Raw genomic sequence first — 72,089 nt, 5'->3', positions numbered from 1 at the left:
CCAACATCTGCTTGAGACTGTGTACATGACTGTACACTGCTTGCTTATTTGTGTGTGTGTGTGTGTGTGTGTGTATGTGTGTGTGTGTGTGTGTGTGGTGTGAGCCCATTTTTCCTGAGCCACTTCACTGAAGTAAACTTTATAATCACCCCACAACGAATGTCACTATTGACATGTCAAACAGGGAAGGGTCTCAACGATCGAGACATATGAATGTGGGAAGAGGGAATTCAGAGCTAAGCCTCAAAGCTGAAAAGTAAGAAAGTGAAAAAACAGAATCAGAGTGATGGACCTGAGGAAGAAAAGATGACAGACCCAAAAAACCGAATCCCTTCCCACCCCCACCCCCTACCCCAGGACAATCTTGCTGCCATGTTCTTCATTGGGGACACAGTGTGGGTTACATGCCATACAGAATGGTAACGTCCCAACTTCACCCAAACAGGCCCTGAAAAGTGAGTGGACTCACCATGCTATGGAATGCCTGTAGAAAGTTAACAACAGCGCTGTGTTAATTACGTGTGTGTGACTTGTAATGTCTGCATATCCCACACCTCCCCCATAAAATGAACAAAAATCCACCCACAATATAATCATTAAATATGAAGTTAAAAAATTACGTAATTCACATTGCTCAGAGGAAAAAACACTGCTTGACTTGATTTCCAGTCAGGTACTGTATAGTTTAAAGTTCTTTAGCATCTCTACATAGTAAAGTCCTTTTTCTTTTCCTGTAGTTGTCTCTACTACAAATGATGCTTTTGTGTAACTCCCTCAATCTGTAGAGTCCAACACACCTCGGGAAAAATTTACTGGTCTCTTTCTTAATATTTGGACTCACATGATGATCATCGGTTAACACTAGGTCTCCAGTATTAAACTGTGGTACTTGCGCTTGCTCGTTGTACTGCTGGGCTCATAAATCCACGCTGTCTGTTAGGTTTTTTTGCTACTTTCGTTGTATTTTTCTATAGACAAGGTTTCGGGGTTTTGGCCAATTAAAGAATTTTAACGGAAGATCTCCTATAAACAGTTTGCCCATTATTTCTATAAGTGTGGCAGTTCGTTAATAATCATTTGAAACTCGGGAATCAGATGTGACCAACCTGCTTGTTGCTCCAAACAATAAAGTTCAGTAATTTTCTTCATTATTCGTCACAAGGGTCACTTTGTGGGTGGTATTTTGAAAGAGCAATGTATTTACTGTTTTCCCATCCTAATAATTCTTTAAAAGCTAGACTTGACTGTTGTCCATTGTCTGTCAATATCCTAAGTGGTTTTTCTATACTACTGAAAATTTCCTTGAAACACCTAATTACTGTTTCAGTTAGTGTGTTTGATTGGATAGCACTTAACGTACTTTTACAAACATACAACTAGTACAAATATGTAAGTCACCAAAAAAAATCCGCTTTTGTGATGTCATGCAATCGCTTGCGTATTATCAGGTACAACTTATAAAACATTGCTTCATTATTGTCTTTTGTCCTTTGACATACTTCACAAGGTCTTATTATTGATAATACTTTCCGACCTATGTTTCTAAAAGAGTAAAACTTAATCACATGTTTTATACATTTGCATACTCCGAAATTTTCATGCCCACTGCAAATAAAATTGTTAGATCGAACTCCACTGTTTGTGGTATACACAATCTCCATTTTAATGTAACTTCCTTGACTCTCCAAAATAACGCATTCTTTTGGATAGTTCAGTCTGGAATGTTGTTGTCTATTGTTCTTCCCTGGCTCAATGTTGTCTGTTTACACCAAAATATGGATCGTTAATTATGTCTTGTTTCATACATGAAGCTAAGTTCTATATTTCATTATTCATATACCTTAATGCTAGAAATTTTATATTAAAGGTATCTCCAGGATCTTCTGTCCATACAATGTCATTCACTCCTAATGGCAAATGTGATAATGTATCAGGAAATATATTCTGCGAACCCTTTATGTATCTAATGCCAATCTAATATTCTGGTTAAAAGAAGTACCCATCATGTAAGTCTACTATGCAACAGGAGACTTTCCATATGGGATGCTATGGCTTTGTGGTTGGTATACACAATTATCTTTGATCCTCAAACTAAACTTAGAAATTTCTTAATGCTCCATGAAAAAGCTAATAACTCCTTTTCTATTGCTGTATAAGTTAACTCACACTTGCTTAAAGCTCAACTCGGAAATGCTAGCATATTGTGCTCTGCCGAGCTAGTACCCCTTCACCTGAAACAACTCACATGCTCACATGCTATCCCATATTTGGATGCATCACTACTTAAGTTAAAGGGTTGATCAATGTGTGGATGTTTTAAAATTGGTACTTCCACCAATGCTACTTTAGTTTTATTAAAAGCATCAGACCCTTTGCTTCCCCAAATCCATCTTGATCTTTGCTTCAACAAGTTTAACAATCTCGGATTATTCATTGGTTGACACCGAATACACTATAATAAAATCCTGTTCACCCTAGAAAAGCCTTTAACTGTTTGGTATTCTTTGGTTCTGAGTATTCTTTTGCAGCTATAATTCGTCCTGGATACGGTTTTATCCCATTTATTCCTACTAGCAATCTGATCTCCTCCCCACCAAAAAATGACTTAGAAAATTATTAGTAATGCCTTTAACATATATTTTTTCTAGTGTCCTTGACAATAAGTTACAATGTTCTTCCCAGTTCTTGGATAATAGGAGTATATCTTCCACATAGATTAAGAGTTCTCTTAACAAATCTGTACCTAGTACAGCATCTAGGCTTCCTACAAATACTGATAATGAGATTCTCAGACCAAATAGTTAATATTTTAAATCAGTATGACTTTCCTTCGACAAAGAAATGTTACTTATAATCCGTCTAGATTGCAAAAATGTTTATTCACGTGTGATGCAGCATGTGAAGGTTGCTGTGTGGGGACAGGTCACTCCTGTAACCAAAATTGCAGGTACATTCTGGTACATTTGATGTTTATTGGACAGGATGAAAAAGGTTTGCATTTGTGAAATAGTAAATTAGTATCATTGTCGTTTCAGATCTGAAGATGGTTCTAGAGGAACCGAAACCGGTCATGTGAATAAACATTTTTGCAATCTAGATGGAAGTAACATTGTATCACCAATGGTTGCAGTATCCATCAGACATTATGTCTGTCTTTGCAAACAATAAAGAAAAGCTGTTTTTTTTATTCTCATGCAATTTCACCTGCCAGTAACCATCAGTGACATACATCTAACTGAAATATCTAGGCTTTTCGAATTTTGTCAAACTTTCGTCTACACTGATCGGTCTATCTCTTTCAGTCCCTATATATTTGTTCAGACTAAATGTACTGCTACTGTGGCTTTATGCATGACCAATAATGGCTTGTTACACACATGTGATCTATGATTTATTATTCCTTCATCCAGCATTTTATTGATTTCTTCTTGTACTTCAGGGCATACAGTCATGGATATAGGACATGGTTTACAAAAGAAAGCAGTTTTACCCTTGATCTTAAAACTAAACCTATAATCACACTGTACTCCAGGCTTATATGAAAATACTGTAATGTACTTTAGTAATATTTTGTACAAGTCATATTTTGTAAATCTTTCAATAATTCAGCCGGCCGTGGTGACCGAGCGGTTCTAGGCGCTTCAGTTCGGAACCTGCCTCAGAATTGGATGTGTGTGATGTCCTTAGGTTGGTTAGGTTTAAGTAGATCTAAGTTCTAGGGGACTGATGACCTCAGACGTTAAGTCCCATAGTGCTCAGAGCCATTTGAACCATTTTCAATAATTCAGACGCAAAAGCTTTAGCTTCAGTTTGCTCTTGCAGTTCATTTGCATTCCAACTGTACTCTCTACATTTTTAACAGTATTAATGGTGCCATTAGTGTTTCTTGTAAGTGGTATTATGTGTACTGTGTACTGTGTACTGTGTACTGTCTCTATAATCACACATTAGAAGTTGTGTGGAGAAATCATGGATTACTTTATATGTCATCAGCTAGTTCATCCCAAATAGAGATTACAGATTCACCTTAGGTATTACTAAACAGGTCTGAATAAACATAACATTATTTAGTGTTATTGGTAATCGTACTTCTTGTTTAATCTGTCTAGCTTTAACTCCTGTAATGCCTATTACATATACACCAGTTACAGGAAGTATTAGATAAACTTTTTTCTGTCTTAAAAAATCAAATACTGATTCTGATATAATAGAAATTTCACTTCCTGAGTCTACACATACATTTATTTTAGAACTGTTTATTGTACCTACAACTATTGGATTTCTAATACATCTATGTTGCTCATCTTCCGCTAATCGCCAGTTTTTTAATGGTGTGATTTCGCTAAACGCTATAAACTTTTGTCCTGTATGGACCTATATTCAATTTGACACATCCTAGATTACAACCCTTTGACAAGGATATCAATCGTTTTCCATCCCTAAAATTGTGTGGGTTGACATAAACGGTTGTACAATCATAGCCCTTCTTGATGTTATTATTAAATGTTTGTATATTCACATTTCTTAAGTCACGTCATTGCCATTATGAGTTTCCTCACAGATATTCGGTCATTTCACAATAATTTACTTCTCTTTTCTTTTGAAACTTTTGGTTGACCTTACTATTTTTATGACCCTTATCTCCCTGATTGGACTATTCTTTTCATTGTTTATTATCTCTAGATTTTCCTCAAACACTAACAGCTCATTTATAGCAGCCCCAACCGGGTATAAAATTTCTTTAAATATGTAATAGGGTAGCCATCTCCTAATACTTTAGCTAAATGAATGTCGTCCAGTGGATTGTCTAAATTTTTATATCGTGTTAAATAACACTCAATATACTTTTTAAAACTTCCCCACAAATTATTGTCATTGTTTGGATCGAGAAATTCTAAAATTTATTTTTCTTCTATCATTTGTGGCCAGTATTTATACCTAAATTCCTCCAGAGTGAGTATTCCCCCACTCTGCAGCCTCCCCTACAAGATAACTTAATTCAAAATCTATTTTCCGAGTATCCTACCTTTAAATATCCTACTTTTGAGGTAAAGATCTCAATAAGTCATAAGAAGTACATATGAGGTTTAAACTTTGAGAAATGCTTGTATAGGTTCATGTTACTGCCTAACTGTAGTTCTTCTAATAAAACATTTGTTCTTAAAGATATCACTCTACACTAACTTTCTGTGATTTTTCTTTAGTAAATTCATCGAATTTTTACAGATTTACTTCTAAATTCTCCAGATGTAACTGTCAATCTTGTGATGACGGCGTAAACAAGTATTTTATTTCTCGTTTCAACACAGTTACCATCTATATCCATGCTTTTGATTTTAAAATTGATTGTATTCTAAATTTGCCTTATTGTATCACTCACAACACATACAACTTTTTAAGTTAGTTGCCAGCAAACCTCACCATTAACGTTACCCTGCATGATGCCTAGCGGGAGAATCAGTAAAAAGATTACAAATGGGTGTCCACAGGGCTCTGTCCTGGGGCCACTCTTTAGGAACATTAACATGGAACCTCTGTTGAGTAACTTGCAGAACAGCGATGGTGTGCTATAGGGCATAGCCTACACAGACGACCTCCTCCTGTTGGTTGGCGGTTGTAGCCACGAAGACGTGGAACAAAAAATTGCAAGAGCCATATCTATCCTGACTACATGGTGCCATACTACAAAAATGAAAATTTCGCCATGGTAGTCCACATACTTACTACTAAAGGGGCAACTTGTCAGGAACCTGGAAGTATGGATAGTTCTTCAGCACCATGAGGCCCAATACTTAGTGTCCTCTTGATATAAAGATTAGGGAACAGGCGGCGTGGTATTGGGTAAAAAAGGAGAAGAGGGACAAAATAATCGAACTAATGGGAATTCACTTGGGGAACAAATCGAACGTAGGGGGGAGGAGCTATGGCAGGAACAATGGGACAGAGATGAAACAGGTCATAGAACAAACGAATTGCTGCCTAACATTCAGGAGAGATTACAGCTACAGTACTTGAAGTCATCAAGAGGACTGCTGCACTTCCTTACTGGACATGGACCCTACCCGGCATACCTATGCCAGTTTGGGAAGTGGGCTACACCATTGTGTGACTGTGGGGCCACACCACGCACCCCAGACCATGTGGTGTGAGTGCCACCTCTTCGACGACGTAGCGGCACAGTTAAGACAACAGCAACCAAATTACGACATGTACCACCTGCTCAGGCAAGAGGACCATTTCCAAATCTTGAATAAACTAGCCGATGAAATAGCGAGCAAAGTTATAAAAGAATTCCTAAGAAACAACCGTTACTAGATCATACCTGATTTAGACTCCTTACACCTGTCCTGATCGGCCGAAGCGTGGATTTGGCCAGCCGCTTCATGGCTGGGATCCGCCAAGTTTAGGATTAGGGGTGGAGAGTGGACATTCTAACTGATTCAGACACTCACCAGACATGACTGTAGGATTTAGTATTAGGTTAAACGTAGGATAAGACAGGATAATTCCATTAGCATAGTACTGCAGCGATTCACTATCTTGGCCAGCCCGGTGCCAGGGGCACGCCCACTGGGATTAGCTCGGTGGGCACGGTCAACAATGCAGGTTTATAAACGCTGGCACACCTGCAATGCTGCAGGTAGAGTAGACCAGCAATAAGTAGATAAGTAAAACACCGATAACCCAAGACACAGCAAGTAATGCCCATAGTGGAAACAGGAACAACACTACATTCCTAGAACTTAGATAAGGTGCAGTAATTGTAATTGTAATAAATATAAATTAGGACCCACTAATCTATTAGGTGGTGGGTTATTATGTATCGTGTATTTGAAGAATAACGATTTAAAAAATGATATGATGCCTGTTAAAGTCTACCATCCGAATTTAAATTTCAAGAACGAAGCAAATCAATTATTTTCATAACCATGGACTCTGCCAAAGTGGGGTGGGGGTGGCTTGAATACCTCTGTAATACACATATTTGCACTGTGGGTCGAACCACACAAGGCGAAGGTGGGGTGGGGGGGGGGGGGGGGGTGAGGGTGACACGCCAGATAAACACGTGGTTCCTGAAAAGAGGCAGCAGTCTTTTCAGCAGTTGCAGGGGCACCAGTCTGAATGATTGACTGATCTGACCTTATTACATTAATCAAAATGGCCTTGCCATGTTGGTATCGCCAATATCTGAGGGAACTACAGCTGTTATACTTCCTGAGAGTATGTGGCTCTGTTTTATACCTTAATAATGCACAACTCACGACCAGTCCACATAGGTTTACCTTCGCCATTACCTCATCTCCTACCTTTCAAACTTCATTCTGGAATGGATAACGTCTTGTAGAGTAGTTACAAAATGAGCATCAACAAAAGTAAAACAATGGTAATCAATGTCATTAAATTAATTCAGGTGATGCGAAGGGGATTAGATTACAAAATGAGGTATTAAAAACAGTCGGTGAGTTTTGTCACTTGACAAGTTAACTGACGATGGCCTAAATAGAAAGGATATAAAATACCCACTGCCAATAGCAAGAAAAGCGTATCTGAAAAGGTGTTACGAGTCCTTTATTAAAATATTTGTATGGAATATAGCCTTGCACGGAAGTGAAACATGGAAAATAAGCAGTTCAGATAAGCAGAGGATGGAATCTTTTGAAATGTGGTGCCACAGAAGACTGTTGAAAAGTAGATGGATATATCGAATAACTAATGCAGAGGTATAGAATCGAACTCGGGGAAAACAGATAACGGCACAAATTGAGTAAAAGAATGGTTCAGTTGGCAGGACAAATCCAGAGGTACCTAGGAATCGTCGATTTGATAACGAAAGGATGTGTGTGTATGAGTGGGCGCGCGCGCGTGCGTGTGTGTGCGCATAGGGGGGGGGGGGGCACTAAAGATGTAAATGGAGACCAAGGCTTGAATTTAGGAAGCAGGTTGTAATGGATCCCAGTTTTAGTAATTATGAAGAGATAAAGAGGTTTCTTTCACAAGAGCGACTAGCGTAAAGAACTGCTTCAAAACAGTCTTCATATTGAAGACCACAACATAAACAATGTTTCTCATCGAGTGGTGAACTTAGTTTACGGTTGAACTGAAGAAGATAAAATTCTGTACAATGTGGACATATTGAAAAAAATTAATACCAGAAAAAGAAATGAAATTGATGTTTTTGACGGAAAGTTTTTATAAATGTGAAGTCAGTCTTCCTTGAAAATTAACTGATTGAATTTGTAATATGTTGTATATAGTGGTTACAAAATTTTGTTAAAAGGAAAAACGTGTGTCATATTGAAGGAAAAACACAGTTCTACGAATCCATTACATGTAAAATAAATATTTCAAGCGTTTTGAGAGGCATTAATCGAAGAAAGCCCTTAATTCACAGTGGTTAGCAACATGAAGATGATGGCGCTAATATTTGGGGCCTGTGAGGGGAAGCTGGCTGTGTCCTTTATGTGGGATTGACGAACCTCTCTATCCTGCAGCCCACCAGCAATGTCTGTGGTGGAGGGTGGTAAGGATTATTTTCTTCCATTCTTCTGTCTCAACACTGCTTATCTTCTCTGTCCTTTCTTACTTCGCACATGGGTACCGATCTATCCTCCATATTTCCGTATTCAAATTTCTCATCATGAGAAAACTTTTTTGAACAGTTCGACATTCAACCCTGCAGTCAGATTAATCAAGGTTCCGTCTTTACCGCATTTTGTACCTACTGAAAACGTCACAGCACATAAACAATTAAATTGAAAGAATTGTAACACTGCAATTTATCATTTTCTTTTATGTGCGCCAGTCATGGAAACGTCACGTAAATGGGGAGGAGAAACGAGCACTGGGGACCAGCACCACTAAAAGTGAGAGAGGTGCATCCTAATGCAGTTCTTACTGCCTTATGACGCTCGAGGCGGAAACAGAATAAATTTCTGAGATATTGGTGGCCTTTTTATTTTTATACCCTTTTGGTGGGACTTATTTGGGGGCTACACGCTCCTTCAGTACGGAACAGCGGTCGCGGTGATTTAAAAGGGAGCGCCTAGAAGAAATATCTGCTTGAGCGCAGCATGTCACTTTGGAGAGCGACGTGCCGGTCTGGAAGAACGCCAACACCAACAAAATGTATATCCCCTTTCAAGAGGATGGAGATGGAAAAAGGAGACCAATTTTGTCAGTTAGTCTGGAAGCCTTATTGCTGTAACCATATATGTGTTGTACTGTATTTGTACATTGAATGATTAGTATACGAATGATTAAACACAGTTCTGGTATCGGCTGCTAACTAGAAGAGAAGTACGTGAGAGCATAATAAAGGTGGTGTTTGTTACTCTGTACTATTGCTTTATACAAGAAGCAATCAAAATATCAGAGAAGAAGTTTTCGACATCGAAAGTCGTTTACACTAGTATGTTTAAAAAGTCTAGTTCTGAGGAAAATACATTGTCACTTACCCACATGGCCAAATAATACTACATTCTCTTAAAAAAATACCAAAAACTTGCTCTCCATACAAACGCTAAAAATTTTAAAAATAACAATTTCATTCACACGATTGTTGCATCAGAGTTGATGCTTTTACAGGTCATACCTACTGTTCCTCAAATATTTATAAAATGAGGAATACTCCACATACACCTGAGATCTTATTCAAAAGTTGCTAATATCACAGTCGGCACGATGGAAGATATAGAAAGAATTGTTCTTCAGTGTGTAATACTTAGTGTAATGTGAAGATAGTGTACTTCATCAAAACAGTAGTAAACAGCACAGCTAATCATTGAAAAATACGACTGTTTTGAGTGAATATTTAAAGGTTAATTCTAATTGATCACAAAGAAGTAAAAAATCCATGATGGTAAGTAAGCAACTTTTCATGGACCATCTGTTATACAAAATAAAAACAGAAAGTTAATAGTTCAGAACTTGGAAGAAATAAACTTTAAATCAAACAGTACAAAACATTCCATGAAGACAAAATACTTGCAGTGAAGCAAGATGGCTCCAGCGGAAAGAACGAGGGTAACTACTTTCCCCTTTTACCGCATTTCAAACTTCTGCTCCATCCGTACGGCCCTCGTCGTTCGCTTTGTAAGTAAAAAGAGAGTAAAGCATATGAATGGGGAGTAGTTTACCTTCACAATTTATTTACCATGTAATAATGCTACGTGATGTGATACTGGAAGGTTGCGTATCAAAATTGATACAATTTCGTTACTTTAGTTTAGTGTTTTCACTAGCCTCTCCCGCATGCCTATACTGTTTATGAGTCCCTATCTTTTAACCTTTACGTATAGTTTCCCACTCATGTTCATCATGATGTGTGGATCTGTACCTAAGCCTCCATTCTGTTTCAAAATGTAGCTGAGCGTGACTTTTTGTTCACTGTATATGATTTTACTTACAAAGTTTATTAGAAGCTGGCATACGAATATGAACTCTTTGACACATAGCCATTCACCATGGCATTTGCTTAATCAAGTGTTAATACATACGTCACAAAACTTAATTAATGACTTTTCAGTTAGTACAATTAGTGAAGTCATGCTTATATTTGTAAATGACCTAATTACTCCGAATTACTGACACCACATGCAGCATTGTAGCAGTTGTACTATGAAATAAAAACTTGAAGACTTGTTAAACATTTTTAGTGACACCAAACGAAGGTTTGACGACCATTGGTGGGCTTGTTACTGCTACGAAAATACTGAATCCAGTTGATAACGGCCATGCTGCAGCCGACTGCACATGCTGGCGTAACATGCTCAATAAGTTGTACACTTTCCATTTCAAGACTCCGTTGGTCTTTGCCAATCTAGTTCATACGTTGATGACCGATTATGCTTGGGGCCTGAAGGTGACGGTTTTTGGCGTCAGAACTGGTAGCATCTTTTGAACAAACAGCGCTGGATTACAACACATCTGTTGGTTTCAGTTATCATTATTCAAATACTTCATGTCCGCCTGCTGAATGAATCAGTGTCCTCGATGGATTACCAGAGAATTATGAATGTAGACAGTCAGTGGGTCTCATTTACATTTCGTTAACAGTCGTAGTAATAGGAAAATACTAATTTCAACATCAGTTTGATACAGAAGCAAAGCTTTGTCTGCAGAGTCACAGCAGCAGCAGTTGGTGTTAGCAAATATTTGTTACCGAGAAAAGATGCTATTCCTCCTGTTCATGACAAATCCGAATACTGTTCGCTGCTTTAGAGAAGAGCTATTATACAGCGGAGTATTTACTATAGAAGCAAAGTGGTCTCAGCTTCATTGATAAAGAAACCAAATAGTACAAACTGCAGCGTCCACTTTCGAGTTCTCACTACACCATATATGAAGTTAGTCATAACCCGTCAGTTATTCAACTGAGACCTCTGCTAGATACGTGAATGTGTATTTCGCAGTAATCAAATAGATAAAGATGCAGAAGTATCACCTCGAAAAAACAAACTTACATAATTAATTATTTGCTTCTTTACTGAAGTCCCACACCACGTCACAGTATCGTACCTTCCAGACAATCCAAACCAAAATAGTGCAGCCAATTCATAAAATGAAACCAAAAAAATGGCGCGTGCCATCTCTACTTTATCAGTTGGCAGCACCAGTTTGTTCTGCTTCTCTAGCAGTGTGCTATGCTGGTGTGCGCGGGAATTTGAAAGTGTACCTGAACTATGAACATGTGCTTGCCATATAACAAAAATTAATTGCTTGGCTTTATTTTATCGAGATGATAATTATAACTTTATCGCTACCTTTTGTATTACTGTCTTTTCTTTTACCATTCGTTGACAAAATGTTGATAGGATGTCTCTGTGCCAGCTGTTCGTAGTCCAAGTCCTTTATTGTGCTACCATGGTTTGAGCTGAAGAGTAGACGCTTCTGTCTTGAGCAGTCTTTCGTGAAATTTTCTAAATAATTTTCATACGAAATTGGAAGAGTCAAGTCTTTTCTAGAAGAAACGTTCCTGCACTTCAGCTACATTCTCCTGCGACTCAAAGAAACTTATGATAATACATGGTGCCCTTAGTATTCTACTACAAACCGTACTAGTAGTTCATAACCTACTGCTTTCAGAAAAAACTTCAGTGTTTAGGCCCGCCATTTCGTTCCATCTACAACTGTTCTGACAACATTGTTCTGCTTAATATCCTCATGCTTTATTACGCTCAGGTATGGGATGCGGACTCTCGCAGTTTTTATTAACCTTTATTTTAGCGGTTAAAGAAGTGCAGAAATTTACAGTAACAGCTAGTTACCATATAAAACACGTTTCTATACTGTCAAAAGCTTGTGGTTTGAGAAACGTCTGTTATTTCTCTATTATTGGATGACTCTCCAACCAAAATAGCACAAAGGTCGCTTTCTGTCAGTCTACAGATCTCGTTAGGTCTCCAGAGGTCTGTGTGTTGCTGAATAAAAATACTTGCGCCTTAAAATCAGCGAACTTAACTGAAACACATTGTACAGTAAAAAGAACACCTTTTGACGTGTCAGAAAAGAGCTGAAGATTTTGAAAGGAAAACATGTTTAAAAATTACCTTCACCAATTATGTTATTTCCAGCCAGAAGGCGAGAAAATCGCAGTATTGATTCCGTAGTTCGAAATCAGTTATTACGAAGCGGAGAATGAAAGTAAAACTATGTGCAGGATTGGGAATCGAACACAGCCACTGTCACCAGTCAAGATGACGCAGTGGTTGTCACATTACACTCACATGTGCCGGCCGCGGTGGCCGAGAGGTTCTAGGCGCTTCAGTTCAGAACCGCACTGCTGCTACGCTCGCTTGTTCGAATCCTAGATCTAAGTCTAGGAAATCTCCGATGTTAAGTCCCATAGTGCTTAGAGCCATTTGAACACTCACATGTGGAGGATTAGTGTTCAACTCCTGGCCCGAACATCCAGATTTAATTTTCCGTGGTTTCATTAAAATTACATAACACAAATTTCTTGATGGCTCCAGCGGAAAGAACGCATTTCAAACTTCTGCTCCATCTGTACGGCCCTCGTCGTTCGCTACTATATATTTTCTCTCTTCTGAACGTTTTACAGTTCACGGTGCTCTTTGTTCACATTCCGCCTCACGGCCTCAACCCTGGCAGCACCTCTCTCGTTCTCTCCTTGCTGAACTAGCACTCCAGCAAGAAAATATACTACGGAGAAGTAGCTTAGCCACAGTCTAGGAATGTTTCTGAGAATTATTTATTTTGAGTTGACCTGCCCTGCGCTATTAAGTCTGTAGAAGTGTTTCTACGAAGTTTGTGAGGTAAGTCTTAAGCGGAAGATACTGGCAGAATTAAAGTCGTGAAGAGCGGTCGTTAGTAGTTCAGTCGGAAAAAGAACTACGCATGGCAAACCTGTTATGTTGTTCTATGTGAAGCTCACACACAACAGGTCGAGGACGAGTATACCAAGTATCACGTGCAAGTTACGGAATATTTGAAGAGGCAGTGTAATATGAACTCTGCGGTAGTATCTACTAGGTTTCTAGTCTAGCAGTGTAAAGGGGCCATTCAGTGCTATGAACGATGCAGTTGTGTTTGCCCAATTCTAAGGAAAGATGATTCGCTACCTTAATCGTGCAGTTATTCAATGTGACCAACTTTCTTTTTATAAATCAGGAAAAAAGTCAGTAAATATAGGAAATCAAGGAAATTGATAGGTAACTTTATTATGTTGTTACCATCAAACCGTTGCGTAAGAACTGCTACAGAAAAATCAGTGCTGCTACATCCGTCACCATTTTTGGAAAGGGTTCCAAATTCTATTGCAATCTGCACATATTAGAGTGCTCACAGATACGTTCTCTGCACATAAAAATTGTATTTAAAGTTAAATATTTTATTCTTAAGTTTAGTTACTAATTAAATACATAAAACTTACTATCCTCTAACTGTTTCTGTTTCATTTCATTACAACCACTACTGTGGCACTGCTCACAAAGAACATGACAGAAGCGTGACTCCAGTGCCATCTAGTGTTGGACGGCAGAACTCTTTTGCAAGACAGATGTAACGTACAGCAATGGCTGTGCATTCCGAGCTACAGAAAAATCAAACTTTTGCTCCATCTGTACGGCCCTCGTCGTTCGCTACTATATATTTTCTCTCTTCTGAACGTTTTACAGTTCACGGTGCTCTTTGCTCACATTCCGCCTCACGGCCTCAACCCTGGCAGCACCTCTCTCGTTCTCTCCTTGCTTCTTTGTGAGCAGTGCCACAGTAGTGGTTGTAATGAAATGAAACAGAAACAGTTAGAGGATAGTAAGTTTTATGTATTTAATTCGTAATTAAACTTAAGAATAAAATATTTAACTTTAAATACAATTTTTATGTGCAGAGAACGTATCTGTGAGCACTCTAATATGTGCAGATTGCAATAGAATTTGGAACCCTTTCCAAAAATGGTGACGGATGTAGCAGCACTGATTTTTCTGTAGCAGTAGCGTGTAGTAAGACACATGATATTCATTTCATTTTGCTGGGTTTGCAATGAAGTAACGTGAATATTATTGATGTGCAGTTGAGTGTTAGGAGAAACAGACAGAAAGGTGATTTCGGCTTTGTGAGCGTGGAAGCCCGAAAGTGAACTGTTTAATTCAAGATGTGTAATTTCTGTCTTGTGACAAGTGGGACACGTAAGTGATGAAATCGTTGCTGTGCCAAGTTATCGCTATCCGAAAGGGAATAATTTGAATACGATCTATTCCATGAAATTTTGCAGCTTATTGTACGGGATTTCCCTTTTTCTGTCCTCCTGATTACTGACTGTCGCCATCTAATATTTCATTCACAATGTTTGTGGAGCAGTAGGGAGGTGTTGGGTAGTGTTAAGACAATGGTATTGAAACCACAGAATGAAGTATACTTGAGCATCAGTTTAGTATCAGAAACAATTAAACTCTTTACAAAGAGAGAATAGTGGGAGCGCTGGTGACTAGTGAATAAAGCAGTTAAATCCAAGGCTCATTATATCAATAAATACAATCCTTGAAATACATGGAGGATTACGATAATTTAAAAAAAATACAAACGCGCTTGGTGTGTGTTTTATCAAATTAAGTTAAATTCCTGAGCAGGTGTAGTAATATTACGAATGCCCACACAGTGTCACTTGTTAACAGACAACTACAGGTCAAGTACATCAATAGATCAAGCAAATAATTGCACTTAGCAACTGCACGAATAGTTCAAAGTCCAATGACAATTCCGTAAAACATCAAAATCAAAACAATTTAAAGTGCTTAAACTTTACATCTGTCATCCTTTTTGGAAACGGTTCCAAATTCTATTGCAATCTGTACATATTTTAGTGTTCACAGATATATTCTCTGCACATAAAAATTGTATTTAAAGTTAAATATTTTATTCTTAAGTTTAATTACGAATTAAATACATAAAACTTACTATCCTCTAACTGTTTCATTGAGAAACATGATGCTGCAGTCGAAAAGACTAGTGTATGCCAACATTGACCATTCTTAAATGAACAGAATTTCACCACAAGGAGCTTAAATAGCATTTAAGACAGTTATAGGATAGCTGAAATGATGCACAGTGCCCAAAAACAGACATTATAGCTCGTGCTTTCTGACTTGCATGAAATCTGGTTAAAATACAAGAAATCGATTAGTAATTAATTTGAGGGATCTTAAGCTTACAGCTGAAAATGCCTTCATGTACAGGCAAGTTGTCAGGCTTAAGCCTAGTTTACACAACGACATTGGGTTGCGCCACTCATTCCGTGGAATGAGTTGCACGCAAGTGGTTTCATATCTTACTGTAGAAACGGTGACACCAGTATACACTTAAGTTTCGTCGTTTTGTGGATCCCTGAGTAGTGTCTGAAATGAAAGTTTTGGCAGCTACACATCCCACGAGTTGTGACGGAGTTAAAGGTTGTTGGGTGGAATAGCTGCATAAGAAAAAAAAAAGACACTTATTTCTATTCGTGACCGGATGTAGAAAACACAACAGATCGGTTGCTCAGCATCCTTGGTGAAATAATTTACAACGGAAGATCAAAGAAGTTCTTTTAATTATCTTAAAATGTCACCAGAACTGTTCACGGCTCTTCTGAATAGAGTTAATTATGCTATAAGGAATAAAGGTATTGTAATGCATGGTGCACTGTCGCCAGGGCTGAAGTTACGTATCATATTGCGTGCATTACAATCAAGAACACTCGTCATGCTATAAGATGCGGTTTAAGTTGGTGATGGCACTTTTTCATTAACGCCAACAATTATTAACATTAACAGTAATAATTATTAACATTAACAGCAATAATTATTCGAAGCAGGCCGCATTAAGAAGAGAATCGTTTGCAAACTACTCAATTGAAGATAGATCTGAACACTGGCAATATTTCAAAATTCTAACATATGTGAATGGGGAGCACTGCAATGACGTTTTAAATAGATGAATATTGAATAAAGAATGCAGCTTCTTGAATTTGTATAGCCTTTCCTCCTTTCAAAATACTGAACCAAGAAAAATATTAGCAACTTAGGTATAAACTCAAACTGGCACCAACATAATACAAGGTCAAAGAACTCTCTATGAGTAATTCCCCATTCAACAAAAGTATACAGTAAAGGTGTCAAATATACGGGAATAAAACTCGACAATCATCTCCCAATAGAAGTGAAGAACATTACACAAGTGATGGATTTTAAAGTAAAACTACGGTCACTCCTAATTAAACTCTGCCTCTACAGCATACAGGAATTCTTCGAAAACAACCTATTTTAAAGAACTGCCATAAGGAAATGCTTAACAAAATCATCAAATAATGGTTCCCAAACTATTGACCTTATTCAGCATAACTGAATGTAAGTTTTATTGGTATAAATGCTAAATTCTGGTACAGAGTAAATATAAGACCTTAATACATTAGACTTGTGATATCAATATCTAATAATTTTATAGATTCATAGACATGTACCTCTTCTAATAAATGCCTAATACATATCAAATGACCTGTCCTATATCATGATGTGCATTTCTGAATAATGTATGATTCAGAAGATCAAAACAATAAATAAATAAATAAACAATATTGCTTAACAAAGAGTTGGGCAAATCGAACGATGGGATTTCAATCTTGAGACCATTGCCGCAGTTAGAATTACACTTGCTTGTATTTTTCATAATTCAGTTGTATGTGTGCTCCTAACTCAATAAATTTTGCCCTGCAGCTCAGATATTGTCAAACCATCTCTGTTATGATCACACATGACTGTCTCAGCGGTAGCAATATGTTGCTAATTTTTGTAATCACCATCACTGAAATCCCCCTATGCAAAGCATAGATATCCAAAACGCGAACATTATTCTCCGTTTCCCACTTCATATTTCGGTTTGTCTACACACTACAAACACACATAACCTGAAAAACTCATACAACTAGTGCCGTCAAAGTTGGAACATGCCGAAAGTGTTTAGTTTCACCAATGAGTTGTGCAAATGAGCGGCTCGCATGTGCAGTAGCCGGTAGCGCAGTTGCTTGCAACCTAGTGTCATTGTGTAAACTAGGCTTTATAAACACAGTGCGCTTCACGGTGGAATGGCCTACCAAAACTAGGTCGAACTATACTACAGACCACCTCTAGACGATGTTTCTTCAATTTACTTAAGCGAGATTTAGAAAAAATAGACTTCAATAAACCATAAGGGAAATTAATAGATAAAAAATGTGTCAATTTGTTCAAAATCATGAGATTAGATTAGATTAGATTTACTTTCATTCCAACTGATTCGTAGTGAGGAGGTCCTCCAGGATGTGGAACATGTCAGAAAAACAACAATACATGACAAATATTTACAATTAAAACAAATAAGCTAATGTACCATTCCACAGGTCCTAAGTGGAATGATCGTCATTTTTCAATGAACACTATATGAAAGTCATTTTACAAATACTAATGCACTGAATTTAAAATAAAAAAGTTTTTTATTTATTTATAAAGTAATAAACATGTAATACAACTACTATAATACTTATTTACAATGAACACATTACTGCACTGAAATGGTGCAGAAGTTAGATTGTACTTACTTACACACACACACACACACACACACACATTTACAATGAACACATTACTGCACTGAAATTGCGCAGAAGTTATATATATATATATATACACAAATCAGTTGGTTTTACTGAGAAATTCATCAGTGGAGTAGAAGGAGTTGGCCACCAATAAATCCTTTAGGCTTCTCTTAAACTGAATTTCATTGGTTGTTAAGCTTTTTATGGCTGCTGGCAAGTTATTGAAATTGTGTGTTCCTGAATAATGCACACCTTTTTCTACAAGACTAAGTGACTTTAAATCCTTGGGAAGATTATTCTTATTTCTAGTGCTGATTCCATGAATTGAGCTGTTGGTTTGAAAAAGTGATATATTTTTAATGACAAATTTCATTAATGAATAATACACTGAGAAGCAGTAGTTAGTATCCCTAGTTCCCTAAACAGGCTTCTGCAGGATGATCTTGAGTTCACACCACATATAACTCTTACTACACGTTTTTGTGCCCGGAAAACTTCAGCTTGGCTTGATCAATTACCCCAAAAAATAATCCCATATGACATTATGGAATGAAAGTAAGCATAGTATGCCAGCTTTTTCATTTTTATATCCCCTATGTCTGACAAAATTCGCTTTGCAAACAGAGATTTGTTAAGACACTTCAGCAGTTCTGTGGTGTGCTCCTCCCAGTTGAATTTCTTATCAAGCTGTAATCCCAAGAATTTAACACTGTCCACTTCTTCTATCTTCTTGTCATCGTATGGAAGACATATTTTCGTGGGACACCCCTTACAAGCTCTGAACTGCATGTAGTGTGTTTTTTCAAAGTTTAGTGTCAAAGAATAGGCTAGGAACCAGTGATTAATGTCCAGAAATATTTTATTAGCTGATCTTTCTAAGACTACACTTGATTGCTATTTATTGCAATGTTTGTATCATCGGCAAACAAAACGAACTTGGAATCCGGTAATGTTACTGATGAAAGGTCATTGACATACTCAAGAAAAAGTAAGGGCCCTAAAATGGAACCTTGTGGGACCCCACATGTAATTACTTCCCAGTTGGATGATGCCTGATAGCTTGATACATGTCTCTTCCTAATAACACCCTTTGTTTCCTGCCAGAGATATAAGATTTGAACCATTTTGCAGCATTTCCTGTTACACTATAATACTCTAATTTACTTAAAAGGATATGGTGATTTACACAGTCAAATGCCTTTGACAGATCACAAAACATACCAGTTGCCTGCAATTTTTTGTCTAATGAATTAAACACATTTTCGCTGTAAGTGTAGATAGTCTTCTCAATATCAGAACCATTTAGAAATCCTGACTGTGACTTTGACAGTATGTTATTTGAGATAAGATGGTTATAAAGCCGACTATACATTACTTTTTCGAAAATTTCTAAGAATGCTGGCAACAGTGAAATTGGATGGAAATTTGATGCTATTTCTCTATCTCCCTTCTTAAACAGTGGCTTAACTTCAGCATATTTCAGTCATTCAGGAAATATTCCACTGATAAATGACTGGTTACACAGATAGCTTAATATGTTACATAGCTCAGAGTCACATTCTTTAATTAACTTTGTTGATATTTCATCATACCCACTAGATGTTTTAGATTGTAAAGATTTTATGATAGACATTATTTCTGTTGGAGTAGTGAGGGTCAAATTCATATTATGGAAGTTGCTTGAAATTTCTGGTTTGAGGTATTCCATAGCAGCATCTACCAAACCTGGCAACCCCATCTTTTCGGTAACAGTTATAAAATGTTTATTAAAAAGTTATGCAACACTATACACATCTGTCACCAATGTTTCATTTACTCTTAATGCTATTTGTCCCTCTTCATGTCTGGTTCTACCGGTCTCCTCCTTCACTATATCCCATATTGTCTTTATTTTGTTATCTGATATAACTATCTTTTCCTTGTACTATATATTTGCTCTGACATCCGTATTACAGTCTTTAATATTTTGCAGTATTTCTTGTAATGTGCTATAGCATCAACATCAGAACTGTTTAGGATTTGCAGATACAGTTTTCTTTTTGTTTTACGAGATATACCTATTCCTCGAGTAATCCATGGCTTTTTTGTAGACTTTGCTCTAACCTTGGTAAGTTTTGGGGGAAAACAGTGTTCAAATAAGGTAAGCACTTTATTAGCAAATGTGTTATATTTTTCATTCATGCCATGAGCACTGTAAACATCAGTCCAGTGAATGTCTCTGACGAGTGTCCTAAAATAATCAATTTTTGGCTTATTGATTACCCTCTTGAGCTCAGATTTAACAGATTTTATATCCTGTTCAGTATTAACATTTAACAGAAGGAACTGCATGTCATGGTTTGAGAGCCCATTGACTACTGGTTTTGTAATATAATTTTGTTCATTGGACTTTTCTATAAAGATATTATCAATGGCTGTTTGTGAGCAACTTGCTACTCTAGTGGGGAACTTTACAGTGGGAATTAAGTTTAATGACAGTGTTACTAACTCAAATAAGTTCTTATTGGGAGAGTCTTTAAGGAATTCTACATTAAAATCGCCAGCAACCACTATTTCTTTGTTTTTGGTTGTTAAATGGTCCAGTACAGCTTCAAGGTGGTTTACAAACAGATTAAAGTTACCTGCAGGTGCTCGATACACACTTAATATTATGAAGGATTTTTCGTGAAATCCTAATTCTGTTGCACATGCTTCCATATGGATCTCTGAAAGTTCGTTATCAACTGCATTAAAATTTTGACACAACGTTGCATTCGAATAATAGCATGTTTTGATACACCTACTGGACTGCCATATGATATATAAATGTAAATATTATATATATAATAAATAAGAATGTAATGCATTATTGCCGTCCCATATGTGTGTGAAAACACGCACGTATTCGAGAGCATTGTTGTTTCAGAATTTCCACACTCCATCCCCCCCCCCCCCCCCCCATGAACCATGGACTTTGCCGTTGGTGGGGAGGCTTGCGTGCCTAAGTGATAGAGATAGGCGTACTGTAGGTGCAACCACAACGGAGGGGTGAGAGGCCAGACAAACGTGTGGCTCCTGAAGAGGGGAAGCGGCCTTTTCAGTAGTTGCAGGGGCAACAGTCTGACTGACTGACTGATCTGGCCTTGTAACGTTAACCAAAATGACATCGCTGTGCTGGTACTGCGAACGGCTGAAAGCAAGGGGAAACTGCAGCTGTAATTTTTCCGAGGTCTTATAGCTTTACTGTATGGTTAAAAGATGATGCCGTCCTCTTGGGTAAACTATTCCGGAGGTAAAACAGTCCCCCATTCAGATATCCAGGCGGGGACTACCCAGGAGGACGTCGTCATCAGGACAAACAAAACTGGCGTTCTACAGATCAGAGCGTAGAATGTCAGATCCCTTGATGGGGCAGGTAGGTTAGAAAATTTAAAAAAAGGAAATAGATAGGTTAAAATTAGATACAGTGGGAATTAGTGAAGTTCGGTGCCAGGAGGAACAAGACTTCTGGTCAGGTGAATACAGGCTTTTAAATATAAAATCAAACAGGGATAATGCAGGTGTAGGTTTAATAATGAAAAAAAAATAGGAGTACAGGTCAGCTACTATAAACAGCATAGTGAATGCATTATTATAGCCAACATAGACACGAAGCCCGCACCTACCACAGTAGTACAAGTTCATTTGCGAACTAGCTCTGCAGATGATGAAGAGATTGAAGAAATGTATGATGAGATAAAAGAAATGATTCAGATAGCGAAGGGAGACGAAAATTTAATAGTCATTAGGGACTGGAATTCGATAGCAGGATAAGGAAGAGAAGGAAAAGTAATAGGTGAATATGAAATGTGGGTAAGGAATAAAAGAGGATGCCGCCTGGTAGAATTTTGCACAGAGCATAACATAATCATAGCTAACACTTGGTTTAAGAATCATGAAAGAAGGTTGTATATGTGGAAGAGGGCTGGGGACACTGGAAGGTTTCAGATAGATTATATGATGGTAAGACAGAGATTTAGGAACCAGATTTTAAATTGTAAGACATTTCCAGGGGCAGATGTGGACTCTGACCATAATTTATTGGTTATGAACTGTACTTCCTGCCAGAGGTTCGAGTTCTCCCCTGGGCATGGGTGTGTGTGCTGTTCGTAGCATAAGTTAGTTTAAGTAGTGTGTAAGTCTAGTGACCGAAGACCTCGACAGTTAGGTCTCATAGAAATTCACACAAATTTGAACAGTTGAGCTGTACATTAAAACTGAAGAAACTGCAAAAATGTAGGATTTTAAGGAGATGGACCTGGATAAACAGAAAGAACCAGAGGGTGTAGAGAATTTCGGAGAGAGCATAAGGAAACGATTGACAAGAAAAGGGGGAAAGAAAAACAGTAGAAGGAGAGTGGGTACTTCTGAGAGATGAAATGGTGATGGCAGCAGAGGATTAAGCAGGTAGAAAGACGAGGGCTAGTAGAAATCCTTGGGTAACAAAAGAGATATTGAACTTAATTTGTGAAAGGTCTAAATATAAAAATGCAGTAAATGAAGTGAGCAAAAAGGAATACAAACATCTCAAACATGAGATCGATAGGAAGTGCAAAGTGGCTAAACAGGAATGGCTAGAGGAAAAATGTAACGATGTGGAGGCATATATCAGTTAGGGTAAGATAGACACTGCCCACAGCAAAATTAAGAAAAGAGAACCACCTGTATGAATATCAAGAGCTCAGATGGAGAACCAGTTCCAAGCAAAGAAGGGAAAGCAGAAAGATGGAAGAAGTATATAGAGAGTCTACACAATGGTAATGTATTTGAGGGTGATATTTTGGAAATGGAAGAGGATGTAGATGAAGATGAAATGGGAGGTATGATATTGCGTGAAGAATTTGACAGAGCACTGAAAGACCTAAGTCGAAACAAAGTCCCAGGAGAAGACAACATTCCATTAGAACTACTGATAGCCTTGGGAGAGCAAGCCCTGAATAAATTGTACCATCTGGTGAGCAAGATGTATGAGACAGGCGAAATACCCTCAGACTTTAAGAAGAATATATTAATTCCAAACGCCAAAGAAAGCAACTGTTGACAGATGTGAAAATTACCGAACTATCGGTTTAATAAGTCACAGCTGCAAAATACTAACACGAATTCTTTACAGACGAATGAAAAAACTGGTAGAAGCGAACCTTGGGGAGGATCAGTTTGGATTCTGTGGAAATGTTGGAACACTTGAGGCAATTTTGAATTTACGCCTTATCTTTGAAGATATATTAAGGAAAGGCAAACCTACGTTTCTAGCAGTTGTGGACTCAGAGAAGGCTTTTGACAATGTTGACTGGACTACTCTCTTTCAAATTCTGAAGGTTTCAGGGATCAAATACAAGGAGCAAAAGGCTACTTACAATTTGTACAAAGACCACATGGCAGTTATAAGAGCCGAGGGACATGAAAGGGAAGCAGTGGTTGGGAAGCGAGTGAGACAGGGTTGTAGCCTATCCCCGATGTTATTTAATCTGTATATTAAGCAAGCTGTAAAGGAAACAAAAGAAAAATTAGGATTAGGGATAAAAATTCGTGGAAAAGAATTAAAAGCTTTGTCGTTTGCCTATGACATTGTAATTCTGTCAGAGACAGCAAAGGATCTGGAAGAGTAACTGAATGTAATGGACAGTGTCTTGAAAGGAGGATGTAAGATGAACATCAACGAATGTAAAACTATGATAATGAAATGTAATCTAATTAAATCAGAGGATGCTGAGGGAATTAGATTAGGAAATGAGACAATTAAAGTAGTAGATGAGTTTTACTATTTGGGGAGCAAAATAACTGATGATTGCAGAAGTAGAGATGGTATAAAATGTAGACTAGCAATGGCAAGAAAACGTTTCTGAAGAAGAGAAATTTGTTAACATCGAGTATAGATTTAAGTGTCAGGAAGTCTTTTCTAAAAGTATTTGTATGGATGTGAAACATGTATGATAAATAGTTTAGACAAGAAGAGAATAGAAGCTTTCGAAATGTGATGCTACAAAAGAATGCTGAAGATTAGATGGGTGGATTACGTAACTAATGAGGAGGTACGGAATAGAATTGGGGGTTGTGGCACAACTTGATTAGGGGAAGGGATGCTGAAGATTAGATGGGTTGATCACATAACTAATGAGGAGGTATTGAAGAAATGGGGAGAAGAGGAGCTTGTGGCACAACTTGACTAGAAGAAGGGATCGGTTGGTAGGACATGTTCTGAGGCATCAAGTGATCACCAATTTAGTATTGGAGGCGAGCGTGGAGGGTAAAAATCGTAGAGGGAGACCAAGAGATGAATACACTAAGTAGATTCAGAAGGATGTAGGTTGCAGTAGTAACTGGGAGATGAAGAAGCTTGCACAGGATAGAGTAGCATGGAGAGCTGCATCAAACCAGTCTCAGGACTGAAGATCACGATAACATTGTCTGTACTTGCTTTGCAATTTCTGACAGTATGTAGGTTGCATCATTATAATTACAAGAAAGGCATGTTTTTATCACAAGACACATTTCCCTTTATTGAAGAAAAGCATCATCAGTGGTTTGTAATCAAAGTTATTTACAATCTGATTTGTTTTCCAGATCGAAACACAGTTCGTTTACAAATTATTGGTTTTAACAGACGGTAATTTCTATTTGGTTTCTCGCTTATATCTGGAAATGAAGTCTGCTAGTCTGTCTTTCGTACCTTTCTTCGTTAGATACTAATAACTGAGGTCTAACTATACACTGGTTTGCAAAAATATGCATTGAGGTCTAACAGAACACAGTTTCACACACCATTATTCATTGTTTATTTCCATGTCTCACATTTTGCAATGATTACCATTTGTTTTTATATGGTCTATATTCTCTCTCTCTCTCTGTAGTTCAACACATGTGAGTTATTATATTTAATTATGTTACTGTCTAAGAGAAATGAAGGAGTAGAGATGGAGTTTAAATTTAGTGTCATCATGAGTAGGTGGGAGGAGGGGGGCGGGCGAGAAGCACAGATGAGTGGACAGTAAGGGAAGGGCATAGTAGTGGGATGCAGAGTGAGTTGGAGGAAAAAGTGAGAGGCAAGAAGTGAAATGAAGCTAGGGGGGTGGGGGGGGGGGGAGGAGATGAGTAAGACAGGATTAAGGATGGAAGGGGCCCTTTTCTCATGACTTCATGCATTATTTTGTGCAGTTCATGGTTTCCAGTACTTATTTGGTAACTGAGCAACTGTTTATTTTGTATTACTGCTTCTTGTTTATGGAAATTATCTTGGAAGGGGGGAGTTATTTGCCTACACTTATCCTTATGACGTTCATATATAGTCTGTGGTATTCCGTTGAAGATGATCCACAAATACTGAAAGATCTGTACCATATTTGCATGCACTGGTGCGTTTTTGTATCTTATTTATTGAATTCAGGAGCAATACTTGAAAGGAGCCTCATTGAATACTTAGGATGATCTTGTGCTATTCACCAAATAATAAGAAAATACCTTACATATCTGTAGAAAGGTGTGTATTTTGATAAGATGGTTGACTCTCGTAACTCTGCATTACTTGTTAGTGGCAGTTTTCTGAACTAGCCACCTACACAGTAATTATCTTATGATTAATTTTTTAAACATTTTTGCCTGCTGGGCTTAGCTGATTCCTTCAGTATATTTGATTGGGTACTGCCACTGTTCATTTACCTGTATCCCCTGAGATTAAGCATTTGTCTTCCTTTTGTGTTCTACATACCAACAGCAAGGGAATGTTTACATTTACAAATAGCTGTTCCCAGTCATGCGTTGCTGTGACAGAGTTTGGTTAAATAAAAAAAAGAAAATGGGAAAGCACACATATGTAATATGAATCAGTATTGGATGCAGTTCTTGATCTCCTTCTCCTTCATGTCTCCATTCATCTCCTCCTCCCCTCCATTTGTACTCTCCCACTTTCCCTTTCTATGTCCATTTCCTCCTACCACTCTGTCCATTTTCCATCCCTCCCCTCCCCCCCCCCCCATCTCTGACCTTCATCTTTGTTTATTTTTATTGTGAATTCAGATTCTGTTGTGATTCTAATCACAAGCTGATAAACCAGAAATACAACCTTCCTGTTCGCTAAAACTTTTCAGTATTACACATGGTGTATCAAAAAGAACCACTTGAATTTAAAAAATCATATCTATTACGTTATTTGAGATATGTGCGACATGCTTGTGAACGTTTTTTTCCACAGTTGCAGACTGATTCGAACGACTTCATTTACCAACAGGATCGCATAACAGCAGCTGTGGAAGCCATACCTCAAGACATGCTCGCTGCAGTGTGGGAACAATATGAATACCGCATTGATGTATGCCTTGCATCTCAAGGGAGGCACATTGAACACATGAAAAGGTAGGAAAAAAACTTCTTGAATTTTCCATTCATGAAGAAACAAAATTCATTGTATATGTTTATTAGCTTCAGAAATACAGACATGCCATGCACATGATTCTTTTTGATACAACCTGTATACTTATATATTATAAGTATTAAAATATATAACTTCTGTGTTTATGTACCTTTATTACAGTATAATTAAAAATATAAGGGAAGCTGGTCTATTACTTTTTGAGATATTTGGTAACAATGTTTCCTGTTTATATGTTATATAATTTTGAATATACTAAAAGTAGGCAACATTGTTTCAAAATTCCGAAGCAATCAGTGGAGAACCTTCGGAGGCTTAAGATTTTGAACAAACAAACATTTAAATTTTCATTTCTATAGATGGAAATGTTTGTTTGTTCAGAATATTAATTCTTCAAAAGTTCCTCAGTGATTGCTTTAAAATGTTGACACAGCGTTGCATTCGAATACATGTGTGTGTGTTTTTTACCTAATGGAGTGACATGTTGTTGTAGTTGTGGTCTTCAGTACAGGAACTGGTTTGATGCAGCTCTCCACGCTACTCTATTCTGTGCAAGCTTCTTCATTTCCAAGTAACTACTGCAACCTATATCCTTCTGAATATGCTTAGTATATTAATGTCTTAGTCTCCCTCTACGATTTTTACCCTCCATGCTGCCCTCCAACACTAAATTGGTGATCCCTCGATGCCTCAGAACATGTCCTACCAAACGATCTCTTCTTCTAGTCAAGTTGTGCCACAAGTTCCTCTTCTCCCCAGTTCTCTTCAATACCTCCACATTAGTTACATGATCAACCCATCTAATCTTCAGCATTCTTCTGTAGCACCACATTTCAAAAGCTTCTATTCTGTTCTTGCCTAAGTTATTTATTGTCCACGTTTCACTTCCATACATGGCTACACTCCATACAAATACTTTCAGAAACGACTGCCTGACATTTAAATCTATACTCGATCTTAACAAATTTTTCTTCTTCAGACACGCTTTCCTTCCCTTGCTGGTCTACATTTTATACCCTGTCTACTTCGACCATCATCAGTTATTTTGCTCCCCAAATAGCAAATCTCCTTTACTACTTTAAGTGTCTCATTTCCTAATCTAATTCCCTCCGCACCACCCGACTTAATTCGACTACATTCCATTATCCTCGTTTTGCTTTTGTTAATGTTCCTCTTATACCCTCCTTTCAAGAAACTGTCCATTCCGTTCAACTGCTCTTCCAGGTCGTTTGCTGTCTCTGACAGAATTACAATGTCATCGGCGAACCTCAAAGTTTTTATTACTTCTCCATGGATTTTAATACCTACTCCGAACTTTTCTTTTGTTTCCTTTATTGCTTGCTCAATATACAGATTGAATAACATCGAGGAGAAGCTACAACCCTGTCTCACTCCCTTCCCAACCACTGCTTCCCTTTCATGCCCCTCGACTCTTATAAATGCCATCTGGTTTCTGTACAAATCGTAAATAGCCTTCCGCTCTCTGTATTTTACCCCTGCCACCTCCAGAATTTGAAAGAGAGTAGTCCAATACACATTGTCAAATGCTTTCTCTAAGTCTAGAAACGTAGGTTTGCCTTTCCTTAAACCTTCTTATAAGATAAGTCGTAAGGTCAGTATTGCCTCACGTGTTCCAATATTTCTACGGAATCCAAACTGATCTTCCCCGAGATCGGATTCTATCAGTTTTTCCATTTGTCTGTAAAGAATTCGCGTTAGTATTTTGCAGCTGTGACTTATAAAACTGATAGTTCGGTAATTTTCACATCTGTCAACACCTCCTTTATTTGGGATTGGGATTATTATATTCTTCTTGAAGTCTGAGGGTATTTCGCCTGTCTCATACATCTCGCTCACCAGATGGTAGAGTTTTGTCAGGTCTGGCTCTCCCAAGGTTGTCAGTAGTCCTAATGGAATGTTGTCTACTCTGGGGGCTTTGTTTCGACTCAGGTCTTTCAGTGCTCTGTCAAACTCTTCACGCAATATCATATCTCCCATTTCATCTTCATCTACATCCTCTTCCATTTCCATAATATTGTCCTCAAGTACATCGCCCTTGTATAGACCCTCTATATACTCCTTCCACCTTTCTGCTTTCCCTTCTTTGATTAGAACTGGGTTTCCATCTGAGCTCTTGATATTCATACAAGTGGTTCTCTTATCTCCAAAGGTCTCTTTAATTTTCCTGTAGGCGGTATCTATCTTACCCCCAGTGAGATAGGCCTCTACATCCTTACATTTGTCCTCTAGCCATCCCTGCTTAGCCATTTTGCACTTCCTGTCGATATCATTTTTGAGACGTTTGTATTCCTTTTTGCCTGCTTCATTTACTACATTTTTATGTTTTCTCCTTTCATCAGTTAAATTCAATATTTCTTCTGTTACCCAAGGGTTTCAACTAGCCCTCGTCTTTTTACCTATTTGATCCTCTGCTGCCTTCACTATTTCATACCTCAAAGCTACCCATTCTTCTTCTACTGTAATTCTTTCCCCCATTGCTGTCAATTGTTCCCTTATGCTCTCCCTGAAACTCTGTACAATCTCTGGTTCTTTCAGTTTATCCAGGTCCCATCTCCTTAAATTCCCACCTTTTTGCAGTTTTTTCAGTTTTAATCTACAGTTAATAACCAATAAATTGTGGTCAAAGCCCACATCTGCCCCTGGAAATGTCTTACAATTTAAAACCTGGTTCCTAAATCTCTGTCTTACCATTATATAATCTATGTGATATCTTTTAGTATCTCCAGGGTTCTTCCATGTATACAACCTTCTTTCTCGACTGTTAAACCTAGTGTTAGCTATGATTAAGTTATGCTCTGCACAAAATTCTACCAGGCGGCTTCCTCTTTTATTTCTTAGCCCCAATTCATATTCACCTACTACGTTTCCTTCTCTCCCATTTCCTACTGACGAATTCCAGTCACCCATGACTATTAAATTTTCGTCTCACTTCACTACCTGCATAATTTCTTTTATCTCATCACACATTTCATCAATTTCTTCGTCATCTGCAGAGCTAGTTGGCATATAAACTTCTACTACTGTAGTAGGTGTGGGCTTCGTGTCTATCTTGGCCACAATAATGCGTTCACTATGCTGTTTGTAGTAGCTTACCTGTACACCTATTTTGTTATTCATTATTAAACCTACTCCTGCATTACCCCTATTTAATTTTGTATTTATAACCCTGTATTCACCTGACCAGAAGTCTTGTTCCTCCTGCCACCGAACTTCACTAATTCTCACTATCCATTTCCCTTTTTAAATTTTCTAACCTAGCTGACCGATTAAGGGATCTGACATTCCACACTCAGATCTGTAGAACGCCAGTTTTCTTTCTCCTGATAACAACGTCCTCTTGAGTAGTCCCTGCCCGGAGATCCAAATGGGGGACTACTTTACCTCCGGAATATTTTACCCAAGAGGACGCCATCATCGTTAATCATACAGTAAAGCTGCATGCCCTAGGGAAAAATTACGGCTGTAGTTTCCCCTTGCTTTCAGCTGTTCACAGTACCAGAACAGCAAGGCCATTTTGGTTAGTGTTACAAGGCCAGATAAGTCAATCATCCAGACTGTTGCCCCTGCAACTACTGAAAAGGCTGCTGCCCCTCTTCAGGAACCACACGTTTGTCTGGCCTCTCAACAGATACCCCTCCGTTGTGGTTGCACCTACAGTACGGCTATCTGTATCGTTGAGGCTAGCAAGCCTCCCCACCAACGGCAAGGTCCATGGTTCATGAGGGTTACATAAATGAAAAATTTAATGACGCCTTGTCAAGTGTTTGCAGCTGGTCCCTATCCCATTTCAAGAACATTCATTTCTCAATAAAACTGATGAAACTATCCACTTTAATATCCAATGTAAACACAACGATCTTAGGCCATAACAAATAAGTGTGAAAATAGAAAACAGTTCGAAAGCAGCTAAGGTTGTCAGACAAGTTGCTTCAGATGTCTAGTGAAACACGAAATGAAATTACTATATATGAATAAAACTAATACTAAACCCAAAATTACACGAAATTCACCTTCAGATAGCACAAAAATTAAATATTCCTGCTGTTTTCGCTTCTATCATGGAAAAAGTCAGATGTTACACATGTAGAGCAATAGACAAAGTGCGACTAAAGCATAAGAAGAAAATGAAAATCTCAAATTGTATCATACAAAATGACATTAGAACAAACTTATCCACACACACCATTTCTATCCAAGAGTGGTCAATCTTACAGACAACAGTATAGCACTAAATAAAAATGAACAGCAGCTCTTAGAAAAGGATTTAAAACATAGTGTTGACTCAACAGCAACTGAAAAACAAATAGAATATCCCATTACTAAATCTGAATATATGTACTCCATACAGAAGAAAAAAAAATGGTAAGAGTAATGCAAATACAGGTGAGCTAGAAAATTAATAAAAGAATGAAGTAAAAACCTAGGAACATATGTTAAGAAAGAAAATAATAACCTCGAAAATAACTATGATGAAAAAACTTAAAAATCTAAAGAAAAATTTCTGATAAAGGCAATAGTGTTCTCATGAAAATAAAATACATAAAAAAGAACAGAAGAATTCATCACCAGAAACGCCATAAAATAGTTAAAATTAGACTCATTAAACAGATTTCAAATACATGTTAAGAATACACTCTAAAACAAAGAGTATACGTGTACTGAAAGAGAGAAACTGAGACTTGTACAAAAAAATTCTCAAACTCTCAACATGAGATGCCATAAAGAAAATATTCATGTTCCTATGACAGTTAATTTCAGAGCAGCTCCCACATACTTGCCAGTGAACAAATGCGGTCACAGCTCCCCCAGTACTACAAACTTGAAAATGATAGGACAATAACAAATACCTCGTAGCTAGTAGAACACATAAGAGATATTAATATCCCTTGCACAACAACACTGCTCTCTTTTGAGGTAGAATGTATGAACTGTTGCATCCTGTTAATTAAATCATTAGACGAAATAAATAAAACCAGAAAACACACAAGTAGGTATTTTATGAACACACAGATGAAACAATAAAATTGTTGTAGTTAATAACTCACGAAAATCATTTTGAATTCACTCAAGAATATTACATGCAATAAGAAGGTTTACCCATTGGTTCACCTACTTTAGGAATATTAGCTAGCATTTTCATGAATAATATAGAAAATTTAATATTTGATGACATAACAAAAAGATACATAGTCATTTGCTGGTAGAGGTACATGGATGACATAATACGTATGGTAGACAAACCTAAAAACAGAAAACAACAACACAGACATCAATATTATACATAAGAACATAAAGATAACAACATATGAAAAACAAGGAAACACACTCAACTTTCTAGACATCAGAAAATACAATCACAAACACATATTTGACATATACAGAAAATCCACAACAAGCCACACTATCTTAAACGCAATTTCAGGTCGCCCATAGAATCAGAAAAAGGCTGCAATGAGATACATCAACTGAACAGAATCCCCTTAAACACTTCTGATTATCAAAACGAGCTGGCCATTATAAAACAAAAAGCGTTATTAAATGGACACAAAGAAACAGTAGTAGACAAGCTAAACAGAAAAATAAAGATGCAAACAATAAAAAAGCTAACCTAACCACACAGACACATGCAACCTCCACAACCACAGAAAAATGGCATACAACGATCTACTATAACAGATTCACACATGAAGCATGTGTCATATTCAAAAACAAGGCATAAACATTGCTTACAAAATATATAGCTCAATACAAAAGCCCATCCCAAAACTGAAATCAAAACCAGACAGATAGCAACAATTTGGTATCCTTCAGGTCAATTGCAGAGACAGTGAAAACATATACTTTGGAATGACTGGCAGGACATTTGATACAAGATATAAAGAACACATCAGACTATGGAAATACAGCACAAAATATTCAACATCTGGATACCACCATGAACTGGAACACTATTGAAAAAGCACTATTGAAAAAGATGTGAACACAATAAGGATAGGCAAAGACAGAAACCTCCCCTCTTTCCAAGAAAACTTACACATGGAAAATGTATCAACACAAAATAAACAGTTGTTCGATGACCAAATAAATATTGGAAATCAGACACTACACTAAATTATTGAAGAAATCACATAATAAACAGAGAAGAAGTGCCCTTTCGATCCTTCTCACTCAATCCCCTGCCCCCCCCCCTTCCCACCCGAATTTCATTGCACTTCTTGCCTCCCATCTTTTTCTTCCAACTCACTATCCATCACACTACTATGCACTTACTGTCTACTCACCACTACTTCCCTCCCTCCTCGCCAACTGCTCACAACGCAAAATGTAATATATCGCTACTCAGTTATTTCTCATAGACAAGAGCATAATTAAATAGAATAACGCACATTTAATAAACTACAGAGAGAGAAAAATTATAGATCACGGAAAAACTAGTGGCAATGTTGGCTACTCTACAAAACTTGATACACCCTTAAAAGTATACGAGTAAACAATGAACAATGATGTACGAAACTGTGCTGTGTTAAACATAAAAAAGCATAGTTCTGCAAAGCAGCATAAAATTAGATCAAGTTATCTGTGTCTAACGAAGAAAGCAGACAGCATTTAAAGACGTAGGCGAAAACCAAACCACAAATTACTGTAAGTGAAAACCAGTAATATGCTAAGAAACTATTTTTCTATCTAGAAAACAAATAAGATTGTAAATATTTTTAATTGCAGATCCCTGATGATAGTTTACTTCAATAAAGCGAAACGCGCCTGGTGAGAAAAATACGCATTTCTTATAGTTGTAGCACCGGAACAAAAACATTTTCAGAAATTGTAAAGAAACTATCGACAATATGGTACGAATAAATTCAAGCCACGCTACTAGTAATATGGTGAGTAGACATAAAAATCAGATTATAATCCACATTCCAAAGAAATCGCGAACACACGTTCAGAAGATCATCTACACACAGCCTGGTAGAAAAGCACAACCGAGCACTACCACCCACAGTAGAAAATCGTAGCAACGACTGTAAGTACCAGCTAGTCCAGAGAGGAACCAGGGTGTAGTGGGTACATGTGTTAACCAAATTACTGTCCCTTAAAAAAGAAACTTCAACATGTAGTTCACAACCGGCCAAGTAATGGTTCCCCAAGCAGACCCCTTTTTCCAGGTATTGAATAGCTGACAGCCAAACTCCTACAGGCGTGATGGCACAAATAATATTGCACAGGCCAGGCCGCAATCTTTCAGGTACCATGGCGCTTCTTCCTCTCCTTTTAGTTGTTTTATTTCCAGTAACCGAGAATCAGCGTCCTGTCTTTCGGCTAATCCTCAAAACAGGCCTGAAATTTCTCGTAGTACTGTTCCCACTCAAGCTGCTTCTTCCTGACCTTTCAGGAGATCTGCTGTCTCACATTCGTGTTGAAACATTCAGCACCCCTTATACGACCAACGTTACAACAGAAGACAAATATCCACACAGCCCACTGGCCTATTCTCCCCATCTTCTGCAGCTAGCTAACACCCACATTAAGACCTGGTTGCTGGTCTCTGGGCGAAATGAATTATGACCAAGATAAAACTTGAATCCTTCCAGTCCAAAGAACACAGCTAGTGTTTCTACTTAATATACACAGTATTTGCACTTCACCACTGATAATGAGCTGGAGGCATAATAGATAGGCTTCTGCTTCCTCTCCTTGTGTTAGAGGAGGATGATTGCGACTCCTGAATTGGAGGATTCTGCCTTCAAGACAAACTCTCCATCGAAATCTGGTACAGCTAGGACCGGCGCACTTCCCGATGCCCCTTTATAATGCAATGCAGTATGCATGTCTAGTATCACTCCAGGGAAAGTGCTCACCCTTCCTCCACAGTTCGTTAAGGGGATAGCCAACTGCACAAAGTCGGAAATGAATATGGGGAAAAAATTCACCGACTCCACGAATCTATCTATGCCCCTTTTTAGACGCCTGAGAAACAGAAGAATAGATTTAATTCGATCATGATCCACCCTTACACCTTTACAGGATACAAGATGACCAAGGGGAAAGATCTTTTTTAATGCCAGGTTGACCTTAGCAGGTTTTACAGTCAGCCTGGCTTCCTGGCCATAGTGAAGGACTTACCCTATATGATCCAGTTGCTCAGAGCAGGTTTTGTTGTAAATAACCACGTCATTTAGGTAGCTGTAGACACACTTAAATTTTAAGTCATCCCAGCACGAAAACCAGCGAGCGCAATTATGTGGCTGCTCCAATAGCCAACCCCAACAGAAGTTCGTTATATTCAGAAAGGTTCCAATCTATGCAAAAAGCAGTAAGGGACCTGGACTCCTCTGCGAGAGGCTTGATTCAGGTCAACAATGGTAAAATACTGTGCCTATGAAAATAATTATGATATTCAGGCAATGGACGTATTCATGGACCACTTTTGATTCAGTGCCCTCCAATCCAGAACGACCAGTATCCTTCCCGACTAGGTCTGGGAACCAAAAAGATTAGTGATGTACTGAGTGATCCAGAGGTCTGATTTCACCATCAGCCAAAATCTGATCAACAGGTTTTCTTAATTCCCTCATTTTCAGTGTTGGTAATAGAGTGACTGCGAAATTGGCGCCTGATATGTCAGCGAGATCTTATACCTTACTTTGTCACTGACTCCTAGCCTATCAGTGAGTCTGAGTACTGTCCCAAGGCCTCCAACAAGGCACATCTCTGCTCTTTACTCAATAAGTGGCGACTGTTCTGCCTCCGAAGAACACACCACACTCTTGGCCGGCGTCTGCACAAAAAGCTTCTCCCCTGGCCTAAATTTGAACATAATGATCTTTTCCATGTAATGTAATATGCAACTGATGTGCCCAAGAAAGTCACACCCTAAGAGCACAGTAGTGTTCAGTCGTTCAATAATGGTAAATTCGGTAGCTCAATAGAGCCCCTGAATTCCAAGATGCAGTCGCACGTTACACGTCACTGGTAATGGCCTCCCAATCACAGTGCAGCACACCACACTTGAACTTACAAATTCGAGAAACTTTTCTATAGCTTTGCCATTTAGTCACCAGTGACATATTACTACCAGATTCTAACAATGCGCAAACTGGTTCATGATTCACGGTAGCACACACAAATGGTAAGTCAGCCTTTGCAAACACTGACTTTACCGCAATGCCTTATTAACCTACGCAAACTTAAGCAGTGGCCTTGGCCCGCATGGAGTCATATTTGCCTACTCTTTTCTCATGATACTGGGTAGTCTCGCTCCAAGTGCCCAACTTGATAGCACTGAAACGCGTTCTAGAAATAGATGATGTCACGCCACGCTTTTCATCACTGAAGCTGACATTTTCGGTGTTGGAAACTAATCCACCAGCTCAGAGAAGGTCTGGGGCTTACTTGAAAATAATAACCATTCCCTGTTCTCCAGGCGCACTCCTAAAATGTTATTAACATCTGCTGATTCAGAAACATCAAGGCACAAGGCTATAATCACAAAGCGGACATTTTCGATATACTGGAACAAAATTTTATCATGTTCTTGAAACTGATAAAAATATTGACTTGTTAAGTCATTACGAAACTGACTGGAAAGATTTTTCTCTAACAGCCTCCATTGGAATGCAGACAATCTTTCCCGACAACAAGAGCTTCCGAAACAGTTCTACTGATCTCCCGACAAGTCATAGTGTTGATAACCTGAAAAATTGCCGAATCGACAACGCACAAGATGGCCACTTGATCTTGCTACCACAAATAACATATCTACCTCCCCTGCACCGTAGACCAAGGGGGGTTGCATAATTTGTCAAATAATTTCTACCTTTCTAGCTGGTCTTGCCCAGTGGATTCAGACATTTGTTGTCGACTGGACTGCCCAGGAACAGAACCTTCTTCCTCACCCACGTTCTCCTGCCAATGGAACTAGCTACACTTGAGTTCCAAACGGATAAGCTTCGATTGGAGCCTTCTGCTTTGGATCAATATCACAGAAGGTGAGATCTTGCACACGCTTGGATAAATGACTGGTTTGAACCTGGATTCCGACCACCTGACTGCATGTGGGGACAGCACCCAGCAACCATTCAATCTTGACAAGCAGACCAGTAAGGAGGCTACTACAAAATGAACTGGTGTCACTTACCTCACCCATGGTGTTCGGTATTGTGATAAAACTGCAGCTCAGTGCTTCCTCCGAGTGTTGCCCCAGTTCTGCAGCGCTGCTTTCTGTCTTTTCGTCCCATATAGGCAGCTCATACTGAAATTGCGACTTGGCAAGATAGGATATCCCCAGAATCCCTACACGATCTATGACCCTTCACCTCTAGAGCGTATTATGAAACACCAAACTGAAAACACACAGTACAGAGCAAAATTATTCAACCCTACCACAAGATAAATTAAGAACATGGCTACTCAGGTGTAACCACACTCTGCTACCTTTGAAGAAGTGGGAGCTGGTTGGGGAGTGGTGACGTACTGAGATCACAAAATAAAGTATGCTTGAGGAGCCATTTATTGTCAGAAACAATTAAACACTTTACAATGAGAAAATAAACATTTTAATAGCGGGAGCATTGATGACTAGCTAATAAGGCAGTTAAATACAAAGCTCTTCACATCAATAAATACAGTCTTTCAAATACACAGGTGTAAGTGATAATTTAAAAAAGACGACAAAGATTATCCCACCTTGGTAGCCAAAATAAAATTATCAAACTAAGTTAAAGTACCAAGCAGTTTTAGCAAAATGATTAATGGCCAAACAGCATCACTAGTTAACAGAGAAATACAGGTCATGTACGTCACTTAGTCAAGCAAATAGCTGCACTTAGCAACCGCACAAGTGGCTTAAGGTCCAATGATAAATCCCTACCACATCAAAGCCAAAACAATTTAAAATTCTTAAACTTCACATGCAAATTTATTTGAGGAACATTGTACCTGAGCCATAAAGACCAGTGTTTGCCAGCACTGACGCATCTTTAAGTGAACAGAATTTCACTACAGGGAATTCAAATAGCATTTAAAACAAATACAGGATAACTGGTGCCCATGAAAGAGGCCTTACAGTTCGTGAAGGTGTTTTATGATTTACATGAAATACGGGAAATCCGTTAGTAGCTAGTCTGAGGGGTCTTAAGCTTACATCTCAACAGGTTGATAGGCTGTCAGACTTATAAACACAGTTATCTTTAAGGTGCAATGTCCGATCAAATCACTAGGTCGAACTATACTAAACGCTGCCTCTAGAAGGTGTTGATTAGATTTACTTAAGTGGGATTTGGAAGAAATCGGTTGCGTTAAGCCATAAGCGAGATTAATTATAAATATAAAGGCTCCCTTATCTGCACCATGTACAACTGAAATATAGACCATGAAAGCAAGGCAAATGCTTAATCTTAGGGGTTACAGGTGATCAAACAATGGCCAGCAGCCGACCAAAAATATGGAAGAGATCAACTAAGTCTGGCGGGCAGCACTGACAAAAAAAAAAGCGCAAAGTAATTATTACATGGGTGGTTAGTTTACAAAATGGCTAACAACAAGTAATGCAGATTTACTAGAATCAGCTGGCTAGCATTTTTACCCGAATGACACCTTCTCCACTGGTATATCAGGAATTTATATTACACAATGATTTGGTGAATGTTATAAGACCAACCAAAGCATACAACGAGGACCCTTTCAGGGTTTGCTCAGAATTCAGCAAATAAGGCTTCAAACAATGGATAATCTGTACTATAAAAAACACACACATAAGCAGAATTAAACACTATTCTAATAAAATACAAAACACAAAGGTGAAAAATGAAAACGTTAAATACTATTCTAATACTATACAAAACACCAATGAATAAAACAAGGCTGGCAAACAACAAATAGGTAATATTCTGGAATGTGGTTTACAGTTAACTCGACAGAAAAATTTGACAGATAGCGTGGACTTGCATACACAAACAACCAACCCACACCACCCAATAACATGGTGAGTAGACACAACACAAAATTATAATCCACATGTCAAAAAAATCGCGAATACATGTCCATAAAATTGGTTAAACATAGCCTAGTAGGAATACCAGCTAGACTCAGAAAGGAACGAGGACGCACTTGGTCGCACATCAGTTAAGAACCAAATTACTGCCTGTTACAAAACACCTCACCACATAGTGCACGTTGTGGGCACGTAACAATTTCCCGTGCACGCCAGCTTCTTCCAACGGTAGCTTTGCTCACATTTAAACTCCACCAGGCGTGATGACTTCACTCTCCACAGGCCTCGCCGCTGCTTGCAGCTATCATCGGCTTAACAGCCTGCTCCACATGCAACAGAAATCCGGACCTCCGACTCTCCATACCGCTGCCAAGAAGCACGCGTCCACTGACTCCCAGACGTCCTGTTGTGGGCAGGTGTCCTCAGGTACCCCATCAATGGGGCAGATACAGTCGATTACTGTGCAATAAGGCTGTAGTGTACGCATGGCACAGTTTAACTATCTCTTGTAACAGAAGATTAAATATAGAGTTTCGTTTTATTTAACTGAAACTGATTAATTGAAGAGTCAAACAAAGTTTCTTAGTAGAGCAGGTATGAAAGTGTCAGTGAAAGGAGAAAGTTTTGTATAGCGATACACCTATTAATTTTGAAGAGTGTTTGTGGTAAGAGCAGTATGTCACTGTGTGTCAGATAACCGCATTCCACTTACAGGGTGACAATTATTGAACTGTATGACAAAAAACGTAAATTAGTTGCTTTACTCAACATGTGAACGTCGCTACAGATATTCCGATTTACGTTATGACACGTTCGATATGCCCTCCTTCATCGGCGATGATGTGGCAGAGACGCATGACACGCTGAAGTGTCGGAACGTCGATGCTCTTGATGACCTCCTGAATGGCTGTTTTCAGCTCAGCAATGGTTTTGGGATTATTTTCATACATCTTGCCTTTAACATAGCCCCACGAAAAGGAGTGGCATGTGTTCAGATCCGGAGAATATGGCGGCCAATCGAGGCCCATGCCAGTGGCGTTTGGGTATGCCAGAGCCAGAAATCGGTCCCCAAAGTGATCCTCCAGGACATCAAACACTCTGCTCTAGCAGATGGGGTCGAGATCAGTCTTGAATGAACCACATCTTGTCGAAATCAGGGTCACTTTAGATAATGGGGATGACATCATCTTCCAAAACGTACCACTCGGTAGCCACTGTTCCATCGAAGAATATCGCACCGATTATTCCGTGACTGGACATTGCACACCAGTCACCCGTTAAGGGTAAAGAGACTTCTCGATCGCGAAATGCAGATTCTTAGTCCTCCAAATGCGCCAATTTTGCTTATTGACGAACCCATCCAAATCAAACTGGGCTTCGTCGTTAAACCCAACCACACAATTCGCATCATGTCCCGCGGCCAACCTTGCGGTTTGAACATCCTAATGCAAACCGTTCAGAAGTTATGACGAATTTATTTCATGCAGTTCAATAATTGTCACCCTGCACATAGTTCCCATAGAGCTGTTTCTAGATTCCAGTGTAATTTTCCATCGTTCTTTACGCGTAAGTATAATGAAGATTTGCGGGAACTGTAATTTTTGTCATGACAAAAGCGATTCAAGATGTTTTCACAGTTGTGGGAAACAGTGAGCCTGCTGGACGTTTCTTAGCAAACCATAACATCCTTACACTTTCCCGTCTTCTCGAACTTTTCCTGGCCTTTATCCTGTATCGTCACAAAGTCGGGAAGTTCGGATTTGTCAGTATTAGCAGTAGGTGGTTCCTATCGCCGTCTCTGTATACGCCCACTACTTCAAACGCAATAGTTGAGCCTATAGAAAAGACATCCTTGATGTTTATACATCTCTTTAAGCCAATACAGTAGGTGGTGAATCTTTCATAAAAGATGAAAACACGCTACCATGCAGCTGTCGTCTTATAGAAGAAAAATTCTATGGAGCCCACATAAATATTTTATTCCTCTATCTTTTTGCTGTATTCATTACATTTAGTAGTACATGTCCATATATTCAAATAATACACCTATCAGAACGTAAGTCTTTCAGTGTATTTGTGTATATATATCTTTGCTTTAAGAGGACCTGTTTCCGACTATTGAAACTGAACAAAAGAGTGTACAGCGATAACAAGGAGCACGCCGACTATTGACGTGATGGCTTAACTGGTGTGTTGGTTTCCGTGTTTAAAGACGCTGGTAAAAAACTTAAATTAATACGTGCACATAATATATAAGAGCTGCAGAAAGACAGTGATCAGTATTGAGTACATTGTGAAGCATGTGCTGTACTTGAATTACTGAAGGAAGTGAGATAGTTTCCACATGTGGAACGGAAGCAAATCGGTCGATCATTGGTGCAGTAACGCGTTGCACGATATCAAGTTCGAATTTTCAAAGGCTGTGCTTTGGTGTGAATCAACCTTGAACAGTGCCATATTAGTCACTGAACTGAAACTGTTTCGTGGGTGCCACAGAGTAGGACGTTGTATAAACGAAAGTACTCTGTACATGCATCAGCGCCTCGTATCTCAGACTGTGCACAACGTGGAGCTGCACTCGCACGAGATCAGGCTTATGACGAAGTTACGATTGTACAAGAATCCTATCACTACCTGCAACATGTACTTATATAACGGATCTCGAGACCTTATTCACCACACAGACTCGTCAGATACCAGCATCAGTCATTATCGCTACACTGTCTCGGAATCCTCAAACGCCGTGAGGTGCAGCAAAAGTGAAGGTTTTTAAAAAAGATTGCTAGTTAAAATCAGACTCGCAATTGAAAATGATTTATCTCTATTCTCTTTACATATAAAACGTTGTTCTAGTCGTAATGCAGTAATATGTCGTACTACAAGAGTGAGAGTGTAGTGTTTACTCCATATACCTCCCCACAATTTTTTGATTCGGCGTATTTATAAAATATTACATACACACCCTCCCATTCACTCAGTACATTATCTAAGCTTAACATATTCTGATTTCTCATGTAGTAAGCAAATTTTTTCTGAAGGGAACATATTTGGTAACCGCCATTATGTGGTATCGTATGAGCTCTTTTCTGTTTGGCAGTAAATCATAAGTGCACCAGGTTTGCTTGATATAGGTGCAGAGGTTTAGGAGGATGGAACATCCATTTTTGTAATTTACAAGTACATTTGCGCCCCATAAGTCCCAGCTACGTCCATTCCACAGACTATGCTGCTACTAATCAGACATTATGTTCAATACATTGGGCATTGACTTCTTGAACATATTATACTAGTTAATGATCTCGCGTTTGAGACCCACTGGCCTGTTTACTAGACATCTGTCACTTTGTGTTTCGAGCCTTTGCTGCCCTCTGACGTTGTAATGGAGTAGTGCGGTCGCAAGTCGGACACACTACGAAACGCTTCAGGTCAGTCATAATCACATACTAATTACTATGACATGCACATTTCCTCCTGCTCAAGAAACAGTATTACAAAGAAGATAATTTTAGTGATTGAGATTAATTTAAGAGACATGACATTATGAATATAATGAAATATTCTACACACGCGGACTCGGTGGCAACATTTTTTACCCATTAACATGCAGTGAAGGCTATGAGATAATTGTTGTTTTCGACCCGTTACTCTATAACAACATTCATTGAATCAATAGCTCATTTCTCTTTTGCTACGTGACATACTGCAGCATCGTCATTTATTGTATTAACGGGCCTTTAAGGCACACTACAAAAGGAAGAAAATTCAGCACATTACAGAGAAATTATAAAAGAACAATAAAAATTAAGTTAGTCAGTTACAACAGGGGAGATAGGTACTGCAACTTCATCTTGTAGCACTATCGGCTCTACTTATTTGAGGTTTGTTAATACTCGATGTTTCCATCGCGTACTTGGACGCCCGCTTGGGCGTCTGCGTTTCCCGGGTGGTTGAGGATGGTCGAGAATTGAGACCCGGTATGGAAGGTAACTACCAGGTCGAAGGGCGTGGCCAAACCACTGTAGCCTCTTCTGCCCTAATATTCGGCCAACGAGTGGCGTGGCTTTCCAAACCAGTGGTACAGGTCTACTTTTGTTCTTCGTTCCCAGCTACCTCCGTTGGTGATGTAGACGGGTCCATAGGTCTTTCAAAATACCTTCCTCTCGATGGCATCGACTACTTCTTCAGTTGTTGTCACCCCGATCTCACAAACAGCATAAAAGTAACACCTATGCAAGTGTTATCTACAGCTGGATTTTATCCATCTGTCATATCAGTAGTGACTTGAATAAATTGTTCAGGCTTAGAACATGAGATTAGCATTTATTATTCATTGATTCACTACTGCCGGCCTCTGTGGTCGAGCGGTTCTAGGCGCTTCAGTCCGGTACCACACGGCTGCTACGGTCGCAGGTTCGAATCCTGCCTCGGGCATGGATGTATGTGCTGTCCTTAGATTAGTTAGGTTTAAGTAGTTCTAAGTCTAGGGGATTGATGACCTCAGATGTTAAGTGCCATAGTGCTTAGAACCATTTGAACCAAGCCATTTGATTCACTTATTTAGTCAATTAACTTTTATTAGTCAATATGGAGCCCAGGAAATTGAATTCTTGAACTCTTTCAGAGGTGTGCCCTGCTACAACAGTGGCAGGATGGAGAGCCTGACGACACGATACAAGGAGATATTTAGCTTTATCATTATTCATCACTAGTCCAATTCTCTCCACGGTGAGGGTAAATCGGAAAGTATCAAATCAACCTTGCTCCGGGATGGCACCAGGTATCACAAAATCGTCAGCAAATGACAAGATTGTGTGTGCTCCTACCATGTCCGTTTCTCTGATTCGACCAGTGTCATGGCTGGCTTTCTCCAAGGCTAAGCTGATGAGTATTGGCGCCAATGGATCACCTTGCCTCAATCCATTTCGAATACTGAATGGTGGCGATCGTTGGTTCCTGGACGGTACTTCACAAGTTGACTGAGACTAGCGAGCTGCAATTAGTCGGACGTATTTCGATGGGATGACAAACTCCTCTAACATTTTCCATAATATGGAGCTGTGAATGCTGTCCCTATGTTTCTCGACTATCAATGAAGGAGAGATGTAATTCCCTATGGAACTAGCAAAATTTTTCTATGTGCTGCCTGAAGGTCAATATATTGTCATGAGACGACACTGATAGGGACCTACCGTTCCATCAGCCAGGGGCTTCATGCTTTTTAACAGCAGCGTCGTAGAGACTTTATCACAAGTTTCAAGTAATGAAATACCTCGTTATTTGGATATTTGTATTGCACTACCCTCCTTGAAGATGGTATATGTAATTGCACCCCTTCCGTTCTTCAGAAATTATTTCTACCGTCAAGTAATGGGCACCACCCTTCTTGGAGATGAGAAATATATTTTCTCCCTTTCACTTTTTATGAACTATTTCTGCTGTCTAAATGGTAGATATTAACAACTTCAAAACATCCATTAGTGTTGCACCTCGAAAATGGAGCATCCCAGCTGTGATACCACTGTCTCCTGCAGCATTGCTGTTCCTGAGGGCCCGTACCTCAACACTGATTTCTTCCTTCGATGGTTCAAGGGTTTCCACTCTATGAAACAGGGTCCGCATCTTTGTTGTCGGCGCTGTTGGAATGCCGTGATTCAGTAAGGTTTCAAAACGTTTGTAAAGAGATTTGCCTGCTCCAATGGTGGCACCACATCACCAGCCTCATTCATTAGAACAGAAGTATGTTGTCGGCCTCTGACAAATCTTGTGGCCCTGAAAAAGAAGCGTGACGACTTTGATTCAGCGGGAGCTATCAGTAGACTTTTGTGATGTTCCCGCTCCTACTTCCTTTATGAGCTAATCTGTCTTGCTTCGTAATATGATACCCTTGGATTTTCCGAAGATTGTTCCAGCCATTTTAGTCTCTTTGCGGATCTGGTCTCTACAGATTTCCGACATTCTTCATAGAATTATGGATGACAAACAAGCCCTTCTCTTGCACTAACTAATAATGCATTCCGTAACGTTAACCATGCACCTTCTACTTTGTTAAGATCCTCTGAAGTGGTGAGTTACACTAATAAAATCTTTCAGGGACCTTGTCCTGTAATTTGTGTTCTACTCTATGACATTTCTATTAACAACATGTGGTAGTTGGTTAACAATTAGTTTTATTTACAGGTCACAGAAAGCTGAGTCACGCAACAAATGCAGACATTGTCAAGGAGTTCCTGGACTTGCCAGCAGCGAGATCTGTCTGATGCTAAAATAGTATGCCAATGATGAACAAGATGGGTGGAGAAGATTTGCTTGATCAGCTGATTGGACTCTATAGATTCTTTTTTATATTTAGCAAATGGATTCTAACAACGGCATTGCCGCAGTGGTAACGCCAGTTTCCGTCAGATCACCAAAGTTAGCGCTGTCGGGCTGGGTAGCACTTGGATGGGTGGCCATTCGGTGTGCCGAGCGCTGTTGTCAAGCGGCTTGCACTCAGCCCTTTGAGGCATACTGAGGAGCTACTTGACTGAGAAGTACCGGCTCCAGTCTTGGAAACTGACATATGGCCGGGAGAGCGGTGTGCTGACCACATGCCTCTCCATAGCTGCATCCAGTGACGCCTATGAGCTGAGGATGACACTACGGCCGGTCGGTACCCTTGGGCTTTCATAGCCTGTATGGGAGGAGTTTAGTTCGGTTTTATATTGACTCTAAGAATACTGGTGTAAGTTACTGTTTTGACTTTAGTTAACAGCTAGTTGTAATATCGAAAGTATTGTCCACTGAAGTCGATTTGTTGTATTTTCGAATGTTTGAAGCTAAACGTCTTGTGATATAAGGGGAAAATGGAAAAAAGTAGAAGAGCCAGGCCTAGTAACGAAGAAGCTGAAAAAACCTTCTACAGAAAACATCCGAAGAAGACAGGCGACCTCCACCAAATATACCATACGATGCTATCTCCCATAGTAGATCACCACAATGCTGTGTAGAGGTATAAACAACCCCTGTCAAAGAAAATAAAAAATACTATGTTCAAAATGTGATATTCACCTTTGCCTAGAGAGGGATGTTAATTGCTTTCTGGTTTTCCAGATGAATTTACCAAAATCAGTTGTATCTAAATGCACCACCTGCATATTGTTCTTTATATGATATCAGTATGAACATACTTTATACCATTTATACGTATCTGATACCGTTACTATTGCGTACGAGTGTTTAATGACGTATTTTGTAAAAAAAAATCACTTTTAGCACGGCTTTCCATAGTAAGCGATTCTGTAAAAAGTGTTAATTATCAATAGCTTATTTTTCGTCCTCAACTACCTCCCAGATACGATGTTCAAAATATTTGACGATGAATTTTTTAAGGCAAACATGACAAATTTTAATTTTTCTCAAATGTGACATGAATGTCTCCGTAGGAACGTGGTAAAGTGCAATTTTTTTCGGTTTTCAAAATAATTCAGTACTGAAATGATCTTTGGAAGTGTTTTGCTAACCGCAGTCCTTCGCCACAGAATCTTGGCGGGACGAGAACATCTTCGCAAGGAAAACGCCACGGACATCATGTGTTGATCATATTTACTGTCGTTAATAGCATCAAAGTGTTACACTTTTTGCCTTAGTTTCATCAGTATCAACATCCAGGCTTCCAAACTTATTTTTGTGTTTCATACTGGATTTGATGCCCAAGCTGTTTTTCTTCTGCGTCTCGCTACCTTCTTCAGTAAATAGTAATAATTCACTTGGTTTTTGGAAAACTGGTGGGAAGGCCAATAAATTAATTTCAGCATTTGATTGTCGGAAAAATCGAAATAAAAGCTTTCTTTTAAAATTAATGCTCTTCATTCCTATGGCGAGACAACAGTTTAGCTGAAAGCATGGGTTCGAAAAACAATTTCGTGGTCTTCATCTGATAAGCACGATAAATTTCACACTGTACTTTGAAAATGGTCCTTACAGTTCAATTCCTTTGTGTGTTTATAATTTCGCTCATTGTAAGAGTATGTTTCTTCTTCACACTCAACTGCATCAGATTTCATGGGCTGAGGACAGTCTTAGAATACATCTACAGTAACAGGATAATTGTCAGCTTAAAATATTACACTAAATTGTGTGAAGGAAATTTAAGAAAACAATAGTCCGAGAAATAAGATAAATATAGTTTATTAATTTTTAGGGAACAGGTCATCATAGGTGAAATGTGATGTAATGTTGTTGGCGATTCCAAGCAAAACTTCTGCTATCGTCCGCTCGGCAATGGGTTTGATGGTCGGCCAGAACTCCCCGGAATTCTCGTTCAGCGCCTGGTTTGTGGCTTCACCTAAACAGAACCATACAATTACTTTCCAGTTCGTACAAACTCTATCCCTATATTTGCTGTGAAAAGGAGGAGTTTATCAATAGTGAATTTACAAACATGGGGAAAAGGAGCGAGAGGTCTTATGAGATTGCTGGTGCAATTGATGGATTTCTCGCACATGCTCATTATGTAATTACTAGTACTCTAATTATTTTATAACATTATTGTTATCATCTACAGTATTTTTCAGATTCCATGCTAATCATCTCTTCATTAAACTGCACTTTCCCACATTGTGGAGCCGAACACTTTCTTTCCGTTGATGGATATTTCAGAAGAAAATCGGATAACAGCATGTTTCAGCATAACATATCAAGAGCTTCCATCGTCGGCGGTTTCAAGTATTCTGCTTTATGACACATTACAAAATTATTAACTTCCCGTAAAATGGGTCTAAATTCTTGAAAGGGCGTTATATTTCACCTATGGGTGTCAAGGGTTTCTTTTTTCTGTTGCTGTTTCTGCGTTTAGTCAATTATCAAGTACAAACAATTGATCTCACGTCACGGAACAGTTATATGCCATAAATAATGGTGATATTGACTAGTTAGTCTCTGAGGTGTACAAGTCCCTCTTTGTTCTCTCTGTTACTCCTTACAGTCGCATTTGTAACTCAATCTACCTGAGAATTAACGTAAAAGATGTAATTATGTTAATGTGGTCACGTCTGTCGCTTCCATTGGGATAAAGTGGGAAATAAACAAACCATAACTTATAAGCAGTATCTATGCCATGACATGACACAATTCGTTTGTGCTTTATAATGGTGTAAATGCAGAAATTGCAGCACCAAAAATATGATCTTTAACAGTTGTAAGCAAAATATGACTTTTTTTTTTTCTTTATTGTATTTCAATTCCCCATCGGGGCGGGCTGGCAGCAGCATATGCGCTGCTCTTCAGCCGAAAGACATAGAACAAAACAATAGAAGACATTTAAAAACAGCAAGGAGAGAATAAGGTGAACATAGATATAAAAAAGGGGGAACGTAATGGAGGGCAATAGACAAAAAAAAGGGGTGACTGTAAAATGGAGATAAAAAACTGTTTAAAAGTAGCACACACAAAAAGCCACACACTGCGACGATTAAAAGAACACAACGCACAGTATGACTGGAGCATAAAGGTATCGACGGATGGCATAGCACATAACGTAACACTGATGGCGAACCTCAAGGCAGTACACAATTAAAATCACACCTCTTGATGCACAGGAGAAACAGCACTAAACATAACACTGATGTGGCACACTGATGATGATCAATACAGAGGATCTGCCAGGCGCAAGGAGATGAGGGAGACCTGAAGAAGGAAGGGAGGGGAAGGGATGGGGGAGATGAGCGGGGGGCGCCCTGAAGAGGGCCAGGTAGGGAGGTATATGGGAAGGAAAGAGGCAAGTATGGGGTGCAAGGTCTCAGAGGAGGGGGGGATGGAGGAAAATCCGCTCTGGGAGAAGCAGGGAAGAGGAAAAAGGGGGCCCTGGGGAGGGGGGGAGCAAGGCCAGGTTATAGTTGGAAGGAAGGGTAGATGTCACGGCGCAGTTCGTCATCCAGGAGGGGGAGGCGTTGGAAATTGCCCTGATGAAGGAGATGGAGGGTGTGGAGGTGGAGAGAGGGAGGGATACAGCGATAGAGGCGCGGCAACGGGTGGGGGGTGGAGAGGAAGGAGGAAACCAGAGGGTGGGGGGGATCAAGCCTGCAAACGATGTAAAGGATGCGGAGATGTTGGAGGAACAGGAGGAGGTGGGGGAAGGGGATCAGTTCATACAGGAGCCGTGTGGGGGAAGGAAGGCGGATACGGAAGGCAAGGCGGAGCGCATGGCGTTCAAGGATTTGGAGGGCCTTGTAAAAGCGGGTGGGGGTGGAGATCCAGGCAACGCTGGCTTAACAGAGGATAGGACGGATGAGGGATTTGTAGGTGTGGAGGATGGTAGAAGGATGCAATCCCCATGTCCGGCCAGACAGGAGTTTCAGAAGGCGGAGGCGGGAATGGGCTTTCTGCTGGATGGTCTGGAGATGAGGGGTCCAGGTGAGGTGTCGGTCGAGGCTGAGGCCAAGGTATTTCAGGGTGCGGGTGAGCTGGATAGGACGACCATGGAGGGTGAAGTAGAAATCATGGAGGCGAATGGAGCGAGTGGTACGGCCTATGATGATCGCCTGGGTTTTGGAGGGGTTGAGACGGAGGAACCACTGGTTACACCAAGTGGTGAACTGGTTAAGGTGGGTTTGGAGGGTACGTTGAGACCGTTGAAGGGTAGGATAGAGAGCCAGGAAGGCGGTGTCATCAGCATACTGGAGAAGGTGGACTGTTGGGGGTGGGAAATATGACTTCCTTTCAGGAAGTTATAACGTTAGCATTTGCTATTGTTGTGATAGAGCACAAACATCGCTCTGTCTCACATTGGCATCTTTAGCATAGCACATCGCACACTCACCTTCACTGATGATACTCAGCAACTCGAGAAAAAGACAGGAATCGAACAAAAAACGAACTTCACTGCTTCCGTTCGTGAGTCATACGTGCGTTTGCTGACACACAACCAGAGAGAGTGGGTAATTATAGTTCCCACGAAGCAGCTGCCATCTAGCGTGCAATTAAGACTCCTTTGTTTGCACTTCCGCTGGAGTTTTAGCAGAGAGCTTGGCGAAGCAGTTATAAGAGCAGCAGCCAAGAGCCGGAACCAAACCGCGGTTTTGGCATTGCGGCTCAGATACTGCACGTTTCCCCCAGTTGCCCCAAGTGAATGTTTGCTGAGGCATTACTCTGTGACACCGTTTCAAATCTGCTTGGCAGAATTGAATCCCCCGGCACTTGGTAGACCAGAAATTTAAAAACGGGACGAGGTGGAGTCGCGATCGGCACACAGGACTCGTATTCTGAGAACGGTGGTTCAAATCCCTGACCAGCCACCAAGATTTAGGCTTCCGTGATTTTGCTGAATCGCTTAAGGCAAGTTCTGGGATGGATCTAGGCCGATTTCAAATCCATGCCTCACCCAACCCGAATTTCTGCCTCATCGCTAATGACCATCTCGTGATGGGATGATAAGGCCTTATCTGAACCTTAAGGTTTCGGAACCAGACAAAAAATTTTAACCGTATGTGGAAACTAAAAGTAAGAGTGTCTTCCATTGATTAAGTGATTTTCTCTATATATTGTAAACTGTACTCCCGCCAAGTGGAAACTGTGCGAACCTCGGAGTAGGAAAAAGCTCTATATTCATTTGATAGGAACGAACATCCACTACGATATCGGTCTCGTTCTCTCCATACCAAAAACAGCTACAGTATCAAAATTACTTACGTCGCTTCACCCTGCGGTAAGAAACAAATAAATAAATCTTACAGATAAGTCTACTCCCTAAACGTTTCAGATGCTCACTCGTGAATCGTAACATCGATTTCCTTCTCCCAACACGTACACTTTTGAGATTTCGAGCTTTCCGTGTGAAACTTTGCATGTTTTATAATGCTCTGAGTGAGTGATACCGATTAAAATATTTCGAACAGTAATCTTCTGCGCAAAATCGATGTGTCCACCAATTTCTTAAAAAAAAAATCTTCTCCATCAGATCATCCATTTTATCCGCAGGTTACGTTGTTACATAGTTTTGTTTGTCTTCTATTCTCTCCCCGATTGTTTCGCCAACTTGTTTTTGCAGTGTAGGTTTGCCACAAAAATGCTATTCCTCGTGAAATGATAGCATTTTTCACTGGCCCTTTGCCAATCGTGCTTTCCGTCTGACATCGAAATAAACCCTTAAGTACACGATACGTTCAAGAAAGAACATCGGATTGCTACCTCTGCTAAACGCGTTTCGTTAATTATTTTATGAACAAGAGTGGATTTAAAAGAACTATCTTTATATAATTCTTCATCGTTCTCTCTGATAGTTTTGATGTAACTACAGTTCATAATAAGTTTCAGCTTATCCAATTTTATAGATGTTCCCCACTTTCCCTTTGCTATACGTTGTCGTGTGTTTCACTACAAATTTATTGCAGTTACATAAAATTCGCTGACGATCACGACATAAAAGGGAAGTAAAATGGTATCAAATAATTCTCGTACTTACCCAGTACTTTGTCTCCATTAAAGAGCCCTTCCAAATGGACCTGTACGTGTTTCACATCAATAGAAACTTCAGTGTTGTAGAAGTACAGGTAAGGAGACCCGTTTTTCTTCACGAGCTGACCTTTCAGAACAACATCGCCGCTGCACTCAGCTGCAATAAAGGAGGTGTAAATTATAACCAAACGAACTAAACCATATTAGCAAAGATACTAATTACAATTTCAACATATTGTTGAAAGGAACTTTATATAAATTAAAGTTCTTCACGATTTATTGGTATTACGTTGTGGAAGTGTACTGAACAAATTTTTAGTTTTTTGTCTTCGGTAAAATGAGCCACTTTATAAATATTTAAAAACTTATCAGCTACCATCTTTGACGTATCTAGTGAATCTGTAAATGATTAAATAGAAGGAGACGAAGCTACCCTTTCCTTATCAATGACCGAAGGCATCGCCTTGTTGATGTAGCTGTCATCTCCTGTCCCTCTGCACCTGATTCAGCAGCTCGTAATTACTGGTGTTATTTCCGTTCAATACAGTTGGCTCGCTATATGAGGTGCTATGCCTCTCTCTTACTTTACTACTAAGTTCTTTTTCTTAAAAGACGTTTGTTATGAAGTCCTTAAGTAATATTTGGGGTTCATTTCTTCAGCATTCATATTCTGTATGGTATTAAAGAACGTCCTTCGTTCTTTTAGTTTTCCCATTTGATTTTCCTTCAGCCAGTGGTGCTACTGTCGTTGTCCTCTATATCCACATCTCTATTGACACGTTTCTTTTTCCTAACTTGTTTCTTTAGAGTCCATCGTTCAGAACATCTACTGAAACCCAGAAAGCAAATGTTTCTGTAAATTAATTAATTCCACACGAAGGCAGTGTCCTTGTGGTTTGAGACCTTGGTACAAAGTCTGACAGCAGCTCAAAGTACATCCAATTTCTAAGAACGCATCCATGCTTTCGAAATGTTTCGCATAATATGGACATCAGTGTTTCGAATTTCGTCAAGCTTTCGCCGTGAATGTTTAGTCATTATGTTTTGGTTCCCTCATGTCACGAGTAGAACTAGTATTATGAGATGGAACAACAATCAGTTTTGTAGAATAGTGCTATATTGTGCGTATGTGCCTGTGATACGAGTAATAACATTAGAGAATATTGTCGCGCCATATACGAATACATTCGGTAGTGGTAGAAAAAGTATTGTTCCCGTCTGTTTGTGGAGCGCTAAAATTTGCATGCAGTGAACGCGAACTAACTCAACAGTTGTGTGCCCATCAGCTGGTGAAACATGTTATGTTAAGAAAGTACTTTAATCAGAAAAGTAACTTGGACTTAAAGAAACAACAGAAAGAGCCTGGACAACGACGGCTAAATCTTTTATGCCATGCGTCGCACAACGCCATCAAATTCTAATGACTACATCGCACAGAATACGATCTCAGATAAATTTCGTCTCATTTCACATAACAGTTGGTGAAACCGTAGCCCGCTGTCGACTTGTGTTAGTTCAGTAAATTGGTTTTAGCACTCTACTCACATTTACTTGACACCTTTGTGTTCAACACATGTTTCTAAATCGTTTAACATGACCATTTCAGTCTCAAAATATGGAATATCTTTGAAGTGACAGAGTTAAATTCCAGTGTTTGTTCTGTTGGTACTTCATGATTTTACGGCTTCAGTATCGACATACACTCATCCGAAACGGTAATGAACTAGCGCTGTGTACTAAACATCTTTCTACAAATGTCATTTCTCTGTACTCCTCTGCCTCAGGAAGAGCCCGCACGTAAAGAGTGTCCTACACATATACCAGGTCACATGCTGCAACAACCTGACAACGGGATCCTTGCCCTCTCACGTGCGTAATATGTTATTTAAAGATCACTTCAGGGATACCAAATGCAAGGGTTGGTGAACTTAAGGGAAATGGGATGTTGGAAACTTACTTGCGTTCGCAGTTAGTGGTCCTCTTCCCTTCAGCGTGATCGACAACAGCTTGGCATCGACGTCGTAGTCAGCTTCGAAGTACAGGCTGGGAATTTTTATCGCTGCGGAAAACTCGTGCTTTGGTATATCAGCTCTGTAAAATTTTTGTACTATTTTATGTCTTGCATTTCAAAGACCATGAATGAAAATGAAAAAGCCTTTAATTTTTATTTATAGGACACACATAAATATCTGGACCTTACACAGACAAAGAATTGCTTAACTGCATTCATAAATAAGTAATCTGTCCATGAGGTCGTCTCACAAGGAGTTTTTTACAGTGAAATTTCATTTCTTTGTGTTTATCTTCGTTGTGTTGATAATGTAAATGAAACTATTTGTGCCAAGACCAAAAAGATCTCTAGAAAGACTTTAAAGGGCTAAGACTATTGTAGAAAGGACTCAGATACATATTCAAAATCTTCCCAGAGTGTATTAAATATCTTAGAGGTGATGCAGGGGTAATTTAGAAACGAATTAAATAACTTCTTGTTGGGCAACTTTATGTAACCCTTTGGGAAAAAGTACGAGAGTATTATCAGAAACGTACAGTTTACAATTTAGCATTTCTGATGCCAGTTAGGGTTTCAACAATAAAGGATACTAGCTGAATGTGTCAAATTTGTACAGAACGTACGACTAGGAAAGCTGTTAGACTGAAAACGCACGTGATGCTGGTGATAGTGAAGTGGCTGGCCCCGTGGATTCTGACGTTGGTGCCCACCGCTCGGATGTTCTGTCCCTGGTTGGGGCTGATGGTAAGCTGGGGGATGTAGAGGGGCTCCAGTTTGGGCACGTCCAACTCCGGGATCCCTGTAACACGCAACCACACCCATCTCTTTTCTGTTGTCACTTAAAACTAACTAAAATACAAAGAAATACTTCCAAATTACAGCTGCTTGCTTTGTGAGAAGCAGACAGCCGTTATAAATAGCTTCGCATTTTATGTACACTGATCAGTCAGAGCATAATGACCATCGAAATACTGTCGATATAAATCACTGTAGGCGACAGCAGCGACCCCTGAAGATGAGTGACTGCTAGTGAGCGTGCTGTCCGTGTGCAGAATGGGGAAGACGCGCGGTCTACCTGAGTTTGATCGAGGGCTCATTCCGATGGCGAGGAGGTTCGGCAAGAACAGCTTGGAAACTGCACGACTTATCGGGTGTTCTAGAAGAGCAATGGTGAGTGTCTTCAACGAGTAGCGAAACCATTACAGATGTCGGACGTCGTTGGCTGGACAGACTGCTGCAACAGGACAGGCGGCGAACTGTGGCGGAACTAACATAGACTTCAATGCTGGGCAGAGTACAGTGCACAGAACACGCCTAACGACGGGCCTTCGCAGCCGAAGACCCAGGCGAGTGCCAATGTTAACACCACGACATCGGCAACTGTGACTGAAATGGGAAAGTAATCATCGGCACTGGACGTTGGCGCAGTGGCAGAGCATTGCAGGGTCTGATGAATGCCGGCACCTTCTTTATCACCCTGATGGGTGGGCGCGAATCCGTCGTCGTCCAGGGAACAGGTCATTGACACCTGTACTGCGGGACGGCGACAAACTGGCCGCAGCTCCATTATGCTCTGGGGAACATTCACATGGCCATCCATAGATCCAGTGGAGCTCGTGCAAGGCACCATGACGGCCAAGGAGTATCGTGCACTAGTTGCATCAACGTATTCCCCTTCATGACGATCACGTTTCCCGACTGCAGTGGCATTTTTCAGCAAGATAAAGCGCTATTCCAGAAGCGTGATTGAGTGGTTCGAGTAAAAGACTGGCGGGTTCCTGTTGATGTGCTGCCTCCACAACTCGCCAGATCTGAACCCGACCGAACACATGTGTGGTATTATTGAACGTATCGTCAGAGCTCATCGCCCCCCTCCCCGAAATTCACAGGAATTAGATGACTTGTAGGTGCAGATGCGGCGCCAACTCTCTTCAGCGACGTGTTGCCGCTGTTATCCGAGCCAGAGGTGGACATACCGGCTATTAGTCATAATGTTCTGGATGATCAGTGTACAAAAACCAATGGGCAAAAATTTATAACCTATTTTTCTGAAGCCAAAGACAACTTCTGTTAGCAGACGAGACACCGCTCTCCGCACATGAAGTAACAAGACCTCCAATGCGAGGACGAGAGACGTTGACCGCTATGTAAGCAGTGCGGGCGGGTAAACATGGGAAGTGTTTGCACCCGTAGTTCCCGTATTCTCTAGCTAAGCGCTTCTGAAGAGGAGCCCGTTAAATTTCCTCAGCAACTGACACATGTAATCCTGTTGCAGCTGTGTTACACGTGTTGCATAAAATTTTTTAACACGTCTAGATTTCTACGATTGTTACGAAGTGACTGGTTACAACCGTTAAATTAGATCATCTTCAGGCGGTGCTATGGTTGTCGCAGTAGCTCGCCACATTTGTCTAATCATAACTTGCCATACTGAAGTAAGGCTTGTGGTTGAAACTGGATGCGTTGTAACAATTATAGCGATCTTGGCGCACTATGCATTAAACTCACCTAGCGCTCTCCTAAAATTAGGTATGTTAAATATCTTGTGTTACAAGTGGCGTTCAATCGAGCGAAGAATCAGAGCATATGATCTAGTCGTAATCTGTCTAAAATTAGAAGAACGATTGGTTTCTAGATTGATTAGACGGTATACTGAAAATAAGTAAACTTTATCAAATAGCCCTGCATCTTTTCTATAGTACATCAGTATTCTTCCTTTTCTAGACTTCACGTGACACATGGGGCAGGGATCTGCTGCTCGGAGCCATTTCACTTCGTCACAGAGCTTAACGATAATACCGTGAAACCAATTTATCGCATCCTTAGTTCCGTTTACAGCTCGCGTTTAATGGTACACATTCTTATTGTGTACATTATATAGTCACTGCACGGTCTTAAAAAAATAATGTTATTTTACGCTGAGATTTACTGGTTGAATCTTGAATTTTAAATTCTCAAAAAATTTATTTTGTGCTATTCTTCGTCAAATTATTTTACCGTAAGGATGTCATTTGTTGTAGCAAAGTACCCTGCCCCTAGACATGACGAGAGACCCGATTCGTGACCGGCCTTCTGTAAACGAGTCGAACCTACAGCGTGATTCCGTGATGATGTTACAAACTTTCGGGTATCACGGAGAAGGGTAAACGTATCAATCTGAAGTAAAAGACGCTGGTTTGGAAACGACCGACTTGAAAAAAAAAGTTACAAACGAAAATCGTTCTGATACCTCTGACAGTGGACCCTTCTACTGCAAGCTCTTTGCTTTACTTGTTTTGGAAGGAGGTGTTTGGACCAAAAACAGAAAAAAGTGTGAAGTGAACACTGACTGTAAAGTGTGTACCCAGAACACTTGTTCATGTTTGCTACTGTGAAACACATCTCTTCTACTGAACAAGTATTCATTTTAGAGTCCATGTTCACTACACATTTTTTCTTGTTTTGGACCACATTACATCCTCCCAAAATGTGGAAAGCAAAGAGCTTGCAGTATAACAGGTCCGCTGTCAGAGGTACCAGAACAATTTTCATTTATTTATTTCTACTCGGTCGTTTCTGAACGATGGTCCCTTGCCCCAGCTTGATACATTTACGCTCCTACATCATCCCTGAAAGTCTGTAACATCATCAAGGCATCATCCTGCATATTTGATTGCTACAGATTTTCGACAGGTACGAATGTTCAGCTATTCCAAGAACCACGGATTTATTAAAACATACTCGCATACCTCAAACTGCAAAGTAATTCAATTATTTCTGCAATATTTGAAGATACTTTTTAAAGAATAAGAGGCAGCGGTTGTAAGGACTCGCATAGTTCTACGGGGCCAGAGTAAAATTAGAGCAAGAACCGAAGCTCTGTTCACGTTTGAGATTTCGTGCGCTACAAAATACTACTACGTCCGATAATTCTAACGTCAAGGGTCTGTTTCTGTTTATCAGATGACCATGTACGAACAGTAAGCCACTGTGAGTCACGAGCACGTGCGACACTCCTAGCCTGTGGAGCACGGCAGCAGCTTGGAGGGCCTTAGCCGGCACACAGCAGCCCGTACCTACGCTTACACATAGGGAAGGCTGCCCTTGCAGTCGGTGTTACTTACCCTCCGCCAGCTTTGGCTTCAGCTTTTCCACTGCATCCTTGATGCAGTTGTTTATGTCTGGGTCATTCCTTTTGCAGACAGGGATGTAGCTGGCTGCAATAAAAAAGAACAAAAACATTATAAACGATACTTCATTCATTTTACAGTTAATGTTATAACTCCCTCCTTGATTACTGTAAGTAACAGTGGTGTTGTTTCTAACTCTGTCACATACATAATCAGCCTTACAAGTACACTTCGATAAAGATGTTAGTGTGCTATAGCATTTATAACTGTGTTTGACGTTCTTCTCACTTTCCTCATTTTTCTCCGTGTTCATTTTAGAAGTATCCGAAAAGACCGCAACGCAACTTATCGGTTTATTGTATTGTCAGCCACAAAACTGCTCTCTAGCCTCACTTCAAATTCCAGTGGCTATGCAATTGCTTTAACTTTTTCGTTTCTTTCTAAAGTAACTTATTGCCTTTAGGGCACTATATCTGCCCATGGAAACTTACACGAGGTGGTCTAATTACAATATTTATTTATGTTCAAGAACTTTTTTTGTTCAGTTAAGTAAGTTTAATAACGTGTATCTGAGAGTGGTACTTGAAACCGAGAGAAGGCTACAATTTGGGGAAATAAACCTTCCACAGCTACACCTAGTCTAATATTCATTTTGCCACGGCCAGTTTCAAGGCTAAGGCTTCATTATCAGATGGCCTCGCTCGTTGGAACCAAAAATAAGCTGCCATCGCGATATCTGGTGTTGCAGAAGTAAATCATAACTGACGTCATGCATTTATATCTAAATTTTTAATTACTTTTATACTTTTATTGCTATTTTTTTATTTAATCCCTAAATAAAGACTCTGAAGAACTTCTCTAAAAGAAAGTGAAGATCATGAAAAATAGTGGTTAAGAAGTAGTCTTGCGAACAGAAAGAATTTGAGAGGAGGAGGAGGGTGTTAAACCCTGTCTGTTTCCCCGTTCAAATTCTGTTTAGGCAAATTTCGGAATTGTTCTTCTCGACAAAACCATAGCCAACTTCCTGACCAGTCTCCGACCATCTCAGCTAGCGATCCATCGACAACCACCTCGACGTCAACGAGACGGTACACTCTACGTTTCCTATCCTGTTTTCTTGATTCAAGAAAATTATTCTCCTGGATTGGTATGAAAAATGGTTGACATAAGTAAATAAACTGCGAAAAGTTGGGTGCTTGCATCGACCTATCCCAACAAGGCAGAGAATAACCTATTTCAAACTACTATGGAAAGAGTTTCATTTGTAACTGAAGTCATTTCCTTTTACTTATCGCACCTAAATATGATTATGTAATGTGCACTAAAGATCCCTCATTTCGGTGCAGAACGTAGGAAATGTTCTCGAGATAGTTAAGGAAGCTAAGTTCGCGACGCAGCTAAGTCCTGAGAGGCCCCTGACCTGGCGATTCCACGATCTTCCGGGTACCTCCGACTTCGTGACCCTGAGCGGGGGACTCCACGCCAGAGTGCTCTCGAGCCGCCTGACACTACTCGACTGTGCTGTGGAAAACAACCGCGCTCGCTGTAACTTGGCGTCTCTCCCCCTCTCGACACTACTGCGCATAGGCAGGCCGAAGAGTTGGTTAGTTTCACGGGAAGCCTGTCTTTCGCGAAAAAGAAAGACCGCTCTTCCTCCAACGAGATTTCTTGGTATTTTATTTCAGAGAATGCCGATTGCAGTTATCATGTTGAGCGTCCTTTTCTGCTCTCGGAGAAAGAGGTGTGCCCTGTAGAATGAATAATGTGATTTTTTGATGGTCTTCATGCAAATGTTTACTATGATTTGACATTTCGTTCGCATATTTTCTTGCTGTACATGTGTCTAAGGTGGTGTATATCACAGGCTGACGAAAGCATTGATAGCAGCGGAACCTGGAAGTGGCATAATACCAAGCAACGTTAGAAAAATGTAATCAAGTTTGTTGTATACAAGCACGATTCTTCTTCGCTGCAGTATAAAATGCGTGCAATGTTTTCTTTTTATTTTCAGTGCTTTCGTTATTACCGTATCAGCTCACTACAGTTTCTTAGGCCATCATTCCCAGCTGAGAAATCCAAGGTCGTCTCGGCCCAGCCTCCGATTGAACTTAAGTATGCGTGAAGCTTATGTAGACTTTTTGTTTATCCTGTAACGCTACAAAACTATAATGCTGACTCGATGTATTAATAAATAGAAGTACTGTAAGACTATTTGTTCCCTAAATATAACTGAATTAATATCAAACTATAACAGCAGATTCTCGCCATGTGCATTGCCCTGTTAATTGACTGCCTTGCGTATAAACAGGGTACTTTTGTGTAGTCAATAATTCTATTGCAGTTAATGAATGACGTTGGTCTAGATACATCCGATAGTTATTGGACGCATGCAGGTGTAATTTATGTCTTTTTTACATACCTAAGGATGCTACTAGTTTTATTAAAGTGACGTAGATTTATTGTGCCAAATCATGATTTTTTTAAATTGGCGGATCCGTTTTGTATATTCCTAATACGACCCAAATGAGAATAAAAATTCGTTCTACGGAATTAGCTTAGGATTATTTATTTATTCTGTGCCATATATTCTATACTTTTATTACATTCTACACACAATTCTTGATTGTGATTATTTAGGAGTTTATGGCACTCAATTTAGGTAGTATTCACGTTTTCGTAAACTTTCACGAAGCACATGTTATTAATTAGAGATGCAGAGCACCATAATATGAAAGTCAATAAAATACAGTTTGTTATAGGAAAAACAAAAAACTTGGCGTTGATTGTTACTAATTTTTTATTAACCGTACCATGCCTTTTTAAAGTGATAGCTATAACAACATAAATTACTTAAAGATCTTTTTAAGAAGGAATACATTCTGTTCTGGAAATATTTTATAAAAGACTACTACAGGACTGTGGGTTCAGGCAAACAGAAAATCGTTTTATTCTACTGTTCATATATAACTTCCGCCATCATCGGATGTTAACATTTACTTTCCAAAAGTATTTTTTCCCTCTACACATTAATCTATAAGCCATCTTTGACGCAAGAAAGAAAGATGATTCGTCATTGGCTTATGTACTCACTAATATTATAATTCTTTCCTCGCGATAGAAATCCTACAGACAGAGAAAGTTTCGTTGTCTCACAGCTAGAAATGCAGCATGTACATTTTTGACAATGCGTCAATTTTTCAGCAATACCTTCGCTAGTGAATAAACTACACGTATAGAGACTATGACTTAACATAAATTATATGTGGTAAAGCGCTAAGCGAATTCAATAATTCAAAAGGTAATTGTATCCTCATTTCTATATCAGTCCTGTACTACATTGAAACACGAATTGTGGCAAGGTAAGTTCACGGAATCAGTAGTAATAGCCAGAACTTCGAACCTTAGGTTAAAACCGAAGGTGAAATCAGCGCGCGTGTAGTTTACGTCAGAACCGGTTCCCATGCGTTCAAGGCACCTACCTCGCGTCCTTAAAATCTCTAGGTCCAAACCAAACCGGCTGCTTGCTTCCGCAAATCATACTCCGTTTCTTTTCTTCTGGCGTTCCTTGGTGGCACAAGTCAAACATCTACTGATCCGTGCAAGTGAATTGCACCTATATTGTCACAAAAGGCCCGTCATATATTGTTATTGTATCATTAATGACATACTGAGATCGATATTTTTTTCTTCGAATGACTCTACGCTTTCTTTGGTACTACATAGCGTGTGGTAGGGCAATATTAAGTGACGTATGGGTCAGCGAAATCGAACAATTACTTCTGGTGCAGGACGGCACTTGAAAAAAAATACATTCCTTTTTTATATACACGAATTTGTAGTGACGTATCAGCTTGCGAGTATTGTACAGCTGCTCGCCATGTGATACTAGGGCTGCTGCGAACACGATAGAGATTCTTACGTTTTTAACAGTGTCTTTCTCTAGTATAACAGAGTTGTCTTCGGAGCATCATACGTCGCTCAGCTGGTCGTATTAAGTGTCATTCAAGTACTGACATAAATATTGCAATTCCAAAGAAAATGTAGCTTGAAAACGTCCAATTTACAATACTGTAGAAGTAAGTTGAAGAAGTAGTAAGTAAACAAGAAAGATGTTGAAGAGTATTGCAAGAAAGGACGACCAGTATGGATTGAAGGAAATGCAGGAACAACAAAAGTGATGAGAATAGTCAAGAAGGAAGCGTAAGAGTCTTTGACGGAAAAAAGATAAAACAATTAAAATCTTTTCTGTGCCTAGGAAGTTTAATGATATGGTATGGAAACTGTACAAAAAAGTGGGCAGTATATCTTTGGGAAAGACAGTATCTGAAAAGATGAAGCAGTTCCTAACAGCTAGACGATTACCGATGGAGTTGAGGAAAAGCTTTGTTAAATGTAGCGTCTAGAACGTACCGTTATACAGCAGTCAACCATGGACAGCTAAAATGACACAAGAAAGACATACAGAAAATTTTGAAATGTGGCTATAGAGAAGAATGCTTAACGTGAAGTGGGCTGACTTATTTAAGAACGAAGAATTAGTGAATCTTGGCCGGAAATTCGTAGGAATGGGCTGCAACAAACAATCATAGAAGGAAAAGTGGAAGGAATGGGAGGAAGAGGTAGATATAGAATTTGATTGATGAACTACATTAGAAGTGAACGAACACAGAAACAGACGAGGGAAGATGCTGAGAACGGGACACGACGGAGAGCCTCCAGTTGAAAACCGTCCTAAGACAAGTACGCTAAAGAATAATAGGCAGAAGAAGAAAAAACGGTAAGTGGAATGCCTAGAGCGAAAATTGAGGTGCTGCTGAATTGCAATCGTACCTGGCTTTATTGAGCAGCAGTTAAATGGAACATGCAGTGACGTCACACGGATTACAACATATTTTCTAACGTCCCAGCAGTCTCGTATCCTACCTCATAATGTGATTGCAGAAGAACAGTTCCTTCGATGAGACTCGTGGTGATCGGTCAAGCTGTGGAACAAGAGCGAGAGTCTTAACAAATTTATGTGCATGAAAACATTTCTCCAGACTGGCTGCCATAACGCGGATTAAAGTACCGCTTTATTTAGCTTCAATTTATCCCACATAGCAAGAGCGGCAGAATGTTGTCATCCAGGCCGTGCAGCTCTGGCAGCTCATTCAGTCCAAGCCCTTCAACGCCGCGTACATTAAATCTGTTGCGGATTACAGTGCCACGTTACCACGTCGAAAAGTAGCTTAGTTCCATCAGATGCTGTGCCGAGAATCACCGAAGTTGAATGAAAATGTTGTTAGTTTGGATGGAACTTTACCAGCGTTCAAATGTATGTCATTAATATACTGTTGTGTTCGCCCGGACATACATTAACCTATGTTTTATAGCTGCCCCAGGAAAATTACGTGAATTACGTTATCGTTGGGCAGGCATGGAACTTCAGTGACTTTATGTTTTGCGTTGATTTTGGCTGAACGCAAGAACTGGTATATTTTATGCTTGCATTGATTGGTGCAGGCTCAACCTTAACGGACATAAATGGAACATATTGTATATGCATAGGCAAAGAAATTCACTAACTTACAAGTACAGTATTGACAACAAACTGCTGGAAACAGTACCCACCGTAAAATATTTAGGAGTCAGTATCGAGCGCCTTAAGTGGACTGACTATATAAAGCAAATATTAGGAAAAGCCTATGTCAGAATGAGATTCATAGGAAGAATCTTAAGGAAATGTAGCTCATCCACGAAGGAAGTAGCTTACAAGGAACTTGTTCGACCGATTCTTGAGTACTCTTCATCAATCTGGGATCCTTACTAGGTAGAACTGATAGAAGGGATAGAGAAGATCCAACGAAGAGCAGCGCGTTTCGTCACAGGATCGTTTAGGCGTCGCGAGAGCGTTACCGGGATGCTGAATAAACTCAATGGCAGACGTTACAAGAGAGGTGTTGTACATCACGCAGAGATTTACTATTGAAATATGGAGAGAGAACGTTCCGGGAAGAGTCGAACAACACATTACTTCCTCCCGAGTACATCTCGCGAAATGACCACGACCACGAAAATTCGAGAAATTTGAGCTAATACGGAGGCTTAGTGACAATCATTCTTCCCACAAACCATTCGTGAGTGGAAAAAGAAAGTGGGTTTCACTTAGTGCCACCAGAAGTACCCTCCGCTACTCACTATTTCGTGGGTTGCGGGGTATGATATATGCAGATACACAGATACACCAGTGCTATTGATTTTCGAAATTGTTACATTTTAGATTACGAATTCACACTTTCGGTTGAGCTGGACTTTGACAAGCAAGTCTGAAAATAAGCTTGTGTGATTTCCACAAAGATCGTGTGAATTTAATTCTATCAGTAGTACAGGTGCGTGAATTATGTAGTAATATAATAGTAAAGAAATGCAGTTACCATCTTGTGACTGGTCGCCTAGCCGATATATGGCTAGACTTCAGCCCTCGAAGTTACGCGTTCAGTACCGTATAGAGACGGGAATGTTTCCTCGTTCGAGTCCCTCCAGGACGGTTACAGACGCATGCACTCAGCCCGCGACCACGTGAATACAGGGGATCTTTCCCAGGGGTAAAAGGCAGGTTGGGTGATGGGCTCGCCATCCTCCCCCTCCTAGTGCCACGACGAAGAGAGGCTGTACGTATAGTCAGACCCGTAGCCAGATCACGGGCTCCACGCCACAAACGTTGGGTTTACTTTTGTTAGTTACTGTGCTAGGGCAGTCAGACAGAGTACAACATTAACAACGTCACAGAAATGCTGGAAAGCCTGAACGGGTAGGCGGTTGAAGGTAAACGTCAGTTATGGCACGAAAGCACATTTACAACACTCCAGGAACCAATACTGAGGAACCGAGAAATAGGCGACAGGTCTATACGTATCGCTCCAGTAGATACAACAAAGGTAAGATTATGTTTAATACAGTGCGTACACAGGAATTTAGGTAGGCATCTTTCCAGCGTTCCAAACGCTAAGGGAAGGGTAAGAAACACTCCTAGGTGGTACTATGCGAAGTACCCTCCGCCATGAGTGGTTAGCAAAGTAGATGAAGATCTCTGAAGAGTTCAAATCACAACACGGGGCCGGCATTACTGTAGAGCCCCCCGTGGAGTTGGTTCCCATCGAGCGTGCTAATGTTTCGCGAGCAGAGAGCAGAGATACTCACGGATGCTGCCTGCGACGGCAACGGCGACGGCAGCGGCGAACGCCAGCAGGACTCGCTCCGGGGCCATTGCGGTGGGCAGTACAGTGCAGAGCCGCAGCCGGCCGCCGCTTTATATTGCGCGCCACAAGGACACTCCAGCCCTGCTCCGCCCGCTTCCTCCCAGGCCGGCCCGGACCATCCCACAACACCCGCAAGACGCGTCACGCCGCGAAGCTCCTGTACCGCAGCAGCCGCCGCAGGTAGGCACAACCACCCAATAATCCCTTTGCAGATCTCTGTAACTTTTTATACATGTTGATTCAAAAGTAAGTACATATATTTCGTTGGCGTAATGCATGCTTCAAGAAAGTAAAATGTTAAATAAAACTTTTGTCTCAAATTCTTTTTTTTTCGCGTTATGATCCATAATGTCATTTGTGTTAGGCATTACGCCACGGGCCAGTACACGCTTGCATATTGACTGATTTTGCTTTGCATACCACTCTAGACAGCTCCGCTGATTCTGGCACGAAATGCCTTTGTTTACTTGACTTCGGTGTGGTCCGTTGTACTACTGGGTGATCAAAAAGTCAGTATAAATTTGAAAACTGAATAAATCACGGAATAATGTTGATAGAGAGGTACAAATTGACCCACATGTTTGGAATGACATAGGGTTTAATTAGAACCAAAAAAAATAGAAAAGTTCAAAAAATGTCCGACAGATGGCGCTTCATCTGATCAGAATGGCAATAATTAGCATAACAAAGTAAGACAAAAATTGGTTCAAATGGCTCTGAGCACTATGGGACTAAACTTCTGAGGTCATCAGTCCCCTAGAACTTAGAACTACTTAAACCGAACCAAACTAAGGACATCACACACATCCATGCCCGAGTCAGGATTCGAACCTGCGACCGTAGCGGTCGCACAGTTCCAGACTGTAGCGCCTAGAACCGCTCGGCCACCTCGGCCGGCAGAGTAAGACAAAGCAAAGATGATGTTCTTTACAGGAAATGCTCAATATGTCCACAATCATTCGTCAACAATAGCTGTAGTCGAGAAATAATGTTGTGAGCAGAACTGTAAAGCATGTCCGGAGTCATGGTGAGGCATTGGCGTCGGATGTTGTCTTTCAGCATCCCTAGAGATGTCGGTCGATCACGATACACTTGCGACCTCAGGTAACCCCAAAGCCAATAATCGCACGGACTGAGGTTCTGGGGACTTGGGAGGCCAAGTATGACGAAAGTGGCAGCTGAGCACACGATCATCACCAAACGATGCGCGCAAGAGTTCTTTCACGCGCCATCTGTCGGACATTTTGTGAACTTTGGTTTTTTTCTGTTCTAATAAAATCCCACGTCATTCCAAGCATTTGCGTCAATTTTTATCTCTCTATCTACATTATTCCGTGGTTTATTAAGTTTTCAAATTTGTGCTGACTTTTTGATCACCTTGCATATGGTGCCGTTCTAGTGCAGTGGCACCAGGCGTGCTACGTACATTCATTCTGTCGGTAGCTCATAGGCTGCTGTCATTGTGTACGGTACGATGGTGTATTCAGACGCTGAATACGCAGATTGCGCCTCCTTTACGGAGCAGCAGAAGCGTGAAACGACGGCTTACGGAAATGTTTCCAAACAGAACCGTAGCAAGCCGTCAGGCTCTCACAGCTGTGGACAGGCATTTAAGGGGGGTAGGACGTCAAATGCGTCGACTTGGAGCAGGAGAGGCACCACAGGACATTTTAATTTCTACTGTCTATACTTTTACAAATAAATTCATAAAACTTTGTCCGCATGACCAGGAAGAATTCAGGATTCACACTCGTAGCAGCGGAAGTTCAAACAAATAACAAAATATTTTTTTGCATGTGAAATATCATCATTTTTTCACTTACTATTGGCTGCATTTGTTGCTATAGGCACACTTTTCTTCATAAGTAAGAGCGACTGTTCGATGAATTTTGCACAGCATAAAAACCATACTTACAGGTCCAGAATGAGATTTTCACTCTGCAGCGGAGTGTGCGCTAATATAAAACTACCTGGCAGATTAAAACTGTGTGCCCGACCGAGACTCGAACTCGGGACCTTTGCCTCTCGCGGGCAAGTGCTCTACCATTTTATTTATTTATTTTTTTTTTTTTACGCATTTTGTTCATCGTTGCGTTTGGTCGTTGCGGACGTCACATGACATCCGTTATAGTTCGTTTGTTGATCTTTCGACTCAGTTTTTTTATTACAGAGGCCAACCAGCTCTCTGACCGAACACGCTGTGCTACCGTGCCGGCGACCATCTGAGCTACCGAAGAACGATTCACGCCCGGTCCTCACAGCTTTACTTCTGCCAGTATCTCGTCTCCTACCTTCCAAACTTTACAGAAGCTCTCCTGTGAACCTTGCAGAACTAGCACTCCTGAAAGAAAGGATATTGCGGAGACATGGCTTAGCCACAGAATGAGATTTTCACTCTGCAGCGGAGTGTGCGCTGATATGAAACTTCCTGGCAGATTAAAACTGTGTGCCCGACCGAGACTCGAACTCGGGACCTTTGCCTTTCGCGAACAAGTGCTCTACCATCTGAGCTATCGAAGCATGACTCACGGCCGGTAAAGTTTGGAAGGTAGGAGACGAGATACTGGCAGAAGTGAAGCTGTGAGGACCGGGCGTGAGTTGTGCTTCGGTAGCTCAGATGGTAGAGCACTTGACCGCGAAAGGCAAAGGTCCCGAGTTCGAGTCTCGGTCGGGCACACAGTTCTAATCTGCCAGAAAGTTTCATACTTGCAGGTGTCTGAAACTCTAGAATCTATTTAATTTATGAAAAAATGAATGAGCTGTTACGTTTTAAGCTTTATGTTTAGAAAAAAAATCTAATTTGGTAGTTAATTATCTCAATTTTTACCACAGTTTTTAATAGATTTGGGAAATTCTGGAGTTTCATACACCTGTAAGTATGGTTTGTATGCTGGGCAAAATTCATCAAATAATCTCTCTCACTTGTGAAGAAAAATGTACCTATAGCAACAAATGCAGCCAACAGTAAGTGAAGAAATGTTGAAATTTCATATCTAAAAAAAATTTATTTTGTTATGTTTTTGCACTTCCACTGCTATGAGTGTGAATCCTGAATCCTTCCTGGTCATGCTGACAAAGTTTTATGAATTTATTTGTAAAAGTATAGACAATAGAAAATAAAATGTCCTGTGGTGCTTCTCCTGATCCACGTCGGCCCGTTTGACGTCCTACCCCCCTTAAGGGGCTCCGGAACGCCCTATACTTGCAATGTTAAAATAACGCTTATAAATTACATCTTTCCTCACAAAGTATTTGAGGTAGGAAGTTGAGCTTTTTACAGATTATTTATTGGAATATGGGCTACAACTTAACACAGGGATTTTACAGAATTTTAGTTCAGTTATTAAAGATGATTTTTTTTTCAATTGTAATGAAAATTCACAACTTTTTTGCAATTTTTTATTTATATATTCAAAAATATACAGTTTTTTGGAAAAAGGCTGTGTTAAATTATGCAGAAGGTACTGTGTAACATTTACTGAAAGTTTGAAACAAATATGTTTGGAAGATCCTTAGAAAACATGTAATTAGTATGAGAAAATAAAAGTTTTGGGAATCGAGCGACAAAGATTGGATTAACTTTTTAGTGCATTCCAGGTCCATAGGATGGATTATCTTCATCCTCTGCAAACTCCTCCTCCAGCTTCCTCTTGTTCCTCCTCCTGTTTACTCTTGCTTGTATTTCTAGTCTCTTTACAGCCCTGTCTGCAGCCCGAAGGCGTTCCTTGTCTAAAGCAAGCATCGCTCGTTGTTGTGTTCGTAGATTTTGCTACCATTTTCTTCAGTTGCAGTTACTGCAACACTGTTCCAAAAGGTGGTCATGTATGAACACTTATCACATTTCAGTTGTATTTCACTAGCAAGTCCTACGTGCTTTATTATGGAGAGTTCCAGACCAACTTCACTACAATGAATACATCTTACACAGTTTGAAAAAATTCCTTTGAGAACCGACATATCAAATATTTCATTCACATCCGATTCGCCCATAAAACATTCATAGTTTTCACTCATTGAACCAAGCTTCTTCTGTGAAGTATTTTCTTTCCCACTTTGACTGCTATGGGCAGGTGTACTTGAGAGGTTAGGTTCACTCACTTGGTTATCGTCTTTATTGTTTACAGTAATAACACATACCTTTGGCTTTCCAACATTTCTCCTTTTCTTAAAAGCCTTCAGAGGATTTCTAATAACTTTACTTTTACTCATTATTATACTTCAACAAAACAGAGACTCAAGAAACAGAATTAATTACGAATATTTTCGAGATAACGACAGAGTAAATAAACATGAAACAATCGAAAATCACACCAGCGATATATATTGAACCATCACAGGTTAGCCACAACACATACTTTATCTCACATCACTAAAATGTACCTGATGAACACGGACGTTAATAATAACACCATTTGACAGCAGTTTAACAGCGCCACAGTGGGTCACGCCTATGTAGAGCACATTTCAAAAAAAAATTTAAAAATAGTTGTAGTCTTCGGAATTGAATAAATTATATATCTATTAAAAGGTAATAGTCTGCAGATTCGGAAAACGCAAAAAAGTAAAAATTGAACTTTTCATGATTTTGAGCCTTTCCGGAGCCCCTTAAGGGAATTACATCATGGGTCAGTACAGGCTATGGCGTCTCATGTTCGCCTGCATATTGATAGTTTTTGCTTTTGTTTATTTGACTTCTTTACTTGACTTCGGTGTGGTTCATTGTACTCTATGGCGCTAGTGTAGTTTAGAAGCACCAGACGTACTACATACATTGATTCTGTCAATACTTCATTGAGTGCAGTCGTTGTGAACTTTGCGACGCTGTTTTCAAAAGGTGAATAGCGGTTCGCACCTCCTTTACGGCGCAGCAGAAGGCGAAGCACGAGTAGCAAGACGACGGCGTATGGAAATGTTTCCCAACAGAACAGTACCAAACCATCAGCTCTTCACAGCTGTGGGTAGGCGTTTAAGGTAATATGGCATTCGTGCTGCGCTACAGGCAGGTCGACCTCAACTAGATGGAATGAGTGGTGAGAAGATCATGAAAATTGTAGATGGAGATTCGACCAGAAGTACCCGCTGTGTAAGTGCCACTTTATGGGTTCCTCAATCAACTGTATCACGCCTGCTTCAGGAGACGGAAATTCCACTCATTTCACCTCAAAATGCTTCAAAGGGCTCTAAGCACTATGGGACTTAACTTCTAAGGTCATCAGTCGCCTAGAACTTAGAACTACTTAAACCTAACTAACCTAAGGACATCACATCCATGCCTGAGGCAGGATTCGAACCTGTGACCGTAGCGGTCGCGCGGTTCCACACTGTAGCGCCTAGAACCGCTCGGCCACCCCGCCAGCCCATTTCACCTCAGAAGGTACAAGAAAAAATGTTCAAATGTGTGTGACATCTTACGAGAGTTAACTGCTAAGGTCTTCAGTCCCTAAGCTTACACACTACTTAACCTAAATTACCCTAAGGACAAACACACATACCCATGCCCGAGGGAGGACTCGAACCTCCGGCGGGACCAGCCGCACAGAAGGTACAAGAGCTGACACCTGTAAACTATCCTAGACGGCATAATTTCGAGCGCTGTGCTAGTGAGCCACTGTTCGGTCGTGGCGTGCTGTTTACGGATGACAGCGTCTTTACCCGTACAGAATCGTGAACGCTCATAATATTCACGTGCGGGCGTAAGAGAATCCTCGCGTAACTGCAGTACGAAGATATCAACATAGATTGGCAGTGAACATTCGGTGCACTATAGTGGACAATCAATTTTTCGCGCCGCGTGTTATTCTACAGCGCCTCTCTGGCAGATTGTATCGACAGTTTTTGGAATGTGTATCAGGTTGTTTACTTCATGGTGTCCCGCTCCCTGCACGATGCAACTTATGGTTGATGAACGGCGGTGCCCCTGCATGTTTCAGCAGGGAGACAAGAGAGTATCTCAAAGTTGCTCCTCCCGATAAGTGGATACGTGGTGCAGGACCAGTTGCTTGGCCCGAGAGATCTCCGGATCTTAGCCCCCTGAACTTCTACGTTTGGGGCCGTCGCAAGGAGCTCTTGTATGGTGACGCAAATGTGACTGTAGCACAACTACACCGGTGAACTGAAAATGGCAGTGCAACCACAAAGAATGAGATACACGGAAGGTGCAACATTCCACAGCGGTTAGACTTTGAGCACGTCACTGTCTTCGTTTACATCGTCATCACGCTGAACATGTTCTGGGATAAATGTACAGAATGTAGTTGTGTTGAATTTCGGGTCCCTTTGTTTCGTTGCTTTCTGAGAAGGATTAATTTTGTGTTGCTTGTATTGCACTTGTGATCCTTACTCCACTGCAAAGCTCGGAAATAAAGAAGTTCACACAAAACTTTATTTAACATTTTGCACTTGTTTTTATGCATAAATTACACCCACGAAGAGCGTACAGTTACTTCTGAACCAACGTGTATACGAGATGCCCCCAAAAGTTCCCGAAATGTGTATGACCAACGCTCACAAACGATAGTACAACCGAACGCCAACAGGAACAGTGTTAGGTTACCTAGCGGCTTGGATCTAAGTACACGGGTTTCTGTTGTTGGCCGGCAACTTTCCATTGTGGCGTTTGCTTGTGTTAGCGATTTTGCAGTGACCGACTTGAGAAAAATGCATTTCTGTATCAATTTCTGTCAGTGCAGGCATTTGATAATGATGCTTTGAGCCACACAATAACGAATGACTGGTTTTAACGTTTTAAAAATGGCCAATGGCCAGGCATCAGTTGATGACGATGATGAATATTCGGGACGACCATCTATCGGAATTATAGCAGAAAATGACAATGCTGTTCGGAATGCGGTTGTGGAAGATCATGGGCAGACCATCCACGACATGTGCTGATGTCCCACGGCAGCTAAGGGAAGATGTGAGAAGAAAAAGTCCAGAGAAGTGGCCCAGGAGTGACTGAGTCCTTCACCACGACACAGCTTTCATATTGTAGCAGTTTCTGGGCAACGGCGACTCCTCCTCAGTCACAGTACTCACCCGACTTGGTTTCGTGTGACTTCTGTCTCTTTCCCAATTGAAAATTAAAGGACAAACATTTAACACGATAGAGGAGATCCAAGCGGAATCGCAAGTGGTACTGAACACTCCGATTAAAAAGTCTTTCAGGATGCATTCCGTTCGTGGCAGGAGCACCGCGATCGGTATCTGAGCATCCAAGGGGGCTACTTTGAAGGTGTCAGTAGCGAATAAAAATCTTGCGTGGTGTTATTGTATTTAGTGTTACATTTCGGGAACTATTGAGTTACACCTCGATGTTTAATTACGCCAAGAATCGTTTCGTGCTTTCGCCCTTCTTCGGTAGACGTAATACATTTGTACCTTCGTCAGTTGTACGCCTTCATTATCTGAATTTTGTACGCTGCAGCCACTCTGTGAAAAATTAAAATTCATTTAGCTACTATTTTTCCTGGTTTGCATATTTGGGTCTAGTTATTAGTTAGGTATTCACCTCTGTAGCCGAGGTCGCTAACGCACTCTTGTGCGTTAGGCTCGACGCGGAGGTAAGCCGGTTCGAATACTAGAGGTAGAAAATGTTCACTGCCATTATTTGGCCGACAAGAGGCGTTGAAGTGGTGGCGTAAAGATCCCGTTCACCAGTGCTCTTGCCAACGCCCTGGATTAAATTTCAAACCTAATCTCAGTATCTCGTGAAGTGTGACCACGTGACACTGTTAATGGTGATGCGTCCGTCGGATGGGGATGTCAGCTCGCCAGCCACCTTGGTACACCCTCTCCCTTCCCTTCGTCAGCAGCAACACAAATCCAACACCACGCTGTTCAAGC

The 72,089-nt window shown here is 40.1% G+C and overlaps 1 protein-coding gene across 1 annotated transcript; it reads right to left on the bottom strand.

Moving 5' to 3' along the window:
• Positions 1–46,610: 46,610 nt before the first annotated feature.
• On the bottom strand, positions 46,611–64,309 carry LOC124595167 (protein takeout-like). The gene is made up of 6 exons (XM_047133779.1): positions 64,189–64,309; positions 57,004–57,096; positions 53,555–53,699; positions 52,847–52,980; positions 50,897–51,046; positions 46,611–46,783 (listed from the first exon to the last, which is right to left on the bottom strand). The coding sequence occupies exons 1-6, from the start codon at positions 64,253–64,255 to the stop codon at positions 46,629–46,631; spliced, it is 744 nt and encodes a 247-aa protein (XP_046989735.1). The 5' UTR covers positions 64,256–64,309; the 3' UTR covers positions 46,611–46,628.
• Positions 64,310–72,089: the final 7,780 nt, after the last annotated feature.

The sequence above is a fragment of the Schistocerca americana genome, chromosome 2 (genome assembly GCF_021461395.2).
Source record: "Schistocerca americana isolate TAMUIC-IGC-003095 chromosome 2, iqSchAmer2.1, whole genome shotgun sequence".
In the NCBI taxonomy this organism is placed as follows: Eukaryota; Metazoa; Arthropoda; class Insecta; order Orthoptera; family Acrididae; genus Schistocerca; species Schistocerca americana.
This window is presented reverse-complemented; position numbering and strand designations above follow the sequence as displayed.

Bases quoted from the DNA above. Each gene is read 5' to 3' on its own strand.
- LOC124595167 (XM_047133779.1), bottom strand. From the start codon at position 64,255: ATGGCCCCGGAGCGAGTCCTGCTGGCGTTCGCCGCTGCCGTCGCCGTT. The intron at 57,097-64,188 runs GTGAGTATCTCT...TTTTTATTGCAG, and splicing joins TGCCGTCGCAGGCAGCATCC to CCAGCTACATCCCTGTCTGC. The intron at 53,700-57,003 runs GTAAGTAACACC...TGCGTGTTACAG, and splicing joins GAAGCCAAAGCTGGCGGAGG to GGATCCCGGAGTTGGACGTG.